General features: G+C 34.7%; 1 protein-coding gene across 1 annotated transcript; it reads left to right on the top strand.

The window, feature by feature from the left end:
* The first annotated feature begins 18,770 nt into the window (after positions 1-18,770).
* LOC127705707 (putative amine oxidase [copper-containing]) lies at positions 18,771-67,299 on the top strand. Its single transcript, XM_052210085.1, has 2 exons — positions 18,771-19,251; positions 66,714-67,299. Exons 1-2 carry the CDS (start codon positions 19,072-19,074, stop codon positions 67,011-67,013), a joined length of 480 nt encoding a protein of 159 aa, XP_052066045.1. The 5' UTR covers positions 18,771-19,071; the 3' UTR covers positions 67,014-67,299.
* Positions 67,300-72,089: the final 4,790 nt, after the last annotated feature.

Below are 72,089 nucleotides of genomic sequence, written 5' to 3'. Positions count from 1 at the left end.
ACCACATACCCAATTTCGAATTTTTGTCCATTACGGCTGGTGGCAGCTGTCGCTTTACTCTCACTTCCCTACGGCAAAGTTCTTGACCACAGGTGGTTAGATTGAAAGCTATTACCCATATCTTCAACTGGTATGAATACCTGGGTGGGAAAGTGCACCTGAAGACTTCACTGGTCATCCAAAGTCTAAGGTACCTATCAGTAATGGGTAGGGGCTCATTTTTCAGTCTTTCTATACAGTTCCCTACGGCAAAGCTTTTATCCACACCTAGTGGGATTGAAAGCTTGTTCCAGGCCCTTTAATTCATGAAAATGCCCGGGTGGGAAAGTGCACCAGAAGCTGACAACCACATACCCAATTTCGAATTTTTGTCCATTACGGCTGGTGGCAGCTGTCGCTTTACTCTCACTTCCCTACGGCAAAGTTCTTGACCACAGGTGGTTAGATTGAAAGCTATTACCCATATCTTCAACTGGTATGAATACCTGGGTGGGAAAGTGCACCTGAAGACTTCACTGGTCATCCAAAGTCTAAGGTACCTATCAGTAATGGGTAGGGGCTCATTTTTCAGTCTTTCTATACAGTTCCCTACGGCAAAGCTTTTATCCACACCTAGTGGGATTGAAAGCTTGTTCCAGGCCCTTTAATTCATGAAAATGCCCGGGTGGGAAAGTGCACCAGAAGCTGACAACCACATACCCAATTTCGAATTTTTGTCCATTACGGCTGGTGGCAGCTGTCGCTTTACTCTCACTTCCCTACGGCAAAGTTCTTGACCACAGGTGGTTAGATTGAAAGCTATTACCCATATCTTCAACTGGTATGAATACCTGGGTGGGAAAGTGCACCTGAAGACTTCACTGGTCATCCAAAGTCTAAGGTACCTATCAGTAATGGGTAGGGGCTCATTTTTCAGTCTTTCTATACAGTTCCCTACGGCAAAGCTTTTATCCACACCTAGTGGGATTGAAAGCTTGTTCCAGGCCCTTTAATTCATGAAAATGCCCGGGTGGGAAAGTGCACCAGAAGCTGACAACCACATACCCAATTTCGAATTTTTGTCCATTACGGCTGGTGGCAGCTGTCGCTTTACTCTCACTTCCCTACGGCAAAGTTCTTGACCACAGGTGGTTAGATTGAAAGCTATTACCCATATCTTCAACTGGTATGAATACCTGGGTGGGAAAGTGCACCTGAAGACTTCACTGGTCATCCAAAGTCTAAGGTACCTATCAGTAATGGGTAGGGGCTCATTTTTCAGTCTTTCTATACAGTTCCCTACGGCAAAGCTTTTATCCACACCTAGTGGGATTGAAAGCTTGTTCCAGGCCCTTTAATTCATGAAAATGCCCGGGTGGGAAAGTGCACCAGAAGCTGACAACCACATACCCAATTTCGAATTTTTGTCCATTACGGCTGGTGGCAGCTGTCGCTTTACTCTCACTTCCCTACGGCAAAGTTCTTGACCACAGGTGGTTAGATTGAAAGCTATTACCCATATCTTCAACTGGTATGAATACCTGGGTGGGAAAGTGCACCTGAAGACTTCACTGGTCATCCAAAGTCTAAGGTACCTATCAGTAATGGGTAGGGGCTCATTTTTCAGTCTTTCTATACAGTTCCCTACGGCAAAGCTTTTATCCACACCTAGTGGGATTGAAAGCTTGTTCCAGGCCCTTTAATTCATGAAAATGCCCGGGTGGGAAAGTGCACCAGAAGCTGACAACCACATACCCAATTTCGAATTTTTGTCCATTACGGCTGGTGGCAGCTGTCGCTTTACTCTCACTTCCCTACGGCAAAGTTCTTGACCACAGGTGGTTAGATTGAAAGCTATTACCCATATCTTCAACTGGTATGAATACCTGGGTGGGAAAGTGCACCTGAAGACTTCACTGGTCATCCAAAGTCTAAGGTACCTATCAGTAATGGGTAGGGGCTCATTTTTCAGTCTTTCTATACAGTTCCCTACGGCAAAGCTTTTATCCACACCTAGTGGGATTGAAAGCTTGTTCCAGGCCCTTTAATTCATGAAAATGCCCGGGTGGGAAAGTGCACCAGAAGCTGACAACCACATACCCAATTTCGAATTTTTGTCCATTACGGCTGGTGGCAGCTGTCGCTTTACTCTCACTTCCCTACGGCAAAGTTCTTGACCACAGGTGGTTAGATTGAAAGCTATTACCCATATCTTCAACTGGTATGAATACCTGGGTGGGAAAGTGCACCTGAAGACTTCACTGGTCATCCAAAGTCTAAGGTACCTATCAGTAATGGGTAGGGGCTCATTTTTCAGTCTTTCTATACAGTTCCCTACGGCAAAGCTTTTATCCACACCTAGTGGGATTGAAAGCTTGTTCCAGGCCCTTTAATTCATGAAAATGCCCGGGTGGGAAAGTGCACCAGAAGCTGACAACCACATACCCAATTTCGAATTTTTGTCCATTACGGCTGGTGGCAGCTGTCGCTTTACTCTCACTTCCCTACGGCAAAGTTCTTGACCACAGGTGGTTAGATTGAAAGCTATTACCCATATCTTCAACTGGTATGAATACCTGGGTGGGAAAGTGCACCTGAAGACTTCACTGGTCATCCAAAGTCTAAGGTACCTATCAGTAATGGGTAGGGGCTCATTTTTCAGTCTTTCTATACAGTTCCCTACGGCAAAGCTTTTATCCACACCTAGTGGGATTGAAAGCTTGTTCCAGGCCCTTTAATTCATGAAAATGCCCGGGTGGGAAAGTGCACCAGAAGCTGACAACCACATACCCAATTTCGAATTTTTGTCCATTACGGCTGGTGGCAGCTGTCGCTTTACTCTCACTTCCCTACGGCAAAGTTCTTGACCACAGGTGGTTAGATTGAAAGCTATTACCCATATCTTCAACTGGTATGAATACCTGGGTGGGAAAGTGCACCTGAAGACTTCACTGGTCATCCAAAGTCTAAGGTACCTATCAGTAATGGGTAGGGGCTCATTTTTCAGTCTTTCTATACAGTTCCCTACGGCAAAGCTTTTATCCACACCTAGTGGGATTGAAAGCTTGTTCCAGGCCCTTTAATTCATGAAAATGCCCGGGTGGGAAAGTGCACCAGAAGCTGACAACCACATACCCAATTTCGAATTTTTGTCCATTACGGCTGGTGGCAGCTGTCGCTTTACTCTCACTTCCCTACGGCAAAGTTCTTGACCACAGGTGGTTAGATTGAAAGCTATTACCCATATCTTCAACTGGTATGAATACCTGGGTGGGAAAGTGCACCTGAAGACTTCACTGGTCATCCAAAGTCTAAGGTACCTATCAGTAATGGGTAGGGGCTCATTTTTCAGTCTTTCTATACAGTTCCCTACGGCAAAGCTTTTATCCACACCTAGTGGGATTGAAAGCTTGTTCCAGGCCCTTTAATTCATGAAAATGCCCGGGTGGGAAAGTGCACCAGAAGCTGACAACCACATACCCAATTTCGAATTTTTGTCCATTACGGCTGGTGGCAGCTGTCGCTTTACTCTCACTTCCCTACGGCAAAGTTCTTGACCACAGGTGGTTAGATTGAAAGCTATTACCCATATCTTCAACTGGTATGAATACCTGGGTGGGAAAGTGCACCTGAAGACTTCACTGGTCATCCAAAGTCTAAGGTACCTATCAGTAATGGGTAGGGGCTCATTTTTCAGTCTTTCTATACAGTTCCCTACGGCAAAGCTTTTATCCACACCTAGTGGGATTGAAAGCTTGTTCCAGGCCCTTTAATTCATGAAAATGCCCGGGTGGGAAAGTGCACCAGAAGCTGACAACCACATACCCAATTTCGAATTTTTGTCCATTACGGCTGGTGGCAGCTGTCGCTTTACTCTCACTTCCCTACGGCAAAGTTCTTGACCACAGGTGGTTAGATTGAAAGCTATTACCCATATCTTCAACTGGTATGAATACCTGGGTGGGAAAGTGCACCTGAAGACTTCACTGGTCATCCAAAGTCTAAGGTACCTATCAGTAATGGGTAGGGGCTCATTTTTCAGTCTTTCTATACAGTTCCCTACGGCAAAGCTTTTATCCACACCTAGTGGGATTGAAAGCTTGTTCCAGGCCCTTTAATTCATGAAAATGCCCGGGTGGGAAAGTGCACCAGAAGCTGACAACCACATACCCAATTTCGAATTTTTGTCCATTACGGCTGGTGGCAGCTGTCGCTTTACTCTCACTTCCCTACGGCAAAGTTCTTGACCACAGGTGGTTAGATTGAAAGCTATTACCCATATCTTCAACTGGTATGAATACCTGGGTGGGAAAGTGCACCTGAAGACTTCACTGGTCATCCAAAGTCTAAGGTACCTATCAGTAATGGGTAGGGGCTCATTTTTCAGTCTTTCTATACAGTTCCCTACGGCAAAGCTTTTATCCACACCTAGTGGGATTGAAAGCTTGTTCCAGGCCCTTTAATTCATGAAAATGCCCGGGTGGGAAAGTGCACCAGAAGCTGACAACCACATACCCAATTTCGAATTTTTGTCCATTACGGCTGGTGGCAGCTGTCGCTTTACTCTCACTTCCCTACGGCAAAGTTCTTGACCACAGGTGGTTAGATTGAAAGCTATTACCCATATCTTCAACTGGTATGAATACCTGGGTGGGAAAGTGCACCTGAAGACTTCACTGGTCATCCAAAGTCTAAGGTACCTATCAGTAATGGGTAGGGGCTCATTTTTCAGTCTTTCTATACAGTTCCCTACGGCAAAGCTTTTATCCACACCTAGTGGGATTGAAAGCTTGTTCCAGGCCCTTTAATTCATGAAAATGCCCGGGTGGGAAAGTGCACCAGAAGCTGACAACCACATACCCAATTTCGAATTTTTGTCCATTACGGCTGGTGGCAGCTGTCGCTTTACTCTCACTTCCCTACGGCAAAGTTCTTGACCACAGGTGGTTAGATTGAAAGCTATTACCCATATCTTCAACTGGTATGAATACCTGGGTGGGAAAGTGCACCTGAAGACTTCACTGGTCATCCAAAGTCTAAGGTACCTATCAGTAATGGGTAGGGGCTCATTTTTCAGTCTTTCTATACAGTTCCCTACGGCAAAGCTTTTATCCACACCTAGTGGGATTGAAAGCTTGTTCCAGGCCCTTTAATTCATGAAAATGCCCGGGTGGGAAAGTGCACCAGAAGCTGACAACCACATACCCAATTTCGAATTTTTGTCCATTACGGCTGGTGGCAGCTGTCGCTTTACTCTCACTTCCCTACGGCAAAGTTCTTGACCACAGGTGGTTAGATTGAAAGCTATTACCCATATCTTCAACTGGTATGAATACCTGGGTGGGAAAGTGCACCTGAAGACTTCACTGGTCATCCAAAGTCTAAGGTACCTATCAGTAATGGGTAGGGGCTCATTTTTCAGTCTTTCTATACAGTTCCCTACGGCAAAGCTTTTATCCACACCTAGTGGGATTGAAAGCTTGTTCCAGGCCCTTTAATTCATGAAAATGCCCGGGTGGGAAAGTGCACCAGAAGCTGACAACCACATACCCAATTTCGAATTTTTGTCCATTACGGCTGGTGGCAGCTGTCGCTTTACTCTCACTTCCCTACGGCAAAGTTCTTGACCACAGGTGGTTAGATTGAAAGCTATTACCCATATCTTCAACTGGTATGAATACCTGGGTGGGAAAGTGCACCTGAAGACTTCACTGGTCATCCAAAGTCTAAGGTACCTATCAGTAATGGGTAGGGGCTCATTTTTCAGTCTTTCTATACAGTTCCCTACGGCAAAGCTTTTATCCACACCTAGTGGGATTGAAAGCTTGTTCCAGGCCCTTTAATTCATGAAAATGCCCGGGTGGGAAAGTGCACCAGAAGCTGACAACCACATACCCAATTTCGAATTTTTGTCCATTACGGCTGGTGGCAGCTGTCGCTTTACTCTCACTTCCCTACGGCAAAGTTCTTGACCACAGGTGGTTAGATTGAAAGCTATTACCCATATCTTCAACTGGTATGAATACCTGGGTGGGAAAGTGCACCTGAAGACTTCACTGGTCATCCAAAGTCTAAGGTACCTATCAGTAATGGGTAGGGGCTCATTTTTCAGTCTTTCTATACAGTTCCCTACGGCAAAGCTTTTATCCACACCTAGTGGGATTGAAAGCTTGTTCCAGGCCCTTTAATTCATGAAAATGCCCGGGTGGGAAAGTGCACCAGAAGCTGACAACCACATACCCAATTTCGAATTTTTGTCCATTACGGCTGGTGGCAGCTGTCGCTTTACTCTCACTTCCCTACGGCAAAGTTCTTGACCACAGGTGGTTAGATTGAAAGCTATTACCCATATCTTCAACTGGTATGAATACCTGGGTGGGAAAGTGCACCTGAAGACTTCACTGGTCATCCAAAGTCTAAGGTACCTATCAGTAATGGGTAGGGGCTCATTTTTCAGTCTTTCTATACAGTTCCCTACGGCAAAGCTTTTATCCACACCTAGTGGGATTGAAAGCTTGTTCCAGGCCCTTTAATTCATGAAAATGCCCGGGTGGGAAAGTGCACCAGAAGCTGACAACCACATACCCAATTTCGAATTTTTGTCCATTACGGCTGGTGGCAGCTGTCGCTTTACTCTCACTTCCCTACGGCAAAGTTCTTGACCACAGGTGGTTAGATTGAAAGCTATTACCCATATCTTCAACTGGTATGAATACCTGGGTGGGAAAGTGCACCTGAAGACTTCACTGGTCATCCAAAGTCTAAGGTACCTATCAGTAATGGGTAGGGGCTCATTTTTCAGTCTTTCTATACAGTTCCCTACGGCAAAGCTTTTATCCACACCTAGTGGGATTGAAAGCTTGTTCCAGGCCCTTTAATTCATGAAAATGCCCGGGTGGGAAAGTGCACCAGAAGCTGACAACCACATACCCAATTTCGAATTTTTGTCCATTACGGCTGGTGGCAGCTGTCGCTTTACTCTCACTTCCCTACGGCAAAGTTCTTGACCACAGGTGGTTAGATTGAAAGCTATTACCCATATCTTCAACTGGTATGAATACCTGGGTGGGAAAGTGCACCTGAAGACTTCACTGGTCATCCAAAGTCTAAGGTACCTATCAGTAATGGGTAGGGGCTCATTTTTCAGTCTTTCTATTTGTAAAATTGCGTCTAAAGCTTCGTGTAGAAAAAAATGTTTGTAAACATTGCATTAATTTCTGGACCTATGGCCGGTCTAGCTATGAAAATACGGAGAGTGAAACAGAAAATAGCCCGTTAAACATGTTAAAATAACCTTGATGTTCTTATAAACCATCTTTGAAGGCTAAATTAGTACTCAGCTGTCTAAAAATGAATTTTATTGCACAATAACTTTCATATTTGAAAAATCCACCGGGGCCAAAATGCGAAACCAAACTTATAACTGTGTATTGCTACCTTCATGTGTTCATACACTGATTCCCGGAAAATCGGAAATACAAAAACAGGTACTAAGCAAACCTGAACAACAGGGGAAATATGCCCTGCTTTTTTTTCTTATTAGTATTCAAAAGAGACTTTTAACAAGGGTGTGTATAGTGATCCCAAGTGATTACGCTTTCATTTGATACTAAAATAAACCAATTATTATACTTATTGACAAAGATTTATCAATATGCATGGAACTATTTTGTTTGATATATGTACTGCATTTTATGTTTATTTTACCGGGCCGATATAGTAATTCTTTACCAATGTAATAGGAATGGATTATTTCCCTTTTCATTACTTAATTATTTCAGGCTGTTTGTTTATTTGCTTTATAATATTACATTTTCATTTGATTCATTCTATTCAGTATTGATTAATTGAACAAGACTGACATTCGAGCTCCTTTATTTATTTGACGTTTGTATTAATTTTGAAATGTTATTTATTTTTGCTTACATTTTTGAAAGAACTTGCAAGGGCTGTATATGTAGGTTACCCACCATGCATGGGCTGTATAGTCAGTCAAGGTCGTGAAAAACCTCCATAATGGTTTAAATAAAGATAACAAAAAAACCTCCATAGTGCTAAACTTTAATATATATACGATTAATTGACAACACTTCTTTAAATATATATCAGTGACCTGATTATACTAAAGTGGAAAAAGACGGTTTGAATTTCTTATAAAACGCCCATATGTGGTATCATTATGGCTATGTTAACTTGGTTAAGCATTAACGTGTGATAAAGGTTTCTGGCTGAACGTAGTTAAAATGTTTTGATGTGATGAATGTTGTATTGAATATGTTTTTTCTTTCTTTTCATTAAATTGTTATTTGTTTTATTGCTTTGAGTATTATTTGAAGTGCCTTGGACTATACCCCATACACTGTATCCAGAAGCACTCCCCTCACACCTAAATTGTTTTAAGGAAATAATCGATATTTGAGAATGTCGACGGTATATATAGAAAGCCGTTGTATGATTTTCCTACCGTATAGCGTCTTCCTTGTTCACTTTAACATTTTATTTATCTCACCGTAAATTGACATCTGAACTAATGTACTAAGATGTTCTTATTCTGTTTTACATACAATACTTACGTATACATACCTCTTAATCTTGAGACTTGGTTTAGCCGTTATGTACTATAATAGCCTTTAATTAATTTATCTATATTATATGTACGATGTAGTTTTTGTTTCACGTTAAAAATCTTAGTTTAACAAACAAATAACATTCCAGATACTACAGTTAAACTATTCCGAGATCGAAAAGGTCTTATCATCTATGCAGCTCTACAGATATTGGCGATGGATGAATTTCACTACATTATGTCGTGCAAATTTGTTAACATAGAAAGAGAAAAATATTTACCACATTATTGTAAAGGAATTGCAAACATTATTAAATTTAATAATATATTCTCATCTGAAAATGTTGTTGAACTAGAAAAATTGTGTAGATTTATATGATACATATCAGTGAAAGTCTGTCCTCCTGGTTAGAGGAACTGTATTACTATTATATTGTTATTCATTTTTCACAAATGCGAAACAAAATATGTTTTGGATATGAACTGTTATTTTCTCTGTAGCTATGTACTAGTTTATGAGAATAAAATCATTCATAAATTCATATAAAATATTCAAAAACTAATTTAGAGCATTAGCCTCGAGCAAACACGATCATCACGTTAATTTGTTGGAATCAAAAGTGAAATTCAAATAAAATTAATTGGTGTTTCCTTTCTAAAAGTATAAGCATTTATTCTTATTACAATTGTCCATTAAACAATTAATAGCGATATATTACGTATTAAATATTAGCAGAACGTTGTAGCATAATGTCATTTTGTGGTTTTCAGACATATCTCTAAATGGTTCTGTAACGTGTTGATGCTCATTGTTAACTTTAGTGGTCGATAGAATTGGTCGCTAGCTTGATTGGTCGCTGGAATTGGTCGCTAGCTTGAGTCTGGTGGAAAACAGAAGACTTTCCCCTCAAATTACACCGATTAAAATCTTGAATTTACTTATCTACGTTGCTCTTGCTTGACCGAGTGCCAGAATGTCCTACCACAAAGAAGGTAACCTGTCGAAAGTCGGTAATATGAAAATGGACTATTGGTGTGAGAGGGCTGAATGAGTAGTCATCTATAAAAGAGAATTCATGCATTTTTTATAGCGTTCCCTATTTTGGATTAAATGGTTTTCGGCTGCAGTGGATTGGCGGAAACGATGTTACTGCAATTGAAACTCTTAGCGTAAAAATGGCAAAAATTCAATGGGAAATTGATAATGAATTCAAATTAAATGTGATGATTATACTGAAGACTTTAAAGCTTCTGGTTGTATGCCTCAATTTGAAACCGCTCGTAAAACTCGAAGTCAATGTATCCAGAAAAAGAGTGGTTTTTTTGTACCAACATCAGCGTCAGTGGTACTATTTTTTATATGGTATCAAAAACAATATATCTGCCATGTCTTTGTATGTGTTACATGTACAAATCGATATTATCACAGTAGAGAAACAAAGTTTGGAAAAAAGACTAAACTTGCAGTCCAAATTTCTTTGCCTTTATTCCAGACGACCACTTTACTTTGCAGAAACAACTTATTGCGACTTCGTCCTGAACAATTTACCGTTGGACGCACACAACACTATATTAATCATTGTATTGCTAATGTTGGTATCTTCTCTCTCTTTTTGATACCAGACATAGCACAGTTAGTTCACTTACATGGTTCGTGTAGACCTTATGGTGACATGTTGTAATAACAATTAATTATGAACTAGACATGCGCAAATTCTACAACCATCAATTGTCCAGCTTGGTTAAAACATGTCAATTAAAGTCTGCTTGATGGATATTTATCTGTGTATCTTTAGAATAAAAACTATTATTGTCAAATTAATAGAAATTCTGATAATGTAAAACATATGTTTTGTCTTCCGTGTAAACAGTATTTGTGATAAGCAAAAGAATAAATCGAAACAGTGTGAATTATTCTGGTATTTATTTTATTCAATGTTTATATTTCAGAATAGTTGACTGAGTCAATTCGGAACATTTTGATAAGACTTTGCCTATTCAGACAGTTTAAAAAACACAGAGACTATTTTCAAGAAGAAACGAAGATGGGTATGATGTATTAATTTTACATGACTTGTGTTCTGATATGTTATTCTGTATCTATATTTTTTCCCGATAAAATGTATGATAAGCTTAAGGATAAATCGATACCTAGCGAAGCATTTCCATTGTATATAATTCTTAACTCTTTGATAAGAATTCGCTTAGGGAACGACTATTTAACTTCAAAAGGGGGGTATGTTTTTTTTACTAAAAAATATTCTGATCCCCAATTTGATGAAAAGAATATTCTGGTCAAGCAGAGGACCAAAAAAAAAATATTCTGAATGCAAATTCCCCTCTTATCTTATAGTTTTAAATTTTGAAAAAAATAATCTGATTGTTCGCGTCGAAGAACTAAATAAATTTATTAGCGCTTTGCGCGAAAAAAAAAATCTGACTAAGAAAAAAACCCATATCCCCCCTTTTTTGAAGTTAAATGGTTGCTCCCTTATTCCGTTTAAAAAGAAGAGAAACGATTTTAGAAAAAGAATCCAAGATGGGCATGCGAATGAAGTACAGTCATAATAATAACTAATTTTAAATATGCTTGCTGTTCGGTGTGAGCCAAGGCTCTGTGTTGAAGGCCGTACTTTGTCCTATTATGGTTTACTTTTACAAATTGTTACTTGGATGGAGAGTTATCTCATTGGCACTCATACCACATCTTCTTATATCTATTCATATGAGATTTTGTAAAATTTGATTTTTATTTCTCTACTCAAAAATGATATAAGAGTAATGTCACAGTACTCAAATTGCACCCATTTTTCAAACTTAGAGACTAAACAACTTGTATTTTTATAATTTGATATTATGCACGTCTTTTAACATAGCTAAATATATTTAAAAATACACAAAACGTTCACAGCCTCATGGGTAGTCAAGGTCGTTAAAAATCCCCCTATTAGTTCGTTCACAGTACATGTATATATCAACAGATGACGTATTCAATGGAAAAAGTAAAATATCCGGAAACGTCGCCATGCAAAATACAAAATGGGAATTTTTTGTTAATCTAAAATTCAAAATTACCTGTTTTCCAAATATTAACGTTTTAGACCTAGTTGAAGGGCTATCAATCCAGTGATCCAGGTATTGAAGGCGTTCGTGTTACTAAGTCTTTAGTTAGTTTTCTATGCACTGTTTTGTTGATTTGTTTGTCTTTTCGTCGTCATGACATTGTCAACTTTTCTTCGACTTGTGAGTTTTGTATGTCCCATTGGTATGTTTTTCCTCTTGTTTACACATGACTTATGAGTTTTGTATGTCCCATTGGTATGTTCTTCCTCTTGTTTACACATGACTTGTGAGTTTTGTGTGTTCCATTGGTATATTCTTACTCTTGTTTATACATGACTTGCGAGTTTTGTATGTCCCATTGGTATGTTCTTACTCTTGTTTACACATGACTTGTGAGTTTTGTATGTCTAATTGGTATGTTCTTCCTGTTGTTAACACATGACTTGTGAGTTTTGTATGTCCCATTGGTATGTTCTTCCTCTTGTTTACACATGACTTGTGAGTTTTGTATATCCCATTGGTATGTTCTTTTTCTTGTTTACACATGACTTGTGAGTTTTGTACGTCCCATTGGTATATTCTTCCTCTTGTTTACACATGACTTGTGAGTTTTGTATATCCCATTGGTATGTTCTTTTTCTTGTTTACACATGACTTGTGAGTTTTGTACGTCACATTGGTATATTCTTCCTCTTGTTTACACATGACTGGATGAGTTTTGTATATCCCATTGGTATGTTTTTCCTATTGTTAACACATGACTTGTGAGTTTTGTACGTCCCATTGGTATGTTCTTCCTCTTGTTTACACGTGACTTGTGAGTTTTGCATGTCCCATTGGTATGTTCCTCCTCTTGTTTACACATGACTTGTGAGTTTTGTACGTCCCATTGGTATGTTCCTCCTCTCGTTTACACGTGACTTGTGAGTTTTGCATGTCCCATTGGTATGTTCCTCCTCTTGTTTACACATGACTTGTGAGTTTTGTATGTCCCATTGGTATGTTCCTCCTCTCGTTTACACATGACTTGTGAGTTTTGTATGTCCCATTGGTATGTTCTTCCTCTTGTAAACACATGACTTGTGAGTTTTGTGTGTTCCATTGGTATGTTCTTCCTCTTGTTAACACATGACTTGTGAGTTTTGTGTGTTCCATTGGTATATTCTTACTCTTGTTTACACATGACTTGCGAGTTTTGTACGTCCCATTGGTATATTCTTCCTCTTGTTTACACATGTTTAGTATGTATTTACAAGTGCGTTGTACTCGGCAGTTATAAAAAAAGTGATTAAACATCTATATTAAACATCCATTGTTTACATTAGATTTGCAGGATGATGCAACATCATTGAAAAAAATAAACATAAAATAAAGATTAAAAAAATCAATTTCTGTCTTAGGTAGATAATGATCATTCATACGCTTTGGGGGGCTTTTCAAAACCTTACATTCGTAACTGTTTTTTCGGGGAAAAAATGCCCTTAATTTAGAAATTGAAGTGGCAAACGTTTGATATTATCCGGTCCTTCCTTTAGAGGAAATAAACTGTCCATTGAGTGAACGCTATATTTTGATTCTGTGTAAATATATAACACAAAACACGTACACACATTATGAAAAAACAGTGGCGGATCCAGAACTTTTCATAAGGGGGGACCCACTTACTGACCTAAGGGGGACCCGCTCCAGTCATGCTTCAGTGATTCCCTATATAATCAACCAAATTTTTCCCACAAAAGGGGGTGGGCGGGCTCCCCCTGGATCCGCATATGAAAAAGATTTTGATATTAGTATAACATATTAAGCGTATAGCATATGCACATTTGGAGTTTTAAGCTATTTAGATTTTAAACTTATCCTTTCCTATATTGATTACTTGACACACAAAAGGTAACTAAAAATAAACAACATACCATAAAGAAAGTGCAGGTAAATCACTTTACTCTAAAAAAAAATCAGTATTGGTATAATAGATTACAAGGCGCAGTTTAAAAGAAAAAAAATGTAATTTCGTATCAAGTGCAGTTTCTGAAAGCAAGCTCAAAGTACTTACTTAACCTATATTGTAATTTACATGTAGATATCGCATTTTTATTTGATATGTTAAATGACTAGTGTAAAACCATTCAAACGAGAAAACCAACGGTCTAATCTATATAAAAAACGAGAAACATTTATGAACCACATCTACAAAAGACAACCACTGAACATCAGGTTCTTGACTTAGGACAGGTGCAAACAAATGCAGGGGGTTTAAACGTTTTAATAGGTACCAACCTTCACCCTTAAGCTCTCTTTTACACTTGGTGAAGTTGATAAGCTGTATTTATAAAAGAAAAATTTGTTGTTGAATTAGCATTTTCTTTCTTTTAGCTCCTGTTAGGATTTGTCAATAAAACACAGTTTAAAAATCGCTTAGTTTAAATATATATCACTTGCATAAATACAAATCGGATAAGACACATACCAAAAAAGACTTATCTAATGAAATCTTCGCTAAGCATGCAAGTAGGAATATGTATGTTAAATTCTGCATTTTCAAGGCTTAGCATTTATAGCTATTTTGTCTTAAATTTGAATAAAATGTCAAACCTATACATTATCCTGGAGTGCACTGATTCCTAGAAGTTTGTTAGTACAAAACAGGTACTATTTTATACTTCTTATCTGAAAAATAGGTAAAGTATGCCCTCTTATTTCAATTTCATGTATTTTTGATTTTTTATTGAAAATAAAATTTCAGCAACGGTTAACCTAGCCCGAATGAGTTGTTCTATACTCGTAAGGGCACAGACTTTTAAAGTAGCATGTTCAATACCCGGCTACAAATCTTGGTCTAGAACAAAGCAGAGTTTTTATTCATATCACATTAACTTGTTCTCGTCCTTATATACATGAAATATTTTTAAACAAAAATCAATCATCATCATCATGAATATTGTAAACTGATGCAATGATCTATTTTCATGATAACAAAAACTGATGTTAAATTATATTATTTGATATAATTTTCTTGGACTATAATAGTCCTTTAGCAATGTTTAAGAGGTTGTTTTGAAGATACTTTTGAATTTATAAACTGATCGGTTAATCTGTGTTTTCTTCGTGATAGTTGCTTACATCGAACGCCGACGTCGACAAGAATCCTAAACTTTGCGTTCGGTATTATTTTATTTAAATTCTTGCTTTGATTGTTAAACAGTTCACAGTGTAGGATACTTAAAATTGAAAACAATTGCATTGTACAAGCCATATTTATGTGTTACAAATACAGAAACATTATCATGTCTCTTTGAGACATTCCCCGTTTCCATTCTCTATTATATTTTAATTGTATTCATGCTTAGTGGTAGAATAATATGACATTTCTAGCTGTCTTTGATTAAAACATGTATGGCAGTTGCTAAGCAACGTTTGTGTTGCTATGCTCAAGAAGAACTTCGTAAACAAATATAGATTAAGATATTTATATCATAATGTACTCCAGTTAATAAAGAAAATTCTTAAAACATTACTTCGGATAACAAAAAGAATCAATTATGTAACCGTTGCTAAGCACTATTTTGTTTGCTAAGTTGATGATAAACATGCAATACGATTGAAATCACATTACTTATTCTTATAAAAGCCCATCTGATTTGCTTTTCTTCAATTTTATGCATACCTTAGAAGGCAAAAATATCAATAAGTTTTGTTCCGTTGCTAGGCAACATTTTTGTTGCTTGGATGCTAGGATCCTATTTTGGAATAGGGCTAATTTGTACAGATAAAGCAATTCATATTTGACTATTTAATAAAAAAAAAGGTTGGTAGGTAAACTTCCTTTCACCGGAACATAAAACAATCAAGCTTCTATACAACAGCTGTCAATGTTATGAATATCCTATTCGGGGAGGGGACCAAAAACGCCACTTATCATACATTGTCCTTTCAACGGATGGAGAATGCTTTACTTCCACTTGCCTTACTCCTGTGCGAAATTAAAAGTTTTTAACGTTTTGATTACATTTGTGTTTTTGAAAAGGACATGCTAAAAACGGATTTGTATACAAAACCTACTGACAAACATGTATTACTTCATTCTAGTCTTTATATCTGACTTTAATTATAGGTTAATGTTATACAGTTTGGCAAAAAACACGAAATACATTAGAACCCCCACACACACACACACACACACAAAAAAAAACATCCACGTTACTTATCTTTGGCTCACCTGGCCCGAAGGGCCAAGTAAGCTATTCTCATCACTTGGCGTCCGTCGTCCGTCGTCGTCGTCCGTCGTCGTCGTCCGTCGTCGTCGTCGTTAACTTTTTACATTTTGAACTTCTTCTAGAGAACCACTGAATGGAATACAACCAATCATGGCATGAATGTTCCTTATGAGGTGCTGACCAAGTGTTGTTACTTTGAAGCCGATCCATCATCCAAGATGGCAGCCAGCAGGGGACTTAGTTTAACATAGGACCCTATGGGAAATACATACAAATGTCTTCTTTTAGAGAACCACTGAATGGAACGAAAGCAAACATGGCATGAATGTTCCTTATGAGGTGCTGACCAAGTGTTGTTACTTTGATGCCGATCCATCGTCCAAGATGGTCGCCAGCGGGGGACTTAGTTTGACATAGGACCCTAAGGAAAATACATACAAATGTCTTCTTTTAGAGAACCACTGAATGGAATGAAACCAAACATGGCATGAATGTTTTTTATGAAGTGCTGACCAAGTGTTGTTACTTTAAAGCCGATCCATAATCCAAGATGGCCGCCTGTGGGGGACTTAGTTTAACATAGGACCCTATGGGAAATACTTCCAAATGTCTTCTTTTAGAGAACCACTGGATGGAATGAAACCGAGCATGGCATGAATGTTCCTTATGAGATGCTGACCAAGTGTTGTTACTTTGAAGCCGATCCATCATCCAAGATGGCCACCAGCGGGGGACTTAGTTTAACATAGGACCCTAAGGGAAACACATACAAATGTCTTCTTTTAAAGAACCACTGAATGGAATGAAACCAAACATGGCATGAATGTTTTTATGAGGTGCTGACCAAGTGTTGTTACTTTAAAGCTGATCCATCATCCAAGATGGCCGCCAGCGGGGGACTTAGTTTAACATAGGACCCTTAGGGAAATACATACAAATGTCTTCTTTAAGAGAACCACTAAATGGAATGAAACCAAACATGGCATGAATGTTCCTTATGAGGTGTTGACCAAGTGTTGTTACTTTGAAGCTAATCCATCATCCAAGATGGCGGCCAGGGGGACTTAGTTTAACATAGGACCCTAAGGGAAATATTTACAAATGTCTTCTTTTAGAGAACCATTGAATGGAATGAAACCAAATATGGCATGAATGTTCTTTATGAGGTGCTGACTAAGTGTTGTTACTTTGATGCTGATCCTTCATCCATGATGGCCGCCAGTGGGGGGACTTCCTTTAACATAAGACCCTATTGGAAATACATACAAATGCACTGAATGGAATGAAACCAAACATGGCTTAAATATTTCTTATGAGGTGCTGATGAAGTGTTGCTACTTTGTTGCTGATTTACTGTTCAAGATGGCTACCAGGATTTTTTATTAAATTACAGGGCCAATATTAAACTAAATTTGGCCTCACTCATTATTAGGGTGTCTGTTATGATTTTAATCTATTCTAACATGCGTATTTCAATTCGAATTAGAATTAACGTTTGGACGTAAAACGATTCGAATGCGAATTAAACTAATTCAAATTAGTTAATGCTAACCGAATTCGAATTACGTGTGAACGCAGCATGAAAAAGAAATTGAGAGTCTGACTAGTTATCTATATCGTCAGACCGATTTAAACCTTGTTTTACCCAGTCGCAGCAATCTAAACGATAGCGTCATTTATATAAGTGATATACATTTGCCAAACAAACAGGATGTTCTGAACTACCTTGATAATAATGGACCTAAACCAGCTAGAGAAGCCCTTGTAATTTTATTCAGGGGCAACAAAAATCCTCCGTATATTGAAGAGATCTTAGTGGGACCTTTGCCAAACCCAACATACCATAAACCAGTGCCTTACCGAAACAAAATACCATACATATACCGACCTCCTTTGAGTGGGATTGAATCCGAGAAAGCTCATGAGTACATAAAATCTACCATTGATCCTGTTTTAGGTAATATGTTTGTTGAACTTTATGGTGGAAAATTAACAAATTGTGGAGATAAATGTCTGAAATTCGGGTATTATGTCCCTATGTCTTCAGCACATTCTGGAGAAAAAAGTAAAAGAAGAATTTGGATGTCTCTTGTCCAAGAATTAGAAATTTCAAGTCATCATATAGTAGATTTTTCTGTTTTGCTTGATTTGAATGTAACAGAAATAACAATAAAGAAGGTTTGGTTTAATGGTACCATGTTTAATACTTTAAATGAAGTTTTGACATATTTCAAAGCTAAAAAAGCCATAATTCCAAAGGTTCCATTTCCAAATTATAGTAAAAATTTATTTTCCACCTTTAACCAACGCGGCGAGGCTCCCATAGACCCACCCTTCGAAATCCCAGACAGGTTTCTCCCGATGGTAAAAGGTATAATATAAGAGGACGTCACGTTGAATACATGTCATGGTCTTTTGACTTCCAAATATTATTCTAATCAGGACCACAGATATACGACGTCAGGTTCCTAAATGAACGAATAGCATATGAAATAAGTTTACAAGATATAGATGTGTTTTACTCAGGCATTAAACCGCATGATGAAGTAGCACAGTTTCTTGATAGCATGGCAACCAGACAAAAATGCTGTTTCCTGGTATAGATTGTCCGTCGGATGCAACTTTTATTAGTTCTAACTTTGTTGCTGGCGGTGATCCCATCCAAAGACAGCGGTCATCATTATGTCTGTTTGAACTGAACACGGGGATGCCCCTTAGACGGCACCATTCATACTGGTTCAGTGATGGTCGATTTTATGAGGGAATGGAAAACGTGGTTCTCATCCTCAGGACTATCCCTGTTGTTGGTGTATACGATTATGTGATAGACTTTATATTCTATCAAAATGCAGTTCTGGAAGTGAAAATAACAGCTACTGGATATGTCAGAGCTTCGTTTTATACAACCGATGCCAAGAATTTAGCTATAGACTTCAGGAAAATTTAGCTGCTCCACTCCATCATCACCTTTTCAATTGTAAGGCTGATGTCGATATAAAAGGCACATCAAACAGATTTTCAACCTTGAACTTTGAACTAGAGAATAGTCCTAACAAGTATTCCACCAATTCTAGTGCAAGATTGATTCAACACAAATTTTCGTCAACACTGAAATCTACAGAAAGCGATGCAGCATATCGTTATAATTTCAAAGAACCAAAATATCTTATTTTTTATAACAAACAGCAAAAAAATAGATTTGGTAATTTTAAAAGTTATAGAATATTGAACAGAGGCGTTTCAGTGCTAATGCTCCCAGAAGGTTCTGGGAATGAACCAATCGCATCATGGGCACGATATCAGGTAGCTGTTACAAAGTATAAGGATTCTGAGCGGACAAGTAGTTCCATATATTCAACTTTAGACATAGCTGATCCAGTTGAAAATTTTCAGAAATTTATTGATGATGATGAATCTATTGTCGATCAGGTTTGTATTCAAAACTAATGGTTAACTCCAATTCTATAATGAATTGAAATAAGATTTGGTAAAACTTCTTATAGAAAGCAATCTGCAAAACAATATGGAAGTTTCTGTCCAAAAGTGAATATCAAACACTTGTAACAAATCTAAATAGCCCTTCAGCGTTTTAGGCTTGGGGAAAACACAGTACGAGGTTTACTATATGAAAATGAGAATAACATTGGCTTTCCTTTTTGATCACATAAAATATCTTTACAACAGTTTAATTTATCCAGTAGTTAAAGCACATACATGTTGTTTATAGAAGAAAAACAACATGCAGCTTATACATTGCGTTTAAGAATATGTGTTGAAAAAAAAACAGAAATATCAAAAGATTGGCAAACTAGAAGTTCTCGGTTCTGAACATATTAATAACAACAAATTAAAAAGACAGAAAATAAACTAAAGATTGAGGTGTTTTAAAAAGAATAATATAAGCTTAAGTGTGAATAGGTTCTCATGTGAGCGAATAAAGATACAAGAGGGAAAATTTACAAAAGTTACTATTGTTTTATTTGTACACGATTTTTACGGTAAGCATTTTTTAAAGCTTACTTTTTCGAAAATTTTACTGATGTGTGTAGGTAATTGATCGTTACATTTGTTTTAGGATCTAGTTGCCTGGATATCAATGGGGAACCACCATATTCCACATACCGAGGACTTGCCAATCACACCTTCACCAGCTATGGACGCTAGTTTCTTCCTATCTCCCTTTAATTACTTTGATGAGGATCAAGGAATTACCTCTATGAATTCTGTTAAAGTAGAACCCATGGATAGAACAAAGTGGGATACATCACTGCACATTCAACGTTATGGAGTAAAACAAGAAGTTCGTTGTGTCCCAGAGGACAACCAGTATGATGAAGTAATACAAAATGAACCTAGTTTGATTATCGAGGCTTAGATATCTGTCAATATAGTTTACTGAATTAAAAACTAAACTTTGTTTAATAACTATGATGTTGGCTTCAAATAAATTGAATGTATAAGGCCTGCACGAGATTACACCTTTTACACTTTTTACATTTACATTTTCTTGAAAAGAACCCTTTTTCGTTGTATACATACGCGGTGTGTTTTCAAAATACACTCAATGTTATTTCAGAAATGGAAATTTAATGTTTAATCCAATTTGATTTATGTAAATTAGATGTATTTTAGAACCATATTTCAAAATATATATCTTTGTTTCATCTCTGTGTTACTATTATATCATTATTGTTATTGTTGTTTATCATGCCCTCCAGAAAATAATGCGAAACGTATGATCTAACCCTGTTTGCCCTTATGTTTTATGGAGAATGCTTTGTTTTTTTCATTTTACAAACTTTTTATGCAAAAATGAATCGTTTGCCTATTGTCGGGACTTATTTTCGTGAAATGTTATAATCGGAATTTGGACAATTTTTGCGCAAATTAAATTGGGTTTTCAGTTGATATAGTATGGCGCGGTGACATCCCGTAAGTCCGACAACCATTATTCCGACATCCCATTATTCCGACAGCCCAATACTCCGACATCCCATTATTCCGACAGCCCTTTATTCCGACAGCTCATTATTCCGACAATGCATCTGTCATAAGTGTAAGCGTAAACTTCGTTCTCGATAATATTTGTGGTTGTCGTTTAGATTCCGATTATTCTTCTCATGTGGGATATTTGTATAATTGCCTTTGAGTTGATACACGTGCTTATTGCAACTGATGAGTCCGTATTCTCGTTCCCCTCGTGTTTGTTGTACTGGGCCGGGTATTTTATCTGTCTTCATATTTCGGCGTTTGTGTTTCCAATGTCATTCTGTGCTGTTCTGGACCCCGGTTTTTTGGGGTTTTTTTTTTTTGTCTCTTGATTTACCTTTTTTTTACTAGATCTTCGTTTTCCCCTTTTTCAATGGAGTGAGGTTTCACTACTGTTAACTACAAAAATAAATATATCAGAGTTTGATAACCCTACCCGCGCTCTTTGGTCGTAACACTTTCAAATCCTTTGTATTAATCAACTAAGTTTTTATTAATTTTGTCGGAAAATGACGACAAATGAAGCGTCAGTCAAAAACGGGGTAAAAACGTTTAAGATTTAATCCGATTCTAGTTCCATTTCGAACACAACTGTAAATTATTAAAACGAAACTTGAGAGCTGGCATGGGGCGTTGTCGAAAAACAACAAGGTACACGCGAACAATTGCATGTATAACAGAGAGAGCAAATAGTCCCTTGTGGGCGAGGGTCCTGATGAAATCGAAGTGAGTGTAACATTAAGCCAAAGATGTGGATGTAAAATAACAGTACAAACACAGGTACAACATAAAATAGTTTAATGTTTTCAGTAGCAGTCAGGATTCTACTTCGTCAATGTTATCTCTCCATTACGCCAGCTAATTTTTAAAATCGTGAAAATGGAAGCCATTGTAGGGAAAAAAAGTTGCATGCTGTTGAAGATACAGATTTGCTTTTACATGTTTTTGTCAAATTTGGCATCCAAAATGAATTAGTGCCCGAAAGACAATAAATAGCTTGACTTCTAACACAATTTTGGATTTGGTTAACGATGGCCTTCTTATACGCTTTAGGAATAAATACTAAAAAGCAAAAATTTGCAAAAATCGCGATTTTGAGCTATCTTTAGGCGTTTATAAGTTGGTGATATGTTTAAAATTAAGCGATCATATTGTAAAACCCTTAGAGTGTACACTTTAGGATGTGGTACTATATGTCTAAGTAAACTTTATGATTGATAGACTTTTTGAATATGGCCCTGGTTTGAAATCAATCAAGAGTTTTGGTTTGGTGAACTATTTTATTTTTGTTTATTCATTTTGACGATAACTACTTGAACGTTGCCAAAATCTTTCAAAAATTTTCCCGTTTTGACTATTTGCACACCCTTTAGGCGTTTATAGTTTTGTAATCTGTTTAAGAATTATCCATTATATTGTTAGAACCATAGCGAACATACATTGGGTTGCGATACGTGTACTAAGAACTTAGTGAAAGATTGATATACTTTTTAACTAGAGGCTCTAAAGAGCCTGTGTCTCTCACCTAGGTCTATGTGCATATTTTCTTGTATTGCTGATCATTTAGTCTGCTTAGTTTCTCTCTATCTTCTCTAGTTTTTGTTCAAAATACAAAAAAGGGTATGAAATTGACTTGTTAGTAGATCTTGCCTTATCGGTCATTTTTGTGATTTAAAGTGTCTATTTATCTATTATGATTTTTATCATATACATTGTAAAGCAAAACCCCCCAAAAATGATAAAATCGTCATTAAAGGGCAATAATTCCAAGGAGACGTCGGACGATTTCCTCAATATTGTTTTAATTGTAGATATTGTCTTGCTGATCATTTTTGCTTATTATTGTTTCTATCTATCTATCATAATTTTTTAGATATACATTTGTAAGGCAAAAACGCAACAAAATGGTAAAAATCATCATACAAGGGCTATAACTCTTATAAGGAGTCGGCTGACGATTTCGACAATTGAACTTATTTGTAGAACTTGTCTTGCTGATCATTTTTGCATTTAAAGTTTCTAGGTATCTAATATACATGTTGAATGCTTTCAACTCCGATGAAAATTTGATATATTGTATGAATACTGAAGAGTTACTTGAAGCATTACAAATTCTAAGGTAAGTGTTCGAATTAGTCGTTTGGAAAACTTACAATAATATAACAAGAGTATTGTTTACTTCTTATAGTGTCTAAGTCTATTAAACAGTTTGAGGTGTACTTCCACAAACAGAAACCTTGTATTTTTTATCTTGAGTTAGTACAGATCTGTTTATTTAAGCACCGTTCAACTGATTTTTGGGTCTAGTATTGTACCGTTACATCCCTAAAACGTAGAGTAATCAATGTTTAAATATATCTATCTACACAGTAAGCTGCGTGTGCCTGGCTTAATATGGTGGTTAGCGTGGATTAATGTATGTCGTTTTTATTTTCCTTTATTGTTTTAGCATGAATCTAGCCGTCTGTGTTTACTTTGATTTATTTTCTAATTTAAACATAACACGTATAATGAAATGAGCTGGTGAATATCATTAAACTGTAAGCATTTCGATTTCGTTGGTTATAAATGTCCCATTTGTAATCAGCTGAATTTTTACCTGCGTCTATCAATGCTAGAGCGTGATTTTAACTATGAAATTAAGATATAATTGAGAAATAATGAAAATTACATTTGTTGTTCAATTTTGTTTTCAATTTGCAAGTTCTGTCTCAATTGTACAATTTAAGATATGGGTATACAATAAAAAATCAAACCTGTATCTAAAAACATGTTATCTTAAATCTTAAAAACAGGATACTGTAGTATTTAAGACAAACGTGACGATTCCACCCTGCTCATTGTCAATTTCATATCTGTTAGCAGAAAAAAGCCTTTCCCTCATCGTTTGGGTTTTCTATCGCACTTGATACGTTTGTGCTTGTTCAAATTATACGAACTTAAATGGATTTTTAATGAATAACAGATAAAAAAGCAGCTGTAAGTTTGATGGTAACCAATACAAATTTGGTAACCGATACGATATGTCTTTGTCACGACTCATATGCGACGTGTTTTTGGGGGGGGGGGGGGGGGGGGGGGGGCTTATATCTGAAAATACCAGAAAAATCTTCTTATATGAAAATGTTCGACTGTGTCCTGTTCTCTTATATGTTGTGCAGATTGATATGGACGCATCCATAGCAGGACACGCTCAAACAGTTGTCCCATAATTTGGTCTTGAGCAGCGTAGAAAAAACAATATTATCTTTATTCACAGTAGCTTTACTGTAGATAGGTTTAAACAAGATAACAATCTTTTTCAGCATTAATGTCTTATCCTAGAGTCGTAACTGACCAGATCAGCTCTACTATAAATCTGCTCAATGAACGTTTGCAAAAACAACATTCATTTACTGTTATACACGTCTGGCTTACTTAATTATGAGCCTGCTATTTTTGGTGAGTTCTTTATCCAAAATAGCAATGGCAGTGTTGATGTTGCTGTCAATGAAATGTTAAAATTATTTGACAATAAGTTTATTTAGCCCAGACATATATGGTTTTTGAGAGAATTTCCTAATTTGCAATACTTTCAACAAGACTTACAGCTGTCTTAATTGGAGCCCCTTTGACGCTTCGTGTCTAAGAATAACGCCCGTCGTAAAATTATCAGTTTGTATGATATTTATCTTTTAAATACCAGATTATTTACCGAATTTTTAATTTCGACTTTTTTTTATAACGGATCTTTACGGGCATCCGATACAGTTTCACGTTATATTGTCATTTTTGTAATTTTGAAATATGTTGTAGTACTGGACCAGTTGTAAAAAAAAATCACCAAATAAAACATAGGTAACCGTGTTCGTTTTCGAGAAAATTGAGGCTGAAAATTTGGGATTTTTGCAATTTAGTACAAAAAGTTGAGCAAAGTGATAAAAATTTTGGAATAGATATTCTTCTTCATAAATTGATATGATTGGATTCAATCTAAAGCTGTGATAAGTGAAAATAAGGGGGAAATAAATCCCGTCAAGAATGACTAGTTAAATATTCGAGACATGCATAGAATTACGGATAAGATGCTCAAAGTCGGATATTTTTGTACCTTAAAATGGGGAAACGAGAGGTTCTTATAATGTCTTTTTTCTCATATTTCTACAATAACTGTCTTTTGTCATGCTTCTTCCAAATAGCAAATAGAAAATATATGTCAACATGCTGGATTCTAAAATAAATCGCGATTTATCATAAAAATTGCGTCCCCCCTTTGTAACCTCAACGTAAGTGCAAAAATGCAGGACGTCGCTGGCTTACAATTTCGACTCCTACGCCAATTATTCCTGCAAGGTTATCGGCGACACTTTCCAAGTTTATATATTGCTTACAAAGAGCTACCTTAGAATAATAATATTGTTTTGGAAATAAAAATAATAAATATGTGTAACATAAATACCTCTCTCTTTTATTCTGGTCATGTTCCAAGAAAGAAATATATTAGATATTAGTTATTGCGGACTATTTTTTTAACGGCTTAGTTTAAAGACTCGCAGCAATTTGGAGCTAGACATGTCGGAACTGTACACACTCGTGTTTTTTAAAAACTATATGTTGACCTCTATATTTTGTTTTGTTTTGGTTAATGGGCTACTGTGTCAATGACATACCCCCCAAAACATCCTTTTATTCACATTTGAATAGCTTTTAATAATTCCACATTTATTCATATTTTTTTTTCGGGTGAGTAGTAAAAGAGGGACGAAAGATACCAGAGGGACAGTCAAACTCATAGATCGAAAACAAACTGACAACGCCATGGCCAAAAATAAAAAGACAAACAGACAAATAATAGTACAGATGACACAACATAGAAAACTAAAGACTAAGCAACACGAACCCCACCAAAAACTGGGGGTGATCTCAGTTGCTCCGGAAGGGTAAGCAGATCCTGCTCCACATGTGGCAGCCGTCATTTTGCTTATGTTATTATAAATATGGTTAATAGTCTAATTCGGTAGGTCACATTCGTGAAAAGGGAAGGATATTGTAGTTACGACATAAGGAACATATCCGATATCATCTGTGAAACGGTTATTCCATAACGGTCAACCAACTCGTGATGGCGTCCGTAAAATTTACGAAGTAATCTTTACAATAATTTTGAAGTAATTCATAGTATTTGATCTGGCAAAATGATTCTATTTACAATATATATCTGAAAAAACGGGATATGTTACCTATACATTCGTAAAACATAACTTTGGTTTTGGTTTTTGTGTACTATTAATTCACCTCCCAAATATCCAACATATGCTGCCCAGTTTACAATTTAAAGTAAGTCGCTTAAAGCATTTATAGTCTGGTTAATAAATGTTTAGAAATACCATATAATGTTTTCTAAACCTCAAGGTATAGCTGCGATAATTTTTAACAGATTTAAAGACCTTTGAAAAAGACTATCAGTTTGTAATAAATGTATGGAAAACTGGTCCTACCTCTATGGTTTTGTACTGTTATATTGGCATACATTCTCCTCGTGATTATCAGTATTTCATGGTTTTTTTTGTGAAAGTGTCGATTAAAATCCTATCATTTTTTAAAGGGAACAAAATGTTCATTGAGGAAATTTACTTCTTTTATTTTTGTTTTTTTGTGGAATTACAATGATTTAAAATGGATGTTTGCGTTATCTGATCTTTCGAAAAGAAATTTGACACAAATTGCTATTTACTTTGCGCCGTAAAACTATTTTTTACGTGCTGTCAGAAAATTGGACCCAAATTATAATTAAAAACGATAATTGGCATGCATAATGTTAACACTAAAAGAGTCAGTCGTCTTGAGATTGCTTTTTATACGATATTATGTTGACTTCATTGTTCAAGACCTCGCAGAAGCTTCAAGACAAGGAACAGCAAAAACAGAAATAAGTGTTTAATTTCTTATGATTTTATATATAAAAATGTTAGATACAAAAGCGTTAATCTTTGTAAGAAATATAAGTTGAAGCATCGTTCATACTAAATACCGTTCAACCGTTTCTTTTTTATTACGGAAATTACACGCAAGACGTCCCGCTGAAAGTGACGTTTTGCGGGAATTCGAACGCTTTAACGTCGCGCCAGTAGTAAGCTCCCTTGAAACTGTATCGGATGCCCTTAATATCATGATTTTAAACTAAAATGTTTACCAGAAAGATGGTAAATAATTGACCTTTGATACATAGAATAGTGTCCTGAATAAGCATATAATATTAGCTGAGCGATGTAGGTTGCACTTTGTAAATACAGCTGTTTCACAAGCCACGCTTCTTTTGGGGAGATATATAATATTCATAGATATGTTAATTTGTTAACTTACTGGTTCCCATATATGATCTCTGTGTTTCATCTCATAGAGACATAACTTGGGAATGTTACCAGTAAAACATGGTAGCGTCTAAAATTTGATTCTTAGGAGGTCCAAAATGGAGGTAGGGGGTAGTATAGAATTTTAGTAGAAGTTTAAAATCTTTGGAGTTCAGCTCATATAAATGTTGAAAATATGCCGCACAGCCATATATCTTGACCTTTAAATAAAATAGTAGTGCATATGAACTTTCCGTTCTGGGATATATTTTTTAACAAAACTTCATAGTAAATGTGGCACAGTTTTAGCCGCAAAGGGAGTTCCTATGGGAAATTGCATTGTCTATATTTACAGAATTGCAACCGATATGGGGTGAAAAAAGAGAACATATAGAATTTCATCAAATCTGGTTTATCTCAGAGATTTAAATGAAATTAACTCAAATACAAAGTTTTATGAATATTTCATGAAGATTGAGAAAATCCTGGGCCTTCACAATGATGACTCAGCATACATTCACAGTTTACAGTATGCATAGTTTACTTAAAGGCCTAATTTCAAAATAAATTCTTAATGTATGCATATTTATAATTTAAATTGTTTAGAAGTGCTTATATATATACCCTTCGCAGTCATTGAAACTCATAGATCCTCTCTGAATATTGTTTTGGGGTGTTTTTGTTCTGTTGATAACCCAAATATAAGCCGTAGCACCTGAATGTGCTTTTTTGTGACCGCGGCATACAAAAATACAAGCTAGAAATACAAAAAAAAAAAACTCAGTAAAACTAAATATAGTGTATTATCCTAATTATGCACTGAATATTCAATATTCACAGAAAAAGCAGACTAATTTAGCAAATGTGAGGCCCTAGTGGCAAAAAAAAGCAGAAAAATGCCTACTCCCGTTGGTCACAACACAGATAATTTAACCTGTAAATGCTATGATTTTATTATTTTAAAGGTGTTTTGTATAGAAAACAATAACTGTGCTTTAAAATTATGCAAAAAACAGATGTTAGCAGTCAGTTCTATAAAACTTTTAGTGGAGTCATTCATTAGACTGGTAACTTCATACATACAACTTTTGAAAATATGGCATTGTTTAAACACTTCTAGCTCAAATATTATCTAAATTATGTTAGATATATGGTTAGATAATATTGTTGTGACAACATTTCTACACTGACCATTTGAGGCAGAAATTGTTTACTTTAATCGACAAATAGGCATACAGTAAGATGTGGACTGGAGGCAAAGGCAGGATTGGTTACTTTATATAAACTTGAATGTTGGAATGATTTACTACTAAACTTTTCATTTATAGTATTCTGAAATGCTTTTAATTTGTTATAAGAATAGTTTCAAACAGGTTCTAGACATTTCATGTCAGAAAACATGCACATAGGGTAAGCTGATAATAATTAAAGTCTTGTTTTCAAATTCTTTAAAAATTTGAAACAGGGGCGGGGGATATAAAATGTACTGTAAAAGAAAAGTTAGAGTATATGCAGTGATTTCTTTAAGGCTATAATTCTGATAAAAAAGTATTACTGTGAGAAAAAGTGTTTTTCAAGAGTTTTCTATTTGAATAAATGTTTGTATAGGTTGCACTTAATAAAAACAGCTGTTTCTCAAGCCACTACTCTGTTTAGGAGATATATAATATTCATAGATATGTTAATTTGTTAACGTACTGGTTCCCATATATGATCTCTGTGTTTCATCTCATAGAGACATAACTTGGGAATGTTACCAGTATACATGTAGAAAAACATGGTAGCGCCTACAATTTTATTCTTAGAAGGTCCAAAAGTGGAGGTAGTGTTAGTATAGAATTTTAGTATAAGTTTAAATTCTTTGAAGTTCAGGGCATATAAATGTTGATAATATTCCGCACAGTCTTATATTTTGACCTTTTAATAAAATAGTAGTACATATCAACTTTCCGTTCTGGGATATAACATCACGAAACTTCATAGTAAAAGTGACACAGTTGTAGCCGCAAAGGGAGTTCCTATGGGAAATTGCATTGTCTATATTTACAGAATTGCAACCTGTAAGTCACCAATTATAACGATCTTATATTTCAATCATTTTAAAGGGTAGGGATCGTTTTAGTCTTTTTCATTCGTCTGCTTTCATATCTGTTACTAGTATAGTTGATAATATAACCCTTTTCAATGGGTTATAATAATTATGTTGGGCAAAGTTTCGAATTTCATTATCGATACAAGGTTACAAGATAGTAATTAGATCAAACACAAGTAGTAACTATGCACGTTTTGAATGGATATCATCGAACATATGATCTTGATCTTTTAAAGTGTAATGGTTGGATTTTGATAATATCAAGCTAATGGTTGTAGTATTATTCCAATGATATATTACCTTGAAGGTTGAATCTTTTATATTTTTGCAAATTTATTACGTAAAGTCAATAGAAAAGGATTTGATTTTTTGATTTTTTGTATTTTTAACGCCACTTTTAAGCACCGCTTTTGGGCTATTTCGTAGCGGCCAGTTTTTATTGGTGGAGGAAGCCGGAGTGCCCGGAGAAAAAACCGACCTTTGATAGGAAAACTGACAATCCTAGTCAATTAAGATTGGAGTCGAGTGCACCCGCACGAGCGGGGTTCGAACTCACAACCTCAGTGTTGACTGGCTAGTGATTACAGTAGTAACTACTTATACCACTCGGCCACCGAGGCCCCTAGTAGAAAAGGAAGGAGGTATGTTAATTACATTCTAAACAATAATAACATTACAGATAACTGTTATCAATGTCCTCACTCTTTTGTAACTGTGTGGGATACCCTTTAACATGTTTAAAGAAATATATATAGCATTTAAAGAAATATATATAGCATTTAATGATACGGACCTTTTGCTCTTACGCTATTTAAGTAGCTACTATTACTACTGCGATTTTATTTTTTTCTAAATTATTCAGTGATTTATGTTAATGAAGAAATGTCAATAGGCATTGTAATTAAAAAAAATGATAACACATATATATTTCGTATTAAATGAAAATAGAGCTTTGCCTATAAACTTGACAATCTAAAAAACATTTACCAAATATGAACTAATTCAATTTTTCTTCTGTAGCCAAGGAAATTTTCAAGAAAAGGATATTGAAGACAAAACCTGGCAGAAGAAATCTGTTTCAATAAAATTATATAATTTTCTATGTGACAAAATTGGATCCGAAGAAGCAGTAAAAACAAGGCGAAAGTTTTATGAATCACAAAATGCATTGACTAAAACTAAAACGCACACACCTTTTTTCAGTGGAAGTAGAGGAGAAGGTCTAGACATGAAAGGAAGTGACACTGACACAATCATCATACTTGAAGATATACTGATCGTTGAGGAAGCAACCGATGACTGTAATTTAAAATGGAGATTGATGATGTCAACCCGGGTTTCGCACGGTTAAAGTTGTGCAGTGAATATAAATATCGAGATGTCTGGTGCATAAATAGAGATGATAATACATTACTTTCTAGTGACAAAATGAAGAAAATCTTACGGGTTTTAAATAGTACAAAAGTGCATGTGTCCTCGATACTGTTCATGGACCATGCAGGTGTAAAGTGCAAATCTTTTATTAAAAAAGCGACACCGTGGAAAACAAGAAACCCGTCTCAATCTTTGCCATCATCAAAATTAAAAGACAAAAATATTAAAAGTGGAGTATTGTTTGTACCAGTAGGCAACACATCATCAGCAAATGAAGATATTGAATGGCGAATCTCGTTTTCGGTCGCTGAAAAACTAATGGTGTTTACGTTTACGCATACACAGCTTCTTGTTTATGCTTTTTTTTTTAATTTCTTTAAAAGAGGTAATAGAACAAAATAATGATTTTAAAGATCTGTTATGTTCGTATTTTCTAAAGACAGTGATTTCCTGGATTTTAGAGACTGGTGATACAGTTTGGTAACCACCCTACTTTCATAGGTGCTTTCGAATGTGCTTTGAGGGACTTCAAAAATACGTTGCGGCTGACAATCTTCCACATTATTTTCTTTCAGACATCAATTTGCTTCAACAGAGAATCACATTACCAAATTGGGAAAATTTTAAATCAGCAATAAGCATAATTGTCTGGCCTGAACTGTTTCATCGCTCAAGTACTATGATCCAAATTACCGGATGGAAACAACCACCAGTTGTAGTGTCTGAACTTATCTAGCTAAATGATGTCAGATCTCTGCTTTAAGGTGGTCAAGCCATTCTTAAAACTGAACTTTCTTTTAAACAGCTGGAAAAGAACTGTGATGAACTGGAAAAGACCACAAACAAGAACCTGTTAATATATAACTGTCTGGTTAAAACTTTGTACCGGAATAAGACTGTTTGTTTTAATTTCGAAGACAATCTGAAATTACCAGATGTGTTACCCTTTGCGTTGAAGGGAGAAGATAGTGATGCCATATCTGGAAGGAATGTTATAGCTACATTCTATTACTGCAGCAAAGACTTTTTAAATGCATATAATTGAAAACTGTATTATCAGAATAATAAGTTTAACCAGTTGTATATCGGAGCAGATCGCCGTAATGACTTAAGCAAAATATACGTAGAAAATACAATGGAGCCAAACCATTTTTACCATGACTCGGCTTTGATTCCGGATAAAATGAAATATGAAGTTAATTATAAAAAATATGCCCAGAAGCCACCAATAGTGTACGCATTGTTTTTACGTTTCTTGTGTTTGTTAAAGTTAAAACAGACGGACAAATGTTTAAAGTCATTATCTGATTTGAAGACGTCTATTGAAAGTGATAAATATATCGGTAATCACGTTATGAAAGCAGAATGGTACACCCTTCTTGGTATTGCAAACTATCTGACAAGTGAAATGTTACTGAAGGAAACAGAAGAATGCCACAAAACAGCGTATAGATTAGACGGTTCCAAGCAAGAAAACTATCTGAAAATGATTGATTGTATACGAAAGGATCATGAAAGTACGCATTTAAAACATTGCAATAAACGTACAAGCAACCCATTAAATGTAATGGTAAGGGATGCAAGATATAAACGTTAATACTTAATTTCCCCGAACAATACAATGTTTTGTTACTGTAAGGCCAAAATCCTAAAGAATCATCCTTTGTTTGATTATAATTAGCATCTTAAAACCGATTCTCAATCTATATTAAATTTATAGACATTTTGATTCTTTACTTATTTTACCCCCTTTTCTTCATGAAAAACCATAAATAGGCACCAATCTGAAGAACAAACTACCCCTAAAGGATTTTTGTTATTGCTTTTGTTCTTTAGGTCGACTATCAAACACAGATGCACGCGGAAGATTAGTAATAGTAAAAGCTCAATGATAAGTTAATATTGACATTAAAAGACCTACGAACAAAAACGGATGTTGAGATATCCGAGCCCGATTCGTGAGGAGGTCTTTTAATGTCAATATCAACTTAATCATTGAACTTTTACTAACTTACAAACCGTCAAAAACATAAAAAAAAACACAAAAAAAAAACTTACAGAAGCCTAATTCCCCAGAATTGAACGAGTCTAAATATATTCAACTCAAATGATAGTTAAACAGTTCTCAGACTGATAGAGACATATAACAGTTACCTTATTGCATTGAAAACGGACCGATTAAATGGCATCACAACTTTTATTTATTTATTTGTTATCACGTTTTAGCAATTAAATATCACCATAATTTTATAAAAGTAAGGAGTAAATCTATATTTGTTTATTCCAAATTTTCAATACTACGATTTTCTATTATATAAATGAGGAAATAAAAACCCTATGCAGACCTCATTTCCAACTGTCCAATGAATGGTCTGCACACAAATTCTTGATATATATATGTGATGTTTTTAATCTGTCAGTAATCGTAAGTAGATTGATTTCGTAAAGACCGGACAAAATGAAAACAGTAAGTAAACTCTTCCAACAATTAGCTATTTAAACAGTTTGTTTCACAACTTCTAATCGAACTGATATAGATGCATAAGGCCCTTTACAATATTTGGGTAAATGTTCATTTTGGTTTTAATTCTGTAATTTTCCAACACTACGTTACATGCGAATACAAAATAATTAGTGTTGTCTGTTCAGTCCAATTAGGGGGGAAATCCGCGATTTTTGACTTATCATCTAAATATGTTCATCTTAACATAAAAACACATTCACAAAGTTTCAAATTTATATTCCTTCTAATAACGGAGAAAATCAAGTAATTGTAACTTTTTTGGTTGACATACGTTAGTAGGTTGTGCCGTTTTAACCCGATTTGTTGAATGCTGGGAAAAACTAAAATCTGTTAAAGTCTTAATTGCTTATCGAACTTTGACGTAATTTAAAGCGCATAGATGACCGTTTCTCGTAGCTAATAACCACAATATAAGAAGGAAATAAAATGAACACGTGTACCGTTTTGCATTGATTTAATAAAACTTTCTATATAAAATATATAAAAATTTCCGAATTAATTTCATAAATTATTGTTGAGATTTTTTTATAAAATAACTATTGAAATTTTTTTCTGATATTGAACTGAAAATATTTTCCGCTTTTATTTTCCTTAATAATTTCGGCTACCATTTTAACGCAAAATCTGTGTGAATAAAGAGTGCATATTATTTTGTAAAGTCATTGTTTATTTCTCAATTTAAAAACAATTCGTTTTAACTTTACCTTGTAGCAATTTACACAGGTGTAAATGTTGTCATTTTGTATGGATTAACAGAAAGAGTATGGCGTGTTTAATACACCAAGATTAAATACCCGATGACAAAAGAGATACAATAATTAAATTGTATAAGTTAATTGAAAATAACATTCCATTTTTTAATTCCGGAAGTGTATACAATATTAAAATGGAACAATTTTCGATTACGTTCTATGCAATTAGCATAAAGATTCAAATATGAAGTTAAAAGAATAGTACTTTTAATCTTAAAAAATAAATGTTATAGTTTCCCAATTAATAACAATTGCACATCTGTTTAATTTACTTTACCGGAATTCTTTAAGTTGTATTTATAAGTCTGGCGATGTATAAATTCTAACAAGTGCAAACAATCGTAAAACTATCGCAATTAAAAAGTTTTTAATTGAAAAAATACAACAGTACAACATGCAAGATTTTTTAATCTTCTTTTTAACATTTTATTCTTACATAATTAAATTCATCTGACAATCACTTAGACGAATTATATGTGAATTATAAGATTAAATACCCGATGACAATAGAGATACAATAATTAAATTGTATAAGTTAATTGAAAATAACATTCCATATTTTAATTCCGGAAGTGTATACAATATTAAAATGGAACACTTTTCTTTTTATCATTTCATTCTTACATAATTAAATTCATCTGACAATTACTTAGACAAATTATTTGTGAAAAGGACAATCACTTAGACAAATTATTTGTGAAAAGAATGCCAATTATCATTTATTTCATTAATGGATACACATTCATTATAAATCTAAGCTAATAAATTAATCATCTACTTTGTTTGAGAATTTTTTTAACAAGTTAGTTCGAGATCAAAGGAGACTAATTTCCAAACAAATGAACTTTTACTCACTTATTTGTTTTCTTATAAAAAAAATTTATATGAGGTGTTATAATTGTCTTTAAGTTTGAAAACATGAAAATTATTTTTATATTCTATGATAATTTTGTGCAATGCTCAACAGGGTAGCCGTCATTAATCCAAATTAGTAATCCAGTAGTAGTAATTAAAGGCATAGCTTAGTAATGTATTACTGATATTGACGATTTAGAACAGTCCGTCTCAACCTCGTTGTTCTTGAAACAAGCTTTACTACTATAAGTTTCCTGATGTATAAGCGCCATTGAGGATGAGCTACATAGGTTCTTTCTAACAGACAAAGCAGACTAATAACGTATCGTTTGTTTGTTTGTTGGGGCAGATGAATCAGATGATGATGGTAGAAAGAAATATGAGCGTCATGTGGCAAATATTACATGAATGTCTGACCATGAGTTGTCAATCTGTATGAACAGATTTTTTTTCAAAACAACCATATTGAGTAGGATTTTTTACATGCTAAACTCGTACTAGTATTACAGGGCTCTCATGTCGTTTGACTCAGACACACATCTTTTACTTTAAGATGTATGAAAGGTTCTATATATATATATATATCTTTATAATGTAACAATAATCAAACGCCTAGGCAATAACTAAACGGGTATGAAGTTTTCATACAGATTTATTCTTATTTACACAATCATTAACAAACTTAATAAATTTGACAAAGAAACACAGTGACACTACGATATAACAAATGAGATACATAATTATTTTTAACCATGCTATGCAGAAACTTAACGCATCAAGTGTAGTGCACATGAATACCAATTAGGTATAAAGTGCGTGATTTTGTATAACCAAAAATATCAAAGCGAGCAATATAACTTTGTCAAGCAAACGTTTTGTTTTCACTATGCCTCTTTTTATCTCCGGTTACCTCAATAAAGAGGCCATGCATGGACCTGTATAATTGTGTAATACGAATTTTTAGTCGACAGGATGTCACTTGAATACCCAAGGACTTATATCTAATTACGTCCTCGGAATACTTAACTGAATGTATCGCACTGACACGACCTCTATCAATAATTCATCTAGTCTGACATGTCTATTATCAATTCGGGAGGAAGCCGAAACATTTATAATAAGATAACGTAAATAAAAAAGAAAAAAAACTATAAATTGTTCACCGAAGATACCAGATAGGGTCACACGTTAAACTGTAAACTTTAAGTATCTTTATAAGTTACCGTTCTAAATTGATCCCGTATCAATTTGATATCATTTAAAGCTTAGTTTAAAAAAAACACTTTTGATAAAACACACCTTATATGAAAAAAAAATTTGAGATATTTCGACATTTACATATCTGTAACCTTGGAATATTATACTATATCAACATATTCTGTCCCAGCTAAAACCTCTCCCTAACATTGCTCCTTGTCAATAGCTTGTTAAACATCATAATAAAAAAAATGTTTTTCATCGTATGACTTTATTAATCTAAACAATTATCTTGTTTTAATACCGAACTATTCTTTATATATACCAATGCACTGTATATAAAAGAGACATACTAATTAATCTTTCGTAAATCAGTTGAAACTTTTCTTCCTCATCAAATTTATATTTTTTTTAATCAATGAGATCTTATCATATAAGGTTTGATAACTATAGCTATCAGAACTGCTAGGTTATTTTTTTATTAAAAAAGTATAATTACCATAAAAATTAAAATTTCCCTCGAAACAAGATTTTTCAAAATGGTCTTCACACACCAACTTGTGCTTGTTATAGATGAAACTATTTGCTGTTAGTTTAAGGTTGCACAATCATGTCTGATACAATTCTTTCTTTTTTGTGGGATCGGGAAAATTATGTAGACTTTTGTCATATCCTTGTCGGACAAAATAACCGTACGCTTGACAAGACTTTTGACACTAAATTACGTCTACGGTAATCCCCGATTGATGATGGTGTTTTTAACGCACGGTCGGTAAATCCCCGATTCTTTTGGTTCTTTGTGGTTTATAGATATCACGTGACTTTTTAGATCGGGAATGCCGACAAGATGGCGATATGTCGAGAACTGATAGTTAATTTCAAAAATCGATTTTAATCTCTTTACATATAGAATAAAACTTTTTTTATTTATGAACATGTGATTTTTTATAATTAAAAGAACCAAATATCAATTTTTCATTTTTTTGCGGAGTTTCCCTTTAATTGATAAATCGTGTTTTGCATTTTGCGTGCTTGTTGTTTTTTTTTTAAATATGAACTTTGCATGTAAACTCCAATGAATAACATCGTATTAAATAACTTAATGTAACAGCATCAAGCTATGTAGGTTTTAGTGGCTCGACCTAAACATGTATAGATGAGATATTTTCGCAAGGTTGATCATCATTCTTAAATTGAAATACAATGTGTAATATGAAAACACACACTTTTATTTTTAGTCGTTCGTCGTTCCTTTTTCACGTCTAAATGTAGCATAAATAAACACTTTGAAATTTTTTTACCTTTCTTAGTTTTATAATAAACTGACAAATTCATATCATAAATCGTAATAAAACAAAAGATAAGAACCATGGTAACAAAATATTTTTTTATGAGTGATCAGTTAACGTTATGCAGTAATTGATATATTGCAAAACCATAAAAAATAGCACTATTATTGAGTGATTAAAAGGGCATTTTCCATTATAGTATTATACAAGATCTTGTCTTCGTGTACTATGTACATGGAATAATTTATGGAGTTAATTGATTGTTGTCTGCTTTACGTCCAGTGGCAAATATTTCATGCATGTTCATGACGAGAATTTAAATTCAATAGGTAGGTCTTGCAAAAGGAGGTCGACAGTTAGATTGGACGTGAAACTTGGAATACCACTGCAATTTGAGGGTATATTGAATGAGGACAGAAGTTTGCAACAGCTGGCGACATCCAGCTACACCAACATCCCTTAAATAATTGGTGCATTTAGAGCGTGGTTGAAAGTACGTAAACTGTTGTATGATGAATTTTTGTAACAGATTTTATGACTGGATAATTTCAGGAAAGGTAGCAAAAGTCATAGGTACTTGTGGACAGGTTTTTTTTTTAGCCCTCCCCCTTTTTATTTTAATCCGTTATTTTTTTGTTTTCTATTAATTTCAATTATTTTCGCGTTTTTTCTGTATACTATGAAAATAATCTCTATATAATATTATATGACCGCCGTTGATAGTAAACTTGGAATTGATAGTAAATAGCAAATACACTTTATTTATAGTATATGTATGTTCATAGTATACAGAAAAAGCGAAAATAATTGTCCTGTCCCAAAGTACCTATGAAAATATATATGTAATTTTAAACAGTCCTTAACGGAAGTCTTGTCTATGACTTAAAAGTCCGTCCGATGACGGAAACAATATCCAGAAGCCTTTATTTTCGTTTTCCTCCCAAAATAACCTAAACGGAATAATCATAAGCGAGGATGACAAATGCGACTATGCATGGTACCTATAGAACACAAAGGCATGATGATTAATTTATTGTGGAAAGAAGAGAAGCGACATGATTAATTTATTGTGGAAAGAAGAGAAGCGACACACAAAAAGAGGTCTTCTCATTTAATAGTATAGATATTGACTCTTAATATTTGGATTTGTCTGTGTCATTGGGTTGCTGTCCCATTATGGTATACCTTTATCTCCTTTTATTCAAAACCAAAAGATTGAGTTGGGTATAGGAATATTGACATCTCTGGATCTCTCCCGTCCGACTGTAGAGAGAGGGTGTATTATATAATGGAAGTGTTCTTCGTTGAGTTATTTTGTTTAATAACAGATCCAAAGAGCCATCGGATGATTCAACCTTTAAAAAAACCTTCATTTCACTGATCTCAACACAACTGAAGGTGAACTCAAATGATCTTCTGATTATATTCCTGCTAAAGACAAATCCCATGAAGTGCTTCGGACACACGATATTTACAGAGTTATTTTCATTTTAGATCATAAATAGAACGATAACTGGAAATACGATGTTTGATAGCAGTTTGTCAACATAAACATCATGGCGTAATCTTCACAAGTTTCATTTCTTTTAACGAACATTGACAACGATGTGATGCATATTCATGACAAAACCAAATGAAAAAAAATCATTCAATAGGAAGGATTTACAAATTGAGTAGAATGAGGGGAAATTCAAACTGCCACTGAAAAATGTTGCATTTGTATTTTCAAAAAAGTGATGGAAGCGCTCTACCTACGGTCACTGCATATCGGATTTACCTTTCCGTTCGGACCATTTGTAGCTGCTTATTGGTACATACTGAACAGCAAGATGCATGTCCCCTTCTTTATAATGGGTTTTACTTCAAGATGAAAAAATTAGAGGTTACCAAATTTATTTACCTTTTTAGCTAATTCTGAAAGGATATTACCAGTTCTGGCATATCGTGTCGAATTTTATTTAGGTGTTGTAATATTCCTACATACTAAATACAGGATTACAATGTAAAAATCAAAGGCTTTGATAAAAAAACATTCATCCCGGTATGTTTACAAATGCAAGTGATGGTACAATTGTATAATGCATAGAAAGAAAAAAATATACAACATATGAATTACAAGAGTGAGCAACATTATATTACAAGGATTGATATACATTTGGTTTATCAGTATAACTTAGAATATTTTTTTTTATAATGAATTCGCTTAATTGTAACAAATAGACTATCACAACATGTATGAACAAATGTATACAGAATGGCATATTCACAGCAAGGAAGTGTTAAATCAAAAACAGCAATTGGATATATAATGTTGCAGCATAGGGTTAAACGCAAATAATTTGCTTATATCAGTTCATGTGTTCCTTTAACTAATATTTTTAAGCATTTAAATTTGGCAATACTTCTTGTAATTTTGTTCGGTAAATACAGTATTTTGTAAGCAAAATAATTTTATTTTTAACAAAGTTTAACTTAATATTTTCGTAGTTACCAAATAGAATAATTTTGATATTCAAAGGCAGTTCAATATTTGTCATATCAAAAATCCAGTTGTTTGTTGCATGCCAGAGACTGGAGATCAAATGACAGCTCCACCACAGATGTACTATGGTCTCTGGTTCTTCTTTGCAAAATTTACATATGTTGCTATTATTTATTTTCATCTTGTAAAGTAGTGTAATAGTTTACAGAATTCTATGAATAATTTTAAATTGGAACAAGCAAAGCTTAGTGCTCCTTGTATAACTTAGAATAATAATAAATTTGAAAGCATTATATCGTTCAATAGACATGATAGATACCAAACCATTTAAAAGCTACATTTACACGCTCAAAAAAAAATCTATAACTAGGTAGTCGGAAGGGCTTTTTTATCTATGATAACTGAAAAACTTAAAAATGATGTTTGCCTTTATGACATAATTAAATCATTACAATAATTTCAGTAGTGTTACAAGATTTTTTATTGTAAAGTATTTGGGTTCCAGCCATTGGATAAACAAGACTGTGGCTTGTATTACATTTTTACGATTATTTTCGCATTATGAAGGTGATTTTGGGTTTTTCTTACATGCATCTGTAGTTAAACTTAACATAATCATTGACCTGCAGTGTTTCAAATTTGTAACTATTAAATATCAGCATGTTTCAACTTAACTGGTCAACTTATACCTTTATAAATGTGAACACAGTACGATGATATAATTATGGAAGGACTACATATACTAGGAGTTACTGATATACCAAAACCCCTATTAGACTTATCGAAATATTATGTTTTTCGTCATACGAAAATCAACCACAATTATTACCGTTAGGTGTTAAGTATTATGCCATCATAGACTATAGAAGAACATAGCCCGTTTCATGCCAACACCTGGTTTCAGAATAAATGTGTTTATTTCCGATGCATAGATTCTTAGTTTAAAATTATTCAACTTTCTCAATAATATTGGCAATAATATAAACAAAATTTGCAGTACTTTATGAGAAAACACAAAAGACACGTCCCAAATAAATAGCACTATTCGATTTGAACTAGTATAATTCTTAATATTCAAAGTTGACGGAGGTTAAGTAATTACAACGTGGCTGCGTATTCATATATACATCCCAAATGGATAGCGCTGTGCGATTTGAACTGGTATAAATCTAGAATTTCAGATTTGACGAAAGTAATGAAAACACAACAGAAACTACTTAGTTATACAAACCAACTGCCCGATAAGAACTACACCTTTTTCATTTATTCCATTCGATGCCAACGTTTTTGATTTTCTAATACAAAATCTTTCCCGAGTGAATCTTTCCTCACTAAACCAAGCATATATATTGACGCCTAAAAAGTGTACAAAACGAAACCAATATTAAAAAAGGAAACAATAAGTGTAAGTATCTATAACATCATTTCGGATAACAGATATACTTCAGCAGTATGATTTTGATGATGTTAAATGATTCAAAGCAATCTATTCTGATTTAACTATAACAATCTTTATAGTTATACAATTAAACACCGCATAACGCTTTAATAATTCTAAAGTTTAAAAAGATACCGAGGGTTAATAATTTACAACAGAGACTGTGTATAAACGCTTCCAAACAGAACAGTAATGTGATATATGAGCAGGTGACGATCTTAAGTTATGAATACACGAAGATTAAATAATACTTGGTAATATTTTATAAATATATTGAAAGCTCGAGGCGTAGCCGAGGTTTTAAATGTTCATAAAACATGATTTAGTATTGTCTGACAAATTTAGGACGCATTCACACCTTCAAGTGACATTTCAAAATTATCATTTCCCATTGTAATAAGCAAACCTTAATATGAGCTCACTTTAAATGTTAACATTGGTAGATAAAAAGGTGTGAATCATATTCAATTGTCATTTCAACAAATGGAATGAAATATCAATGAGATTGTTTTGTGATTACAAAAAATGATATAAAAATAAGGAGATGTGGTGTGATTGCCAATGAGAAAAACTATCCACTAGGGTTCAAATGAAGTGGGTGTAAGCAATTATAGGCAACCGTACGGCCTTCAACAATAGGAAAATAAACATACAGTATGGTCGGCTATAAAAGTCCCAGACAAGAAATATATGAAACAATTCAATTGAGAAAATTAGCAGCCTAATTAATAACAAAACAATTTACGAAAACCAAATATGACAGACATGAACCAACGACACCCACTGAACTACAAGCTCCTAAATTATTTAAACATACATGTTTGTGTTTCAGTAACAATTTAATGCTAATATATCTAAAATTCCTTCATTACATTTAAAAAGCACACAATGTTGTATAAATCAGCTTTTCTAGAATTGTATAATTTTGAAATAAGGAAAAACCTTCAGCAATTAATCTTAAAAAGATGACCTTTTAACAGTAGACACTGTTAGGTGCTTACTTTTCTATTGATGAATGCACTGTTTTTATTTTTCCCAAACTTATTTTGCTTTTTATATCAACAGTTATTGTTAAAAAAAAAACATTGATTTTAAGGTCAGATGTAAAAATGATATTAGATATTTTTACATTCACCTTTGCAATCTTTTCATTTTTGTTCATGTACATGTTCAGTTCATGTACCATAATATTACGTTTACAATATTGAAATCTCAACTTAAAATGCGTTTATTTTTCTATTCTCCCGTTTCGTTTATAATTAATAGACAAACAACAGTACTCGTGATTTTTGTCTTTTGTTCTTTTCCAATTCAACTTGCCTTAGGGGATGTACACTTTGTTGGTGCATTTTTTAAGTTTTCACTTTCATAATTAATCTATAAGTTAAAAAAATGTCATGTATAGCATTTTAAAGTGCAAGAAAAGCCATGTTCCATTAGACGAGAAGGGATGAGTATGTTTTAAGTTACTAGTATATATTATGAGTAGTTTAAGTCTTGTCGTATAACACACCGAGTGGTGTCATGAAAGACCGACCGTAGGGAGGTTTTTCTTTGGGCAATCATGACACCACGCGGTATATTATCCGACAAGAAAAACCTTTAAATATGCATTATCTGACTTGTATATCATGTATACTATCAACACATATTATTTTGAGCAAATAGTTTCAGGAATCATATCCATTTAAAGATGTCATTGAAGTTGGGAATTCTTTTCTTTCGCGTTTAGGTAAAAACAAACACTACGGCTCATTTGTAATGTTAATCAAAACTCACCAATAAATTTAAATATAAGTTAGAAATCACTGTCCAGTTAAAATATAAATGTTACAGTTGATGCATGAAGTAAGAAACATATATCTTACCCGTGATCCAAATATGAGAGAATATGGGTTACATCTCTTGAGGATAGCAGCTTCATTTTATAATGATATCGATGCTGACAGTTTTATATTAGTATGTCTTATCGAAGCCATGCAATGCGGCCCTGATGATTCACTTTAATATCTTGCGACCATACTTAGCATCGTTCCGGAAGAAAGAGTAATACAACAGTTACAAATAGAACATGATAATGACGTCATTAAGATGTCAGACTGTTTTGTCAATGTTGGTCGTGCCTTTCATTACTGGACAAAAATTCGATTTAAAACGAAGCACAGATCAGATGACTTAGTAAGAATTTGCAGAAAAATGTTTTAATACTGCAATAAGTCTAAGTCCAAACAATCCAGATTACTATGCAGAATATTCCTATTTTCTTTTGATTGAAGACAAGCTATAGGAGCTTTAAAAATCGCTGAGAGCTGCATTTCCAAATTGGTGTCTACCAGGGAATATGGTTACATACTATATAAAAGATTCAAAGAAACGCTAGATTTAAAGTTGCGTCAGCACGTGACAAACCATCATCCGAATCACGACATTATAGTCCAAGCCGCTGTAATGGCCCATTACGTGATAGTGTTAGTAAAAAACCGAATAGGGAATACAATGGAATCCATTGCCGATCTTAGGAAGTATTATCAGGTGTGTTTAGATGATAGAAATCAGCAGCGCTACAATTCTCTGAAAGTTTACGAATATGCATGTACGGAGTTGCAAATGCGCGAGGAAGCATCGAAAGAATCCGAAACTGTATGTGATAGAAAACACGAGGAGGAAGTGAAAGCGTTTAAGATCGCAAGTCATAGAAATCTAGAAGACATACCGATTCAAAACATAGAAGGAGCAGAAAAACCTACAGGTAGATTGCTCCTAAAATTACTATACAACGTCTTACATTTGGTTTGGGGTCAAGAAATTCAGTCTTTGTTTTTTTGTGGGTGCAAAGTACAGAAAACTATGTTTGGAGAATATAAACAAAGAATTGACATTGGGCAGTGATATTGGATTTGATATCTCTTGTAATTATAAGTAGGCAACCCAGAGCTAGATTCTTGTTTCAGGGTAGTACCAGCTGCGTTGTAGATCATGCAGTGAGATCTGCTCTTCCAACAAGTGGAAAGGTATTCCAAATTCCTCCAAATAGAATAGCTCCTGGGTCCCATTCACCGCTTGGATTTCATAAAACTCCAATTGGTGTGCGTGGGGCTGAATGAGTAGTCATCTATAAAAGAGAATTTATGCATTTTTTATAGCGTTTCCTATATTGGATTAAATGGTTTTTGGCTGCAGTGGAATGGCGGAAACGATGTTACTGCAACAGAAACTCTTAGCGAAAAAAATGGCAGAAATTCAATGGGAAATTAATAATGATATTAAATGGCATGTTGATTATACTGAAGACTTTAAAGCTTCTGGTTTCATGACTCAATCTGAAACCGCTCACATGCTCGTTGAAGTGTCGAATAAAGATTAACGCTCCGTAGCAATCTACTATGTGCATTTGATTTTTTCCGATATTGGACATATCTTAGTTTCAAACTGTTTTTCTAACGATTCTAGTTTATATATTTACTCAATGTGTCTAACCATTTGTATTTTTACAACGTGTTCCTTTAGCTTTTATATTCAATTTGATTATTGTTAATTGTAAATTTCTTATTTCAGCTTTCATTCACATGATATAAGTATATGAAAATATAATGGCATCTATATTAAAAATGGGATAAGCAAAACAGGAAATGGTCGTAGCTATACATGTAAGTATTGTACTTTTCTTAAAATAAATTGTTGAACACATCATGTTTTCGTGTTTCATATTAGTATCGATTGTTTTAATAATTATTGTGCATCATAAATTTTTAACAGCTAATTATATGCCTGTCTCGATGTCTATTTGTATGACTTCCTTCGCGATTGTCGAAGTTCCCGTTCAGGTTTAAAGGAGAATATGACCTTTTAGAATTGTTAATTGAGCGAGACCCTCTAACACTGAGATCTGCATTCATAGTTATTGTAGGTTTAAAAATCACTCTTATATTTTCAGCTTCAAAGCGTTGTTATTGGTTTATGTCTGTGTATAAAATAGTGATCCTGTACTGTCAACTGGACTTTAATTTCTTTCTAGCAGACAGTATATTATTTCGGTCAGCTTTTGTCTTGCATGAAACTACAACTACACCATCCCTGTTCTAATTTTTTTTTTCATTCGAAACTAAACGGCCAAATCTTAGATCCGTAGACAAACAACCCATTTGGAAAAGTTGAATGACAGCCCGACCACAAAACTTCAGATTGTTTTGACAACGAAATATATAATAATGTTATGATCTTCCTTTTCTGTATCGGGATTGACAGTAGTATAAGGCGAGCAGTTCGAGCCCCAACACCCTGGACGCTGGACGCGGACGCCATACCTTAGTTTTGGACAAGTCCACCCTTAAATCGGGACGCGGACGCCTTACCCTAGTGTTGGACAAGTCCACCCTTAAATCGGGACGCGGACGCCATACCCTAGTGTTGGACAAGTCGACCCTTAAATCGGGACGCCGACGCCATACCCTAATGTTGGACCATTTGACCCTTAATCGGGACGCCGACGCCATACCCTAATGTTGGACCATTGGACCCTTAAATCGGGACGCGAACACCAAACCATAGTGATGGACCATTCGACCCTTAAATCGGGACGCGGACGGCATACCCTAGTATTGGACAAGGCTGCCCTCCAAGGTGGACACTTATAGTGACGTCACACCCTTGAAAGTGGACGCGGTTTTCAGATTACTTGAAAATCTCTCTCACACTTCCAAACACTAGATCTGGTTCAGTACTTGAGACCTGCTACACATACATGTAGATGGTTTAAGATATCTTTTTTTTTTTTTCGAATTTTTTTTTAATTTTTTTTTTATGACTGAATTTATAGGTCCCTCTAGTTCTACGATTCAACCTGCTTATGTGTATAAACTTCTGATATAGAGCCCTGTATTCCTACCCCCTACAACGTCAGGATCATCAGAAGCAGCTGTATCTTTTCTAAACAGTTGTGATTCCAACTCCACTTTATCATTGGCACTTGTAGACAGTAACGTATCTATATACGCCTTATAGTCTTTAAGGATGGGGATATCATTGGAATCTGTTAGTCGCACTTTAACTTTCAGAGTTCTTCTTTTTAAATCCATATATCCTGCAGACTGTGGTGGAATGAGAAATTCCAAATCTGCATAATTTGATAGTTGACTGATTGCTCTATACTCAATACACTCCCTCCTCTGTATTGCGGTATTACTCGGAGGTGGTGTAAAAATAGAAAGTTCATCACCATGATTCTCCTCAAATTGATTCATCATTCTTCCACAGAGTTCTATATCGCACTAGGTTTCTAGCTAATTATACCCCATCCTAGGTTTTTCACCCTCTCTCTTATAACTTTTTGTCTCTCTCTTTTGAATTCAGATTAAGCCATCTCCAAGGACTGCGCTACAGGACTCACCATGTTAACGTCTATATTTTCTGATAATAAACGCAACCTAGAGACTCTACCCACGATGTATCGCCGTTTATAATCCGGATGAACTCTTCCCTCGGTCACAGCTGCAAAGTGTTGTTCCCATTTTTTATTATCAGGTACGTATAGAATGATGAATTAAAGACCAAATCCGTTTGCTCATCTTCTAGATTAGGTACAGAACGTAAAACACCTAGTGTCGTATTTGGCACGTAGGACTGTTCTATGAGATCGCAGCCAACATAAATACGTCCCGTAGGGCGTTCAAAATCTGACTTGAAGTTGATTTCCGTTATAGCACATTCCCAATCACCATGAAATAAATATGTTTTTGGTAAATCAATCACAAACTTTCCTGCATGATTATCCACATGCGTTGATATCGAATCACAGAGGTATAAATGAACGTAAAAATTATTCATATTAGTCTTCTAAAATTATTACACCGTAAATTATATTAATATAGAACACGTCAAGGTTATCATTGGATACTTTCTGGGAAAGAGTCAGTCACTATGAACCAATGACATTCACTTGGGATTTCAACACCCTAAAAATAATAATTCGAAATATTATGCACCCCAAAACTAAGGAATTTAAAAATATTTGATAAGTTAAAAAAGTATTATAAATAATAAAGACCAAGCAGTTTTTTCCTTATTTATTAAATTTTAAGTCATCTAAAACTGTATTGATTATAATTTTCGTAGCCCGAAAAAACAAATGTATGAAATCATAGCACAAGGAAAATGCGTCCGATTCATTTTTCTTTCTCGTTCAGGGTATTTCGCAATGAAATTAAACACCCTTAAATTTGACCAACTTCGAATGCTTTAAACACTTAAAAACAAAAATGTTTAAATTTCACTACCTAAAAATGGTTGTTTAGGAAATTCTGAAGGCTCAAAAAGATATGTAACTGACATAGAATGATGATCATTTTTCCAGTACGCTAAACATTTGGGTCGGTAAAAACCTCATTTAAGATTCAAATTACTAATCCAAAATATACATGTAAGTGATCATGTTCTACTTATTCTTAACTTAGCTCCTCACCTCTTGAGACTGTCTAACATAGAGATGTCACGCGGAGTTAAAGCTTTTTTTTAATATATATTCATATATAATCATCTTGAACGTACATTTCTATTCCCTATCGTCATTTACAGACTATTAATATATTCAGGATGATGGACGAAACATTCAGTACAATTCAATAAGCCCTCCTGATTGTCGTGCGTTTGCCAACAGGGAATCATTGTTTGCACTTCCGGTACGGCTTTCTCTATTTCTGGTATCACATCAATTAATTTCTCCCATTCCAGCTGACTTAAAGTGATTTCTTTCTTTGCTGGTTTCAAGATTGTTTCATTGGGTGGATACCATAACTGACGAATATTTATGCATGGATAGTTCGAAACATTCTTCCCTATATGAATACGGAGGTTGACTTTATCTCCCTGCTTAAGATGCTGTATTGCGTCGTTGATATTCTATGATAAATTATGTTTTTTAATGTGTTCTTGCATGCGTTGACCAAACGAGTCAAAGGGGATTTCCGTGTTACAAAACAAAGGGGACATTTCTGCGAAATGGTCTTGTGGTGTCATATCACTCTTTCCTTTAAATTCATCGACCCATTCCTCTGGAACACATATATCCACCTGACACATTCCAAATAAATCTCCGCTTCGAATGGCATTTAATATTTGGGTTTCGTTGGCCCTTCCCGGGTGTTTTCTATAGAAGGTAGGACGTCCTTTGGTGATGATAGCATGAACTAGAGGATTTTTGTGGAGTTTTTGGAAGTCACATTCCCACATTTCAACGACGTTCTATCCTTGAGATCTCAAATAGCTTGTGGTATCAAAAGTCTTCTTTAATTTGTGTTCTCGTTCTTCGATCCATCTTTGGTCTTTTATATTGGCTGTGACGTCACACTGGTGATCGTGAAAATAAAATCCATGGAATTGGTATATTGTGTTGGTACTAGAATCCCAACCATCCACCAAGTATTTTCCAACCCGCTTCTCTAATCCGTGATTCAATTTGTGCTGTAAGCTTGCTTGACCAGAGGTAATCAGATATTTCATCCAGTGATCAGTCATCATATAGTAATCTCTACATTCAGGACTAAAGTTTTTCTCGCTCCTCCGTCTAATAAAAGGACCAAGGGCATTGGTTTTCCGATGGCTTCTAAATACAAAGCATTTGCATCCAATCCAATCACTTTTTGACAGATCTTATCTCCCCCTCGAATACGTAATTCACCAACATTGTGATATAGAGTCAAAATTATGCTCGGCCCGCCAGTGATATTGTCTTTGAATATTTTTTAAAGATCTTTGTTTTGCTTATCAAATAAGGCGAAGTTGGCACCCGCTTCCTTGGCTGTTTGAAAGAGAATGCGTCGGGCGATTCCAAGGACGGATATAGCAATCTTGAAAATGTCAATGTTTTTCTTGAAATAGAATGTCTGAAGACGTTCTACTGCCGTAACGAAGGGTCCGACGTCAAGATTATTGTACCATTCTAAGAAATCTTCGAATGTTGACATATTATTCTCTCGCCAAACGTTTACACAAATTTGATAATCTGCATGTGAAATGTAAGTTTGTTTTAGGGAACTATAAAAAGCTTCATGAGGTGGTAATTCGGGAGGATTTAACTTTTTGGGATCATCAAGCCACTCGTAAGGGAAAAAATCTTTTTGCTCATCAACCTGGTATGCTTTTAAGAATTTAGCGTATGACGTTCCTGGTGCTAAAAATTGCAATACGTCGAGAAATTTGTAGTACTTAGAGGATATACAAGCATACATGTTGTTCTTTTTAACGACAAAAGGGCGATCTTCTTCTACATGTATGTTTAGAAACATAGCGAGTTTTTGTTTGATGAGATTTAAGTCGTATTTCCCCGAATTAAATCCTTATACTGGACTTGCGTTATATATCCTTCTAATTGTCCATTTAGGAATTTCAGTTGATTTTCAATGATTTTATTTCCACTGAGAATGCTTTGATCGCCATCTGGTGGTTGATTTTCATCATCGTCTCCATCAAGTCTTTTGCATTCATCTTCGTCATTGTTAAAATCCCCTTCTTCACTCCAGCGCTGTATGGTTTTTTTCGGTTCCTGTTTAGCCCAACCCCATTTGATTTCGGACAGTTCAATAACAGTTTCATATATCTCAAACATTGGATTAAACATTGAGTTTAATAATGTAGCAAGGTTTGTGCCAACGAAACACATTGGATTGATATGCCCTGGTACGTTGCTGCAGAGAGAGAGACGGAGATTGGTACATGTTTAGTAGCATACTGTAGTTTGCTGGAAGTCGAACTGTGAACTTTTTGCAGTATAGCCTCGAAATCAAAGACGATGAACCAAGGAAATGTTTGATCTTTCGGGGAAACTTTAATGTCGCATTCTTCCAATTTTTCGAAAATGGTTTGTTGAGCTATAAATAATCTACCAGGATATATGTATTTCGTTTGATTGGAACACGTGCGCTGATGTCGGCTAAGATTAGCGTGATGATTAAAGTGACGTTCGCATGTTTGACATTGATATTTTTAGCGTAATCCCTAAAATCTTTAATGTAAGAGAGGTGGTGTTTGTACATGTTTAAACACATTGACTCTCCAAAACGACATGGAGACTTGTACACGCAAAAAGCCTAGTCGTCTTCCCTTAAATCATAGACGTTTATATTCACTTGAAAACAGGATTCAAATTCTGGAATTAGATGTAATTGTAATCCAGAAAACAGCTTTGCCTCGTATGTACTTTCATTTCGTCGTCCTGATAGCCATTCTATTGTTGAAAATAAAGCTGCACATTGCGTTCTAAGTTAGTGATGGATTGACCTCTGTGTAACGCCAAGCATCGGAAAGCGCAGAGTTTATCAGTATATGGCTTAGGATGTGTTTTGTCTTTTTCGAGAGCGTGTATGCTTTTCTTGTGTTTAATGTAGTCAGGCAGAGACGTTTCTTCTTTTCCTAGCGTTTAATTGGTGGTGTCGATTACAAATAAAGCATTGGTCACTAGGTAAGGTTTCCATTTGGTATCGGGTCTCTGTTTCATCAGGTGTTCCCGCGGATTTAAGTCTGTTAGTTTCCGCCTTAGTTTATTGAGATCATCTCTCTTTGAAATAAACAGGGGTTTATTAAAGACGGAATCGTTTTCGTAGGGTTTGAAAAACCTGTAGCGCTTTTCTTCTGTGTGAATTAAGATGACACCAAATATCATGGTAAGCTTGAAGGCGTATTGTTGACGCTGGTATATAGTGTCGGCAGGTCAGCATGAGCTGGTGCATGTCGACGTCATTCGTCAGTGGTATGTTATAAACGGAATAAATGGAACCTTCCCGATGATTTTCCAATAATAAAGGAGCGTTCGCCTCGTACACTTCTTTTAAGGCTAGGTCGTTTTCGTCTCCTTCTATCTCCCAAGGATAAGTAACCTGTCCATGAGGAGATGCTTGCAATCGTGTACCCTGTCCGATCTGATATCGTCGTTGCATGCCGTGAATCTATAAGTCCTTTTTGTTGTTGAATGACTCATTACAACAGCGGCAACTAACTTGATGAACGGATGGCTTAAAGGGATTGGTGCTTGGTTTCTTGGTGGCTGGTTGCTCTATGGATACTTGTGTCGGCCTTTTTAGTCGTTGGGTGTTGGGAGTGTGATGGTATCGTTGGTGTTGACGTAATCCGTTTGGCGTGACACAACGCTTGGAACAAATCATACATTCATGTTTGCAAAACACTAGGGATACCTGAGCAAAAATTTTCGTGTTTGCGTTTTTCATAGCTCTGAGGGAACGTTTTGTGACACTTTGTACATGGATACCGAATACCTTGATGTTTGGTTTGTTTATGAGATAAAAGTTCTGATGGACGGTTGAAATTTTTGTCGCATAAATCGCATTTTAAACGAAGTCGTTGAGATATTAAGGGATGCGACGACAGAGTGTGTTGTTAGGCCCAGATACGTATATCCAACGGCGAATGTAATTTCTCCAATTAATATCGTCTTAAGCGTAGTAATTATAAAGATCTCTTTCCATTTCCCAGAATTGTCTCACGATGAATTAAATGCGGAAAAGTTAATCCCGCTCACCATATATTAAATTTTTCAAAAATATCCTGCTAGTCTTCTTACCTTTACATATCTTCTGACAATTGTTTTGGAATTTTCAATGGTTTTATAGTTAATTATCAATTTAACGCGTTTTGATTGGTTCTTTTATGGCTTAAATAACCGATAAGCCCGTAGCATGTAGTTCAAACTGGTACAAATCGGTTCCCGTTTCTCTGCGATGAAGTAATTTCTTTTCGTTATAAAACTTCAACAACAAAAACAAAATAAAAACCAAACACTATTTGGGATATCAGCTCGCCTGGACAGTTCAGTTAAGCAACGAAAGAAAACAAAGAAAGGGAACAGATAATAGTTATATAACAGCAATTAAGTATATCTATAAGATAGTCTTATATACCCATGTTTTAAGATACTGACAATCTGTTATCTATACTTTCTTTTATATAACCATCTTTGGCATTTTCACTCTTCCTCCGCCCGTGCTTTTAAAATAGACGATCTTCAACTCCTGCTGCTGCTGCAGCGGTTGCTCCGGATCCACCTGAGCGTAAACTGTGAAGACCAAACTGTTTTTTTAACTTAACCGATGGTTTCTAATGCATTCAACAATACTTCTCTAACTCTAGTGTATGAAAGTGGTGAATTTTTCCTTAATCTATAAGTATCACTTTTACTACAATAACTTAAAGACCTGAATACAAATTCGTCAGAATTTTCTGATATTTTAGCTAACTTCTTATAACGTTCTAACATAGCCACTGAACACGTATCATTTCCAGTTTTAGAAATAACTAGATCACGGCCTTCCCTGTAAACATCAGTTTTGCTCTGTTCTAAATACAGTTTTACATGAGTAGGAAAAAAGGTTATATTAGATCTTTTCAAATTAGCTAATTAAGAAAATCGTAAAAATCCTGCACAACTCAATAAGCACATGCATGCAATGCGTACATCTTTAAGATTGTTACAGTTTTGACCATATATATGAACATTTTTTAATAAAATGTTTGCTGTAATAGGCTCCTTTTTGTTAATTTTGTGTCCAATTTTTCTGTATGACCCTTCACGAACAGAAGTAACCAAGTTAGACTTGCAAGGGTTCGGAAAACCTGCTAGCTTGTGTGCCCAAGAAATCGCATATACAGCCTCATCTATTTTACTTGTAGAGTTGAATGTTTCTGATATATGAACTAAGTATAATGCAATATGTACAGTAGAAGCTGGTAATGAAGAAATGCAATGTAATTTTGACCACTCACACCAAGAGTTGAATCCATATTTGTACTTCTTTCTAGTGCTGTCCGCCCTCGACGATAGAACATTATCTGGAAGTTTTTGTACAAGATGATTAGGCATACTAGGATGAATATCGCTGGACAATAATTGCTATATCCCAATGTTTAAAATGTCTGTAAAATGTGTTTAATACATCGAATAACAGCATAAACAGGTGGTACTAACCAGTTATTCTCAGTTGAACCAATCTTGTGTGAAAGCATCTACAGCTATTGCGCATGGGTTCCAAATTATATAATTATATATATATATATATACACATTTTTGCATTCTAAGAATTAGCAAACCTGTCTATTGTGTAAGGACCCCATAAATCATTCATTAATTGAATTACAACTCATTTGATACACCCCAGTCCTCGTAATCAACCATTCTACTGATCTAATCAGCTTGAGAGTTTTGTGATCTAGGAATCCATTGAATGTCAATGGAAATACTTCTCTGAATACAGACCGAAAGTATCGACAAAGCTATCATTTATAGTTTCTCATTTATACTACCAACTTTTACAATTTTCACACAGTTCTAATTATCTGTGTACCATTTAAGCGATTTGCCTTCAAAAACATTTTTGAAAGATATCAAGGCTAGCTCTCTATAGCTTTCAACTCCCTCCATGTTGAACTTTCTTGTGCTTCAGGAAAATCCCATGTTTCATAAAAAAATTTCTTGTCAAGTTCTACTGACTATGCACCTGCCCCTATACCACTGGCGTCAGAGTAAATTACCACATGTGATTTTGAGTAATGACTCAACAACTTAATGTCTAATGTTATCTAACCAAAAATGCTGTTCTGATAAGAATTTGTAAGGACATGGAAACAACAGCCATTTGTCCCATTCTGTTCTACACTCTATTGCCATATTATAAAATTCTGTCATCATTCTCGCTACATTGCCAATGACTGGAGCCATGAAAATAATTCTACCTACAACCTGAGCTAAGTTCCTGACAGTTATTTTTGGAAATCATCTAATAACTGACACAAGGGTTACACGCAAATCATCTACACGTCTGTCTAGAATAACAAGACTAAATTCACTAGCATTCCAAACAATACCAAGCCATTATAATGACTGTACAGGTGAACAAATTGACTTTCTTTCATTTATAAGAAAACCGGCGTCTTCTTAAGATCTCTTAACAAAATTTGAATCTTCTATACACTTAGATTTTTCTGTACACATACCAAAACCATCATCAAAGTACAATACAACATCTATACCGTTTTCACGCCAATATTTTACCATATGTCTCAGACATTTTGTAAATATGTATGGGCCCGTACATGTATTAAATACTAAAAAGAATAAAATCTATTATTCCAGCTGAAACCTAGAAAAGTTTGTTGCTGCGGACAAATGTCTAAGTGAAAATATCCAGAACTTAAATCAAATTTATACATGTACGAATCCTTCTGAAAATACTGAACTGCTATCTTCCAATCTTCAAATTTTATTTTGTCTTTTTTGATTGATTTGTTTAAAACGGATAAATCAAGAATAAGCCGTTTTTTGCCAGATTTTTGAATCGCTACGCTTAAGGGATTGAAAACATGAGGTTAAAATGGTATTTCATCTACACAACCTGTAGAAACCAACTCCGAAACAGTCTGATTGACAAATGATTCGTTCAGTAGTGCCGATTTGTTATTGTTAAAGAACATTTTAACCGGCGGGTCAATAAATGGAATGACATTACCCTTACTTATTGTGTCAATAACAAAAGAATTTGCTCCAATATATTCCCAAACTTTTACATGCTTTGCTAACCGTCCGTTTACACCCTTAAATGACATGAAATTATGACTAATCTTTTCAAAATAATGAATTTGAGTTAAGAAAATATCTAATTCATACTGTGACCCATATTCACATTCATAACAATCAAAATCAGTAAAATTATACTTATCATTTACATTTCTGGATGTATCTGGAGATTTACTTCTGATTGGAAACTCCTGACGATCCGAAACCAACGGATCCAGATTTGAGGGGGCAATTTTTTTCTCCAATGCCCGAACTGCTTACAGAAGAAGCACATGTCCCACTGGAGCCGCTCACGCCGTGCGACGCTGTCACTAAAGGGCTGCCTCTGAAACTGTTGATTGTAAGCGCGATTAGCATAGGTTTCGGCTGGTGGCAATCTGGGTTTATTTGAATACGGAGCGGGACGCCCTTTAGTCTTGTATTTCATCGTGCGCATGGCTCGGCTCTCCGCCTGGCGTATCTTCTTCTCATCCTCGCTGTCGGAAGAAATATCGTTAGACCCGTACTCCTGGACTGTTGACCATCCTGTCAGTGAAGAATCTGCAATCCGTATTAGCTTATTACGGCCTTTAACTTTAATTATCTAACAAATCCAGAACAACACGAATACTCTGTGCCTCTGTTGACGGAATTAATTTGTAAAGCTTGTTGAGTTCATTCACAGTTTCTTCATTAAACTTGAACTGAATACTGTTTCCTTCGTGTTTGAACTTGATAGAAACTTCTTCCTTTATCTTCTTAGACATCGCGTCTTGTTCGCGTACCAACTTGGATTCAAGATTATCCATTTTCCCGTCCATGTACATCTTAATAGAGATAACGTGTCGTGTAAGTCTCTATCAGAAGATGATCTTGTTGCACTATTACTGGTTTTATAAGGCAGCGAGTCGTCCTGCAGAAGTAGACTTTCTTCTGTATGTTAGGCCATATTGAAGTAGAAATTACCAAACTGATCTGTCCGAAGGCAAGCGTCGAATGACACATAATTAAACCTAGATTTACCGTTTAATTCTTCCCGCTTATTTTAGCTCGTGAAATTCAGAGTAGACCTTATATCTAGTCATGTGACAAATGTCAAAAACAAATTCTCGTGTTCATTATAACATTTATAAATACATTATATTTCTTAAACCTGTTTTCAATGTGTTTGTTTACTTAAGTTCTTTGATGTAACATTCGTAATGCTTTTTAACATATTCTATTTAATGATATCAAACATTTTAATCCAATTATCTTCAGACGTGCATCTATTCATAGTACCGCCTACTGGATTGAGAGATAGTTTATCTGATTAACTGATTAAATATAAATATTGTATCTTGGAAAATCTTACAGTTGTTATGAGCATGTTTTATTAGTTACTTATTTAAGTGGTGGAAGTTTCATTGAAGTCTACTCTGAATTGTTTCCATGCAAGGCTTGTTCTGGGACGAAGACAGGGATGTGCCGTCCATTTTCAAAGGTATGGCGTCGGCGTCCAGGTTTAAGGGTCGAAAGGTCCAACACTAAGGTATGACGTCCGCGTCCCGGTTTAAGGGTCGAATGGTCCAACACTAAGTTAGGTGTTGGTGTCCCGATTTAAGGGTCAAATGGTCCAACATTTCGGTATGGCGTCGGCGTTCCGATTTAAGGGCATCCAGGGATTTGGGGCTCGAACTGCTCGCCTTATACTACTCCTGATATAAATTCTCGATCAGCTGTTATGAGCATTTTCTGGTATATAGTCCTAACTGTCTGTAGGTTTCAAAGCAACTGCATTGTCTCAGTAGAAATTCAAATACATTCATTTTCTCAATGTCGGATATGTTATTGACTGTACAATCGCTTGCGCGTCTACTGTACAATCACTTGGGTTTTTCCTGTACAATATCGTGGCCTAATGCAAAACATTGGTAGACAAAAATTCAAAGAATATAGAAATTGTCTTAGTTGGCTTGATTTGTTTGACTCGTAATCCAATGACTAAAAATATTCTAAATAAAAAGTGGCTTAACACTGATATTTTCGATTGCAGGTTAAGTTGATGACACAAATGTCATAAATATTGTTTTGAATCATCTTATATTCGTGATATAGCTTTTAGCATGAACATATTTTATTTAAAAGACATGACATACAAAATATGATTGCAGTAATACACAAAGGGATTCGGAAACAATATTGTTCTTATAAAAATCTGTATCCCTGTCAACAGAAAAAAGGAAATAACGGCTATTTAAACGGTTAAAAAAATGTCATCAGATCTTTTCGTTTCTACCGGCTTTGGATGTGTGTTTCAATGCTGTACCTCTAGAATTCGAGATAAAGAGGAAGTCAATTAAGGCCAACACGTTTTAATGGAACAGAACAGTTTCCAGTGTTTACGTTTTCGGGCATGTGAAAAATTATGACACTCTAGCAGGAAGTGCTTACTACTGTCTATTCTGCCACATTCGTGACCAGATTTTATTTTCCGTGAGATTTCTATTATATAAATAAATTGAGAATGGAAATGGAATGTGTGAAAGAGACAACAACCCGACCAAAGAGCAGAAAACAGCCGAAGGCCACCAATGGGTCTTCAATCCAGCGAGAAAATCACGTACTTTGTATACGTGTACATGGATTTTTGTTATATGTCTTTTTTTAAACTGCTAAAACCTGAAATTTGTCCGGGTTTTCCTGCATTTTATTTATTTTGAACCACTCAATAAGTTTAAGTGATTCAGATTCCAAAGTAGAAATTAAAACATCATAATCAGGACTACAGTAAGATAACATATTGTCATCTGCATAATTATACAGACTCCCATTTTTTTATAAATAAGAATATATCATTGATAAGAAAAACATTGTATAGTAGGGAACCCAGGATAGAACCCTGGGAAACCCCCTTATGAATGTCAGCCCAACTGCTAAGAATACTATTAATTCTAATTTGTTGTTTCCTGTTTGTCAAATAGATTTAAGAAGTGAAATAGAATGACTAGAGACACCATATGCTGATAATTTATCAAGCAGAATTTCATGTGGTCGGCAATCAAAAGCCTTTGAAAGGTCCATTAGAACAGCTTATCGGGCTAAATGTAATTCCCGGATAAGTGTATAACACAAGTCTAAAAGCACACATAAGGCATGTAAGGATGAAAAATATTTTCAAAAAAATCACCAAGTTGAATTTCAAACACCTTTTCATAACTTTTAGAAAAAAATTGGTAGAACGCGGACAGGCCTGTAATTGGCTTTGACAAGTTGGTTGGGTTTTTTTTTTTGTGCAGTGGTGTTACTTGAGCCTGCTTAAGTCTATTAGGAAATACACCAGTTTTTACAGATAGATTTTTCAATTTTGTTAATTCCGGCACAATTATAGGTTTACAATATTTCACTACTTTTGCTGGTATGCATTCTACTCTAGTAGCTTTTTTACTGTTAATTTTGTTAATAAGTTTTGCTACTTTTTCTGTTGTTGTTTTCTGAAAATCAAATTTTGTGTGTGTGCAATTTTGATCCTTAATTTGCAAGATATTGGCATGAGTTGGTGGGTCGTATATCACATCACTACCAATCTTGTCTGCAACTGTCGGAAAAAAGGTATTAAAGTGTTCTGAAACATCGTTGGTGTTGTTAATGATTTTGTTGTTTTCACATACAACAATTTTGTGTTCCCCGAAGTGAAATTTTTGAGAAAAACGGCTTTATAGTTGTCCATAAGTTACGTAATAATAGTTTTTATTCTATTGATCTATTCTATTAAAGCTTTATTATTGTAGAGCCTAGGTGGTCGAGTGGTCTAGCGCGTCGGGCACAGTGCAAGACGATTTGGTGCCACGATTTCTCAGTAGCATGGGTTCGAATCCCGGCCAGGGAAGAACAAAAAAAATTGCCTCCTCAAATTTACAGATCTAACATTGTTGGGCTGTTATTTAGACAAATTATATATATACAGAATGTGTTTTCAGCCTTGTATCACTATCACTAGTGATCCGATGGATAAAATCTGTCGTAGAGTTGTCACTGGTTCAGACGTATTTATATATATATATCAGAATAGTTTGATATGATTCAATTTACATCATAATCATACCGATGAAGGATATCTGTTATCCGAAATATTTATAGATAATTACATTTAATGTTTCCTTTTTTTGTTATTGGTGTTGTTTTGTACACTTTTTAGGCGTTTATATATATAACGCAATCATAGGTTTGAACGTTGTTTTCAATTTAGACTTGTTTATATTTTTTCGTTTGGGCTTGTATTATATTTGCCTTCGGGTTTATATGATCCGTGCATCCGATTTTGACTCTTTCAAAATTCAAGAGTCTCTCCTAAATTGAGGTAAATTATATGGCCTTCCAAATACCGTTTCGATTCCTAACATCACTGAAGAGACATTAATTGTCGAAATCCGGATATGGTGTACAAATTTTTGCACCTCATGTTTGCGGTATACCATCTTTTTCGCAAGTTTATTGTTTTCTGTTTGGTAATAATTTAATAATAAGATCTGTTTTGTTACATCTTGTGATCCGTTTATTTGACAATCGCCAATGGCAGTCAGCAGGGTTTAAGAACATCAGTTGTTCGACCTGCTAGTCAAATGCGTTTTGTTAAAATATACTTTTTCACTCATTTGGTCTTTTGGAAAATGTTGTTTGTGCTGAATTTAGACCCCTCAACCAAGAAATTTGTTTTGCATGCACACGTATAAAAATTGCGGTTTTTATCCAACGCAATCATAGGTTTGAACGTTGTTCTCAATTTAGTCTAGTTTGTATTTTTTCGTTTTGGCTTGTATTATATTTGCCTTCGGGTTTATATGATCCGTTCATCCTATTTAGACTCTTTCAAAATTCAAGAGTCTATCCTAAATTGAGGTAAATTATATAGCCTTCCAAATACCGTTTCGATTTCTAACATCACTGAAGAGACATTAATTGTCGAAATCCGGATATGGTGTACAAATTTTTGCACCTCATGTTTGCGGTATACCATCTTTTCCGCAAGTTTATTGTTTTCTGTTTGGTAATAATTTAATAATAAGATCTGTTTTGTTACATCTTGTGATCCGTTTATTTGGCAATCGCCAATGGCAGTCAGCAGGGTTTAAGAACATCAGTTGTTCGACCTGCTAGTCAAATGCGTTTTGTTAAAATATACTTTTTCACTCATTTGGTCTTTTGGAAAGTGTTGTTTGTGCTGTATTTAGACCCCTCTACCAGGAAATTTGTTTTGCATGCACACTTTAAAAAATTGCGGTTTTTATCCAACGCAATATTAGGTTTGAAAGTTGTTTTCAATTTAGACTTGTTTATATTTTTTCGTTTGGGCTTGTATTATATTTGCCTTCGGGTTTATATGATCCGTTCATCCTATTGTGACACTTTTAAAATTCAAGAGTCTATCCTAAATTGAGGTAAATTATATGGCCTTCCAAATACCGTTTCGATTCCTAACATCACTAAAGAGACATTAATTGTCGAAATCCGGATATGGCGTACAAATTTTTGCACCTCATGTTTGCGGTATACCATCTTTTCCGCAAGTTTATTGTTTTCTGTTTGGTAGTAATTTAATAATAAGATCTTTTTTGTTACATCTTGTGGTCCGTTTATTTGGCAATCGCCAATGGCAGTCAGCAGGGTTTAAGAACATCAGTTGTTCGACCTGCTAGTCAAATGCGTTTTGTTAAAATATACTTTTTCACTCATTTGGTCTTTTGGAAAACGTTGTTTGTGCTGTATTTAGACCCCTCTACCAAGAAATTTGTTTTGCATGCACACGTATAAAAAATGCGGTTTTTATCCAACGCAACCATAGGTTTGAACGTTGTTTTCAATTTAGACTTGTTTAATATATATATCTAATATAACGTCTGAATATTAGTCAACGATCTTTCCCACGAGGGCGCTGGATCGTTATAATTACGAGTAACGATACATGTACACAACAAATAGATTATATAAACGCCTAAAAAGTGTACAAAACAACACCAATAACTAAAAAAGAAACATTAAATGTAATTATCTATAAATATTTCGGAAAAAAGATATCCTTCATCAGTATGATCATGGTGCATCATAACTAGTTACCTAATATGGAACCCTTCTAACTAATATGGAAAATACATGGTCTCCACGCGGTTGCTTTTAACCAATCATATTTCTAGAAATGTATAGGAGGTAAGATAATGTAAAATATATGTTTTCTCTGCCATGTCAACAGTATTTGTGATTAGCTAAAGAATAAATCGAAACAGTATGAAGTATTCTGATATTTTTTTATTCAATGTTTATTTTAGAATAGTTGACTGAATCAATTCGGAACTATTTGATAAGACTTCGCCTATTCATACAGTTTAAAACAAACAGAGACTATTTTGAAAAAGAAACGAAGATGGGTATGTTGTATTAATTTACATGTGTTCTATTATGATATTCTGTATCTATTATTTTCTCTATAAAATTTATGATAAGCTTAAGAATAAATCGATACCACGCGAAGCATTTCGATTTAACATCATAGATGTAGTTGACTGAATCAATTCTTAACTTTTTGAAAAGAATTCGCTTATTCTGTTTAAAAAGAACAGAAACGATTTTAAAAATAGAATCTAAGTTGGGAATATAGTACTTACTTCAAATAGGCTTGCTGTTCGGTGTGAGCCAATGCTCTGTGTTGACGGCCGTACTTTGACCTGTAATGGTTTACTTTTACAAATTGTGACTTGGATGGGGAGTTGTCTCATTGGCACTCATACCACATCTTCTTATATCTATTCATATGAGATGTTGTAAAATTTGATTTTTATTTCTCTACTCGAAAACGATATAAGGGTAACGTCGCAGTACCCAAATTGCACCAATTTAGCAAACTTAGAGATTAAACAACTTGTATTTTTATGATTTGATATTATGCACGTCTTTCAACATAGCTAAATATATTTAAAAATACACAGAACGTTCACAGCATAAGCTAGATATATTTAGATATACACAAAACTTTCAGAGCCTCATGGGTAGTCAAGGTCGTTAAAAATCCCCCTATTAGTTTGTTCACAGTATATATCAACAGATGACGTATTTACTGGAAAATGTAAAATTTACGAAACTGTCTACAAAAAGTCTACTTTAGAAAATGAGCAATTAAAATATGTTACAGGCATCCATTTCTTAAAAAAAGAAAAACACGCATGAACTATTGTCAAATTGTTGTAAATATTATAAGAAATAAAACAAACCATCAGTTATTATTTACGGATCCGATGTGAAATTAAGCATGGATTCAGCTTAAGTACTTCTCATTACACAATCATGAATCGTTTGGAGGTCGGTTCAAACCCATTTTTCTATGCTGGTTAAACTATATTGTGAATGTCTGTATCAAAACTATGGGGTGCGATTTGGGTACCCTCACGTTATACACAGTCGTGTACATGTAATGTATGAAGGTAGTTTACCGAAGACACTCCAGATCTGGTTTGTACAATCAGACAACTAAAAATAAGAAAACCAGAATTATCAGTTTGGAAAATTATCTCAATCCGCAATTTGTTACTTATAAAAAAATATGTACTCTTGAATTTTTTTTTAAACTTTGTCCATACCTTTGCTAGTAGACTGCTAGTCTCCAAGGATTTCATTCCTCAGTAGTTCTTTTTGGATACCTTTTGATCAAATAGTTCATTGGGTTTTTAAGTCTTTGAATACACACTGGGCTTTCAATTAGTTGATTTTAGCGGTCGTGATGAAGGTAAATTGAGAAAAGCACTACGGTCGTAACAATTTATAAAGAGTTATTTTTATGTTCATATAATTAATCTGCTGAAATTTCATTTCCGAATCTAGGAATGAGGGACAAATTCACCACGGTTTACTCAGTTTACCACTAGGTCTATACCGATTTGACTATTTATATAAGTGGACATCGTACAACCGGCGATCATTTTTCCTTTATTGTGGATTGTTTAAAATAAAAAAAAAAAAAAAAAAACATCCACATTACTTCATGTACTTATTTTTAGCTTTCTAATAATTGCGAAACATGGGACGAAACTATGAAATATGCCCATTTGTAAACGATACTGACACATTTACAGACTTTTAAGAATACACTTTTAACCTTGAAATTTAAATAAACTTTACGACAGTTAACAGTGTGTATGCTTTATTTTGCAATACTGTATAGCAAATTCATATGTGTAGATTAGACGTGCGACACGCAGTATCAAAGAATTTTTTTTCGCCAATCCGTAGACACAAACCGGAATCTATTGCTATATACTTTTATTTTACGAATGATCCCTGAAGTAAGAATGAACAAGTTGCACTAAAGAACATTTATGGAGATGGAATACAAATTACATACTAGCCGCAAGAAATAGGCCATGTATGATTGTATATATATAGTTCCTGCGGAAGTAACTTTAAAAGAATAAATGGGTTTAAATTGGCCACTTTTAAAAGTCGGCAAATTGTTTTGGAAAGAAATAAACCAAATACATTTGTTATTAGTGGTCGGCAGGTCGGCACTTCTTTAAGTTGGCTATTTAACTTGCATGAAGGAAAAAACGAAGTAAATTCATTTATTTAGTGGTCATCAGGTTGAAAATTAAAACTTATAAAAAGTTGGCTTATTTACATGTAAAGCAATAAACTATAAATATATGTGTACTAAGTGGTCGGCAGGTCGCAAGAAAAAGTAATGTTTTAAAAGGTCGCCACTTTTAAAAGTTTAGTACATAAATCAGAAGTCGTCTGGAGAATGTCTTCCAGTCATAGAGTATGTTAGCTTATACATATTGGTGGACATTCCGGCAGGTAGTATGAATTCCAAACTTGTTATCCCGAGTCAAAGTAAAGGCAGGATATAGTGCCTTATGTGTTGAAATCAGTCAGTACAATTAATTATTGTCTGGTGTGTGCCAAAAGAAATGAATTAGGATCTGTTATTTTATGAGAACCTATAAAATTTAGCTCAATTTCTTTTAACTTATTTTCAGCATCCAATTGGTTATCAAACGAAAGATTGCTCATCATGGTATTTGCTGTGCTATCGTTGGTTCTACTAGTAGCATTAATAATGGCTTCGTCTAAGAGTAATAACTCGGAGTCTTTCAACAAAACGCCAGTATGTAGTAAAGCAAGTAGTAAATATGGCAAAATCAACCTCGACGAATCTGATAATCCGTCTGTATTTCATCACCTTACTGAAAAAGAAATAGAGGGTCTGACTACTTATCTATATCGTCAGACTGACCTGAACCTCGTTCTACCAAGTCGAGGCGAACTAAACGATAGCGTCGTTTATATTAGTGATATACATTTACCAAATAAACAGGATGTTCTGAACTACATTGATAATAATGGACCTAAACCAGCTAGAGAAGCCCATGTAATTTTATTCAGGGGCAACAAGAATCCTCCGTATATTGAAGAGATCTTAGTTGGACCTTTGCCAAACCCAACGTACCATAAACCAGTGCCTTACCGAAACAAAATACCATACATATACCGACCTCCTTTGAGTGGAATTGAATCCGAGAAAGCTCATGAGTACCTGAAATCTACCATTGATCCTGTTTTAGGTAATATGTTTGTTGAACTTTTTGGTGGAAAATTAACAGATTGTGGAGATAAATGTCTAAAATTCGGGTATTATGTTCCTATGTCTTCAGCACTATCTGGGGAGAAAAGTAAAAGAAGAATTTGGATGACTCTTGTCCAAGAATTAGAAATTTCAAGTCATCATATAGTAGATTTTTCTGTTTTGCTTGATTTGAATGTAACAGAAATAACAATAAAGAAGGTCTGGTTTAGTGGTACTATGTTTAATAGTTTGAATGAAGCTTTGACATATTTCAACGCTAATAAAGCCACCATTGCCAAGGTTCCATTTCCAAATTATAGCAAAGATTTATTTTCCACCTTGAACCAACGCGGCGAGGCTCCCATAGACCCCCCCCCTCAAAATCCCAGACAAGTTTCTCCCGATGGTAAAAGGTATAATATAAGAGGACGTCACGTTGAATACATGTCATGGTCTTTTGACTTCCGAATGTCTCTCTTATCAGGACCACAGATATATGACGTCAAGTTCAGAAATGAACGAATAGCGTATGAAATAAGTTTACAAGATATAGGTGTGTTTTACTCAGGCTATAAACCGAACGATGAAGTAGCACATTTTCTTGATAGCATGCATCTACTTGGCAACCTGACAAACATGCTGTTTCCTGGTATAGATTGTCCATCTGATGCCACTTTTATTGGTTCTAACTTTATTGCTGGCGGTGACTCCATCCATAGACAACGTACATCATTTTGTCTGTTTGAACTGAACACGGGGATGCCCCTTAGACGGCACCATTCATACTGGTTCACTGATGGTCGATTTTATGAGGGAATGGAAAACGTGGTTCTCATTCTTAGGACTATCCCAGTTGTTGGTGTATACGATTATACGATAGACTTTATATTCTATCATAATGGAGTTCTTGAAGTGAAAATTACAGCTACTGGGTACGTCAGAACTTCGTTTTATACAGCCGGAGACCAAAACTTTAGCTTTAGACTTCAGGAAAATTTAGCTGCTCCACTACATCATCACATTTTCAATTTTAAGGCTGATGTCGATATAAAAGGCACATCAAACAGATTTTCAACCTTGAACTTTGAACTAGAGAATAATCCTAACAAGTATTCTACCAATTCTAGCGCAAGATTGATTCAACACAAATTTTCTTCCACACTGAAAACTACAGAACGCAATGCAGCATATCGTTATAATTTCAATGAACCTCAATATCTAATTTTTTATAACGAACAGCATAAAAATAGATTTAATAATTTTAAAAGTTATAGAATATTGAACAGAGGCGTATCAGTGCAAATGCTCCCAGAAGGATCTGGGAATGAACCAATCGCATCATGGGCACGATATCAGGTAGCTGTTACAAAGTATAAGGATTCTGAGCGGATAAGTAGTTCCATATATTCAACTTTAGACATAGCTGATCCAGTTGTAAATTTTCAGAAATTTATTGATGATGATGAATCTATTGTCGATCAGGTTTGTATTGAAAACTAATGGTTAACTTCCAATTAATAATGAATTAGAATAAGATTTGGTAAAACTCTTTATATATAGCAACCTGAAACAACTGTGTAAGTGTATGTCCAAAAGTGAACATCGAACACTTGTAACCAATTTAAATAGCCCTTCAGAGTTTTAGGCTTGGAAGAACACAGTACATATCAAAAAGAGGTTTACTATATGAGAAGAAGAACCACATTTGCTTTCCTTTTTGTTCACATAAAATATCTTCACAACAGCTTAATCTCTCCAGTAGTTGTAACATCTACATGTTTTCTATAGAAAAACAAAAAACGCATGCAGCTTCTACGTTGGAATTAAGAATATATGATGAAACAAATGCAAACATAAAAAATGAGATATCAAAAGATTGGCAAATTAGAAGTTCTCGGTTGTGAACATATTAATAAAAGATAGTTAAAAAGACAGTGAAAACTGAAGTATGTGTTATTAAAGAATAATATAATTTCAAGAGTTGATAGGTTCTAATGTGAGCTTGTATATGCTATTAGGCATACAAAGATCCAAGAAGGAAAATTTACAAAAGTTACTATCAAAGTTAGTTATAACTATATTAAAGGTGACGCAAGGGAATGGCTTCAGTGTAACGTTCAACATGCATTATCTGGAAACCGTTATCTGCCGATGAATTTTAAGAAATGTTTCAAAACTTCGTATATTTCAACAAAATGATAACAGGAACTCTCTTTCCAAACTTAAAGTTAAAATGTCTATCCGTCACAAAAATATGTTCTTTACAAAATGCAATGACAATAATGGAAAAATCAGAATTTGTACTTAGACAGGTACGTGCCATTCATTTATTTGCACTCTGTGTTTACAGTATAGGCATTTTTTAAAGCGTAAGTTTGGGAAAATTGTACAGATGTGTGTACGTAATTGATCGTTACATTTTTTTTAAGGATCTTGTTGCCTGGATATCAATGGGGAACCACCATATTCCACATACCGAGGACTTGCCAGTCACACCTACACCAGCTATGGACTCAAGTTTCTTCCTATCTCCTTATAATTACTTTGATGAGGATCAAGGAATAACATCTATGAATGCTGTTAGAGTAGAACCTATGGATAGAACAAAGAGGGAAACATCACTGCACATTCAGCGTTATGGAGTAAAACAAGAAGTTCGTTGTGTCCCAGAGGACAACCAGTATGATGAAGTGATACAAAATGAACCTAGTTTGATTATCGAGGCTTAGATATCTGTCAATATAGTTTACTGAATTAAAAACTAAACTATGCTTAATAATTATTATGTTGGGCTCAAATTAAGTGAATGTATAAGGCCTGTACGAGATTATACCTTTTAAACTATTCACAGTTACATTTTCTTGAAAATAACCCTTTTTGGTTGTATACTAGCGTGGTGTGTTTTCAAAATGCCCCAATGTCAATTCAGAACTGTAAATTTAATGATTAATCCAATTTGATTCATGTACATTATATGTTTTTTAGAACCAAATTTCAAAATATATATTTGTGTTTAATCCCTGTGTTACTAATATTATCATTAGGTTATTATCAGTATTGTTATTTTTGTTTATCATGCCCTCGAGAAAATAATTCGAAAAGTATGATTTAACCCTGTTTGCCTTTACATTTTATGGAGGATGTTTTTGTTTTTCATTTTACAAACTTTTTATGCACAAATGAAACATTTGCTTATTATCGGGACTTAGTTTTCGAGATATGTTATAATAAGAATTTGGTCTATTTTTGCGCAAATTAAATTTGGTTTTCTGTTAGGATAGTATGGCGCATGGATGGGCGGCTAAAACTGTTTGCCTGCAATAATTTGTTAACCGCTCAACCAATGCTTTTCAAATTCAAATATGTTGTAACTGATCACAAAATCGAGGGTAAGTGTAATATTGTATAATTGTCACTTATGCCGTTTGGGATGTTCAAGGAATAGGATCTATTCCCCACCAAATCATAGTACAATTGTTTCAAAAACAAAAGTGGATCAAGTTGATGAAATACGTCAGAGGAAGTGAAATTTATTTTTGTTTTCATTATTTTCTTTAATCCGAACAATTTAGTCGTTATATTCCGCTGCTCTACAATGGTTACGTTAATGTCTAAAGGCCTTATCAAGGAACAATCATCACTTAATCATTCTGAATTAGCTCGGGATTTACCTATCTCTATAACATTTCGCTACCAGCCAATCAAAACCCTTGCTACAATGAAGAGTCTGTTTGGCTGTGTTGGATGTTAGAATACGCAGTCACGCGCGGTTGGAGTAGGTAGTTCGATGATCTTTGCACGTTAAAGGACCTTAACAACTACTTTCTTGGGTCCGTTTACGTAAGCAGCCTGTTGTAAGGTAAAATACCACCACTATTCAGCATACCCTTTTTCCAATACCAGTCCGAATTTCCAGCCTTTTATAACGGTAAATATACATTGTATAACCTATATATTGTATCTTAATAACGTTTCAAATGACAATTGAATAGCCATTATCAAAATGCAGCATAGTCAAAGTAGTTAATAGATGGGAAACCGGTCTTTTCGATTTAAATTGTAAGAGTTACTTATATTTTTTTAAGACACCAATTGCAATTTTCTGCCAAATGCAGCGAAAACATACACACGATTGCGTTTTAGAACCGTAACGAAAGGGCATATGTCGACAAAAGCTGTAAACATATAAAGAAAAGGATGAGTGGTATGATGAACAATGAGACACCTATTCACCGAAGACTCCACAAAACACCATAAAATAAGACCCGAGCCACGATAGGTATCCGTACAGATGGAACAATGGGCAAAGCTAAACCTCATTAAATTATTAGTTAACACGACCATATTTTTCAATTCCTTTTGATGAACCTTAATTATATATGCCTGTTTTGGTCAATTTATTATTTCATCTTAGCATGTAGATAAGTACATGTAGAAAGACACCGCTATATATAGATATACATTTTTACACCAGCAGCTACCATCTTTTCATTCAGGTTACCTATGATACTGGTGAGAAAATTTACAAAACATAAAACTTAGTTAATGAACTCCGTTTTACAAACACCTGTGATACAAGTAGTCAGCCAAAATTAACTATCAATAGACCAATTAAAAGATTACTTGAGTTGTAAATATGTGCTAAATTGGATAGTCTATGAAAAGGTATATACTAAGAAATTAAGGGCTCGGGTTAAGCCCCTCGCTCTAAATTTCATAGTATATACCTTTTCATAGACTAACCGATACGTATTAATTTGACCGGACATTTGCTCTTTTTACCTATAGTGTCTACCTGTATTTTTAATGAATTGTAATGATTACGTAAATAAATTCAACTTCTATTTGTAGTCAGTTAGTTCACAATGACACAGTCTTTAGCATAGAGTTTAAAGTTGTAGAGACTAGTAAAGGGACAAAATGTACATATCACGGTGAATTTTTATCATTGAACAACAGTCGGTTTATTACATTAATATACTTTTTATTTTGATGAACAGACACCTCAGTCAAGAATGGAGAAAAGAGAAACTAGAATATTTATTTGAAATGTGGGCAAAATACCAGTGTGGACAGATTACAAGCTTAATTTGTTCATTTCTTGGGCTACGGATGATATCAAGCGAAAACTGACATGTGATGTGACTATACGTGTCTTTATGTCTTTAGCATATTTACTTATAGTTAAATGTAACTATATCAATGTGCTATGAAATGACCTTGAAACACGAATGTGCTTTGAAATGAATGTGCTATGCAATGCCTATTTAATTTTTTACCATAAAGACAGTTATGACTTTAACTCTGCCAGGTCAAACCTGCCGGTCCTTGACCCGAGTAAAAGAGGAGGGAAGTCAAAATTATATATTACTGAGAGAAAAACTTGATAAAGTTGTATTTTTATGTCCCACCTAGGGGCATAATGATTTTCGGTCTGTGCTGTCTTTCGTCCGTCCGTCAGTCCCGCTTCGGGTTAAAGTTTTTGGTCAAGGTAGTTTTTGATGAACATGATGAAGTTGAAGTCCAACCAACTTGAAACTTAGTACAAATGTTCCCTATGATATGATATTTCTAATTTTAATGCCAAATTAGAGTTTTGACGATCCACTGAACATAGAAAATGATAGTGCGAGTGGGGCATCCGTGTACTATTGACACATTCTTGTTTTTAATGTATGTAAACCAGTTTTCAAATGCTCCAGCTTAAGGTCAAAGTGAACATCATAAATGAACAAATTCTAAAGAATCGGTTTATTTTTGTTTTAAAGATTGGTGCAAAATAGGATTATTTATCAATTTAAATATAACATCAAAGCTCTATGAACACAGTGATCTTCATTTTATAGTTTAACAAACCAAAGTTAATGAAAGGAAATTTTACAATAATGACCACCATAAGTCACCATTAAAAAATTGAGAGACGTAATATGATTGTCAATGACAAAATTTTCCACCAACAACTAAATACCAAATAATGTAAATGACGACGTGTGCAGCTTAACATAGTAACGAAAAATAATTGTGATTTTTTTAGTTTTAGAAAATTGATAATTACCACGTGGATCACTGTTTACATTTTACTCGGAAGAAATTATTCCGAGTATTCTTAATTTTATATATTATATACATTTGAAATTTATTGTTGAAAAAATTATTTACATGAGTTACCTGAACCAGGAGCCTCGGACAATTTATCCGAGGAGTTCTAAGCGAAGAATTGATTACAAAGTTCTCAATCAACGGGGTATTCGAGATATTATGCAGACCGATACAGTTTCAACAGAGGTTACTGCAAATTTGCAGGGGGCGGCTGGTGGACAGGAAGACAGTGAATTAAATATGTCAAAGGTGGATTTTGAAGACTTCAAAGAACGTTTGAGTATTTATTATGGATTCTGAAGATGAATCAGACACCGACGAGGAAACAGGAGAATTAGTAAAGAAACTCAGGGAAATTAAGAAGGAGACTGTGATGAAGACGAAGAAGAGAAAGATCGAATTACGTCAGGAAATAGAGAAGAAAATGAAATAATTGACGGAATTAGAGGAGCTTGAGATGAAAGGGGCTACTAAGAAGAAGGAGAAAGCTAAGAGAAGGAAGAACAGTCTCAGATAATAAAAGATAAGGGCAAAGATAAAGTAAAGGTAAAGGCAAAGATAAAGTTAAAGGTACAGTTAAAGGCAAAGATACACAGAATAAAGATTTAGTTAAAGACAGTAAAGAGCCAATAACATTTCTGATAGTGTCAGATTCTATTGCTAAGTATGTGTCACTTTAAAATGCTGATGTATTTGCTTTCCGGGGGGCTTCCATAGGAGATATCACTTATCAACTCAACAAGTGCAAGGAGAGTATTTATCACGGTTACAATTGTTTACTAATTCATGTTGGTACTAATGATATTCATTTGTTATTTATTGATCAATTTAAGTCTACCTACTGTAATTTGATTTCTACTGCTAAATCGTTATTTCCTTCTATGGTTATTGCATTGTCTGGTATTCTTCCTCGCCCTGTAGATTTTGATGAAACTGGTCAGAAAATTAAGGAAGTTAATATGGCCTTGTTGAATTTATGTTTGTATTATAAAGTAGAATTCATTCATTCATATAGACATTTCCTGAAATATGGAAGGCCAAAGGTGGAATTATTTCCATATTAGGATGGTGGTTTACATCTTAATTAAGAAGGTACAAGGCTGTTGGGGTTAAATTTTTAAAGAAGGCTTGCTCATCTAATTTAGTTTGTGATAACTTGTCATTTGAGATAACTTTCTCAGGTGAAGTTGAAGGATTAGAAATGGTTGAATTTCATGTTTCTGCCATTCTTCCTTTTACTATTTTAGTCTATGGTGGATATTATTTCTTCCATACTAAAATTGGTATTGCCTGCATTTTCTATTTGTTCATAATGTCCTTAATATATAAGTGTATTTTTTATTATTTATATTATTTTCTGATAGTTTATTTATATTATGTTCTAATGATTTTAATTTTATTTTGCAGGTAAGGGACTCTTTTCGGTGAATATTGTTCACACTGTGGGGTTCTGTTCTTATCATATGAGATATTGTTTCTTGTATGGAGAAAGAAGTTTAAGTTCATGGTTGATATTGTTTCTTCCTTGATTGCTTTGCTTATTAAGTTTTTGCTTGATATAATTTCTTGCATGCTATATTTACAAGCATATTGTTTAATATTTTTTATCTATTTAGTTAAAAGTCATTGTTCAGCACAGTTGTTTGTTTTTTTGGCGGCCATTGGCTTGGCGGCTAGCTCAAATGTGTAATTGATCTGTTTGGCTT

The sequence above is a fragment of the Mytilus californianus genome, unplaced genomic scaffold (genome assembly GCF_021869535.1).
Source record: "Mytilus californianus isolate M0D057914Y unplaced genomic scaffold, xbMytCali1.0.p SCAF_6, whole genome shotgun sequence".
NCBI classification, from domain to species: Eukaryota; Metazoa; Mollusca; class Bivalvia; order Mytilida; family Mytilidae; genus Mytilus; species Mytilus californianus.
The sequence above is the reverse complement of the archived record's forward strand: the minus strand, read 5'-3'. Positions and strand labels throughout refer to the sequence as shown.

Coding starts and splice junctions, on each gene's coding strand:
- LOC127705707 (XM_052210085.1), top strand. CDS start 19,072: ATGCTCCCAGAAGGTTCTGGGAATGAACCAATCGCATCATGGGCACGA. Junction 19,252..66,713: donor ATGAATCTATTGTCGATCAG/GTTTGTATTCAA, acceptor ATTTTTTTTAAG/GATCTTGTTGCCTGGATATC.